The following is a 72,089-nucleotide window of genomic DNA, read 5'->3' on the forward strand; positions in this document are numbered from 1 at the left end:
GGTTCTATTTCATTCTTTTTATCTCCAAAATGCTTTGAGAGTGGTGGCATGCTTTATCATTAGCTTTTTTCAAGGTTGCTCTCATACATGGGATATGGAATACATGTTTTGATTAATTGTGACGTGCCTTGGCTTTCAATATAATGATTACTCTTGTACTGTTTATCAACTTTAGTGGAGATAGTATGGTACTTCTCACAGAGGTGATTATGAGGTTTAATGATTCCGTGGCTCTCCCAAGATGCATCTCTTACAATGATTTTTTGGAGACTTGTTTTTTCACATGAGCGGATCGTTCATTATTATGAAAGGTGGCTACATTATTATAGGCCTTTGTTTTTATTTGATCGATTGGAATGCATTTCTCGGCATGTTTTTTCTTGGCTTCTCACACGGATGACATTCATTACAGTGTATGGTGGCCAATTAATTTAGTTTTCTTTCGGCTATATATTAACTCTACTGCAGAATGTCTTTGGTTACCTGCATCGACGGTATCTTAAGGAATTCTTCTCTCCGAGGGAAAGGTAAATAATCCTCATGTCCTTTATTCTTCTGACTTATTGTGTTATAGTATCTACTCCTAAGGAAGACATTGTTGACAACTATGGTTATGTTTTTGAGAAGCTTGGGAGAGTTTTTGTTTTGCATAATCTGGAGTTGGAGTCTGAAAATCGCAGGGTGGTGGGTAATTGTTGGTTGCTCTCTCCTTCTTTTATCTCTTTTTCAGAAGTTTTGTCTCATTTTTTTACTATATGTTATCATCTTCTATGGGATAAGACTCTGGTCCAGCTTATTGCATCAAAATTTGTGGTACCTCCAATGCTTGATATGCATCATCTTGGGTTAGCTTTGGATAGTTATATTTTTGATATGGGTACTCTTCCTTATGGGGGCTTTCTTTCTGTTCAAAATCTTTTGGAAGATGGGAACTATGGGCATTTGCTCTTTGAAATTAGAATGGGCCTGATCTGTGAGACTATTGATGAAGCTCTAAAATCTGTGGAAAGTTTGTTTGGTTTTATATCTCCCCAAGTTTTGGTCAGAGCACGAGAAGTGTTAGTTGGTCTTCATGCTCTAATTAATTTCTGTTTGGCTTCATTTGCGACTCCTCTCCCTGCGATCCCTATACAGTCATTGGTTCCTCAGGATGCCCAACCTTCTCCTCCAAAGGAAAGCTCGAGTAATTGGTTTTTGGACTAACTGTTCCCACCTTTTGCAGATATCTCATAATTTTTGCAGGCTATTTATGAGATGGATTTTGGATAGTTCTCATTTTCTCAATTCTATGGAGTTGGAGATTTCCGGTCTATTCCAGTTTTGGTCCTCCTTGGTTTCACTTCTTGGTATCTCAGCATTCTCCTCTTCATTTTATATCTTGATGCTGTTATCAGTTGATTGGCTCCTAGTTCTTCTTGTTGTAAAATTTTTGGCAATTTAGCCCCGCTTTTTGTAACCAACTGAGTTTTTTTTTTTTTTTAAATCAGTTGAGATATATGCCCTATGGGGTCTATGTACATAGGGCATCTATATGGCTATGGGTGAGATTTCGGGTCATCAGGATTCTCCTATTTTGTAAGGGTAGTATAGTTTCTTTTCTAAAGGCGACAACCAGAGGTTTTCTTGCAGGTTCTTTCCTGTCGGTATGCCTTTTTTTGAACCCGTTGTATAATCATTTTAAAAATAATATAATAAAGTTTAGTGGCTATGCCACTTTTATTGAAAAAAAATAAAAAAATAAAGTAATTACATCGGGTTCAAAAAAAGGCATACTGGGAGGAAAGAACCCGCAAGAAAACCTCTGGTTGTAGCCTTCAAAATGATAAAATAGATACTACCCTTACAAACATAAGTTTTGTCCAATCAGACTGCCCAACCCCCTATCACTATAATTTTTACAAGTGTCTCATAAGACAATTCCAAATAAACCAGAGTACCATCAATTGAAGAGCAGAACAAAGAATGCCAAGAAGGACTGCTAGTAGGATAAGTGAGAGAAAAACCCTGCCAAAGTCGAGGATAAAACACAAAGCATAATAGGAGCTGTAGAGTCTTTAGGCCCACAACAAAAAACCATTCCACCAACTACAAAATAAAAATGTTAGCTATCCAAAAACCAGGAACTAGAGCTCTCCTTCAAGGGTTCATGAGGTAGAGGCAGAACAATCCTTATAGGAAAAGCCAAACAAGCAGGAGCAGAGCACAAAGAGCCCAGAGAGATTAACAAATGTAATGCCTGAAATACAACCCAAGCTCTATCTGCATAATGATCAGGAGCCAAATACAATAAAAAATCCATGGAGGCCTGAGTGTTTTCCATAGAATCACAAATAAAGCCCATATGAATTTCATGCAGTAATTGGCCAGACCAACCATTAGCCATAAGCTCGTGGCGAGGAAGAAAACCACCATAGTAAAAAGACCCCATATCAAAGCGATAACTGGCCAATGCAGGAGAAACTAGTGACCAATTGCATACTGATGGAAAAATAAATGTGGAAACCAAGAGGCATACGAAATCCACATCAAGTAAAATATCAAAGCAAATACTAACAAAGTGAGAGAGAAGCTCAGCATAAGAAACTTGAGGACAAACTTGCAACCACCGACATCCCAACAACCTACGGAATTCAAAATCCACCGTAGGAGTGAACAAGTTAAAAACCTTACCAAGCTTGACAAAATTATCCTCATTTTCTTCCCCCAGTATTCGGGCATCTAAAACCACTCTGTAAACACCAATGAGCAGAGAAGAAGACATTCGCAGGAGGAAGGGCTCCGAAAAGGCCACGAAGAGCATAATAGAAAAACTATTTTGGCAATAGCATAAGATAGTATAAATGAAAGAAAACTGCCCTTAAACTCATCATCATGATATTGCAAGCTATCCAATATGAGCTCATTTTGATTAGAACATTTCACATGAATTGACAACCCTTACACTAAAACCCATAAATGCATCTCGAGCAAGTGAGGGCGCCACCTTCAACAATAATTATCCCATAAGACAAATTTGTCAAGGTCGGAACACACACATGGCAGCCAGCGATATAGTACTTTGCACCAAGTAATTAATCCCCAGGAGCGTACCAAGTGTTTAGAATGCTACAAGCATGCAAAATCCTAAAGGAATGAAATAAAGACAGTACAAATCGCACATGCCACCACCCTAAACATGTCTTTATCAAAAATCAAATACTCAAAGAAAAAAATAGTATCAATATCCAATATCAGCCTATACAATGCATTGTACAAAACCTTGAGAAGGACCCTTAATAGAAATTCAACTTCAACTTAAGATTTCCAAGCACACCACAAAGAACTGCATATAACATGCTAAACATACTTGATGGGATATACACCCCATCTTCTACCCCAGAAAGAAAATTTTAAGAACACACCATATGTACCGAATAAATCTAGTCTACATATGTGGTGACAGATAAAATGAAGTGAAATGTCATACCCCATAGTTCGAACAAGAAGCATAAAAGCCAAAGCGGATTAAAATATTAGCCTGTAAGGGTGAGATGCCAACTGAAGTTTACCTGCCCACACCCCATAAGATACAAACAACAACCTCTAACCCCAATGCAAAATTTTAAGAATACACCATATGTGAATAGGAACATAAACTTCCTATCTACACATGTGGTACAAATACAAACTGATCAGAGGAGGATAATGTGCACACCTTAAGAGAGTGGAAAATAAACCGAGACAAATTACCTTAATTCTTGAAGTTAGATCAAATACCTAGGAAGAATGTGTTAAGGAATGTCACATACTTCCACAATCTTATGATGAGCCCCAGTGTCAATAGCCATATTAGCCAGAAAATCTGCCAGTTTATTCAATTCTCTAAAACAATGAGATAATGAGAAAGTATCAAAGAAGGACAATTTCTCCAAAATATGATCTATAATATATTTCAAGTGCCATCAGTTACTTTTACAACTCAAAAAACTTTGAATGATGACCATTGAATCCCCCTGGATCAAAATATTTTTAATCCCTAAAGAAATAGCCAAATCAATCTCGAGGGACAAAGCTTGACATTCAACAAAATTATTTGACTGAGAACCAAGGGCATGACATTGAGCAGCTATTAGGCCTGTAGTATGGTCAAAAATGGCCATACCGGCCCTAGCCAAACCTGGATTACCCCTAGAGGCCCCATCAAAATGAAGTTTAAAATGACCCAGGGGAGACTGATCCCATCTAGCAGCAAGTCTCTTATTACTACTAACCGGACTTCTTGTAACATACCCATGAGAAGGGATGGCAGAAAGAGAATTCCAAGTCCTTGTAATCCTACCATCCTAATGAGAGAAAGAGGTTAGATTTTCCAGATTCTTATGAATATATGATAAAGCCACCTTTGAGATAGAAGCCTCTATCTTGACTAAAATGTCAGAAACCGAGGTAGGTGATTTTCTAAAAATCCTATTGTTTCTTTCTAACCATATGTTCCAAATGATAATCGATGGAGAAATGAGATAGAGATAGGCATAAAAGGATGAGGAAAACAAGATAGACCAGGCTCTAAAGTGGGAAAGAAGGTCCTTGCCAATAACAAATGACAACCCTAGTTTCTCCAATAACCATTGCCAACATCCAAAGGCAAAATCACAATGAAGGAACAGGTGAGAGGACGATTCCAAATTCTTATTGCACAAAACACAAGGGAAAGCAATAGTCAAACCCATCCTATCCAGTCTCATCCCAGTAAGAACCCTGTCTTGAACAACAAGCCAAGCAAATGCTCCAGCCTTCGAGAGGAAAGTTGGATGCCAGAATAATTTATAGGGCCAATAGGAAAAATCCTTAGTCGGCATAAGAGAATTATACCCATCTTTCACTGAATACTTTCCAGAAGTGCTCTTAGTCCAGATAAGCTCATCTTCCCTCTTAGTCAAGATGATAGTTCTATCTTTGAGGATAGAAAAAAGATCTACTTTCAGGCTGGGAATAACATTTAGGTAATCAACTGATTTCCATTTAGCCATCTTCACTTGTCCAATATGTACAATTTCAAAATAGTCAAACAAGAAAACCCCCCAACTATCCATAAGGATTGATTTTAATGGGGACCAATCCCTAATGGAATCCAAAGCATAGTAGCCATTCCAAGCATCATCCCAAAATCTAAATGTACTCCTATTATGCACAACCCAAGACAAGTGTGGCAACAATACACTTCTACATTTCACCAAGAAATTCCAAATAGCCGACCCCAGAGGCAAATTTGAGGCACGAAAAATAGACTCTCTAGCTCCATTATGAAGATATTTAGCATACATGATCTTAGCCCAAAGGGAATGTGGATTATCATATAATTTCCACACTAGCTTAGCCCCTAGAGCTAGATTTTGATTCTCCAAACTTCAAATTCCAGACCCCCCAAGCTCTTTAGGAAGACAAACCTTGTCCCAGGCTAATAAGGGGATCCTAGATTTCCCATCCTTATTATTAATCCAAAGAAACGATCTTAGAATATCCTTTAAACTGACAAGGACAACCTTGGGAGCTATGAGAATTGACATTAAATAGATTGGCACCGCATTCAACATAGACTTAATCAAAACAATTTGCCCACCCATAGTGAGCCATTTATGATTCCATGACAAAATTTTCTTCAAAACCCCTGAAATTACCTTGTCCCAAAAACCCACCTTAACCTTTTTAATAAAAAAGGGGATCCCAAGGTAGCTACATGGGAGATCCCCAAGTTGGAAACCCCATAACTTCTGAAGCTTATCCTGAATCAAAGAGTGAGTATTTAGGAAGAATATCTTAGATTTGTCCATATTGACCTTTTGACCTGAGAATGAAGCATAATTTCTAACCTCTTGATCTATGACTCTAGCCTCCTTCAAAGTTGCATTACCAAACAAAAGGGCGTCATCGACAAAAAGGCAATGGGAGATCCTTTTATCAAAGTTTTGAATTTTTATACCCTTCCATAAACCATTCATATGAACTGACCTGATTGCCCAACTCAAAGCTCTAGCTAATAATATAAACAAGAAAGGGGACAACGGATCCCCTTGCCTTAGACCCCTAGAAGAGTGGAGGAACCCATAAGGAGACCCATTAACAAGGATCGAGAATCTAGCCGAGGAGATACAAGACATGGTCCATTTTATCCAAGCCATAGAAAATCCCAACCTTGACAAAACAACTTTTAATGCATTCCATTCGACCCTGTCATAAGCCTTCATCATATCTAGCTTTAGGATCATGGCAGGGTATTTCTGAACTGAAATCAAATGTAGCACCTCATGGGTAACTATAGCCCCCTCAAAAGTTTCCCTTTGTGGAACAAAACCTACTTGCTCAATGGAGATTAATTTTGGTAAAAGTTTGGCCAGTCTCATAGAAATCACTTTGGCAAAGATCTTGTAGAGGAGGTTGCATAAAGCTATAGGACGAAAATCTGCAAAAGTTTTAGGGTCCTCCTTCTTGGGTAAAATAGCTATCAAGGTAGTATTTAATTCTTTGAGGATTGACCTATTTTGCCTGGCTTCCTCTAGAGCCAAAAGAACATTCAGACCCACAAAATCCCAACATTTCTGGAAGAATAAAGGAGTGAAACCATTATGTCTGAGTGCCTTATCCGGATTCATAGCAAAAGTAGCCCCCTTAACCTCATCTAATGAAAAAGGAGACATTAACATTCTATTGTCACCAGGAGAAACTAGAGAGGGAATGTGAGAAGAAATATTGCTAGGGGCATCAATATTCTCAGATGAAAGAAGATTCTTGAAAAACTTTACCGCTTCCTTAGAGATGTCCTCTACCTCAGAGAGAATATTGCCATGACAATCCCGTATACAAGAAATCCTATTCCTGACCCTTTTCAATTTAGTGGTAGCATGAAATTTTTTTGTATTTTTATCCCCATTGGCTAGCCAGAGCTCTCGAGATTTTTGTCTCCAATAAACCTCCTCTCTTGCAAAAATTTCTTCTAACTCATTCCTAAGAGACTTAATTTCATGAAACACCCTAGACCCCATACCATGAAGCATCACATACCTATTCAAAACATCAATCATATCCAAGATCCTTTGCTTTTCTACAAAGATATTTTTGAAGTGCAGAACATTCCACTCCCTAATATTGTTTTTTAGAAAACTGATCTTCTTGACAATGTGATACATTTTAGATCCTCTAATAAAAGGAGCTTCTTCCCACCATTGTCGTAGGAGAGAAAGAAAAGAAGGATCCCTAAACCACATGGGTTCAAACTTAAAAGGCAATTTGTGAGAAGGTCTATCTCTTACAAAAGAAAGGGAAACTGGGAAATGATTAGACCCAGTCAGGGGAAAGATAGAAGAAAAAAACTCAATATTGGAATCAATCCAATTGGAGGAAAGTAAAAATCTATCCAATCTTTCTGCAATTTGAGAAAAATTCTTCCTCATGTTTGTCCATGTGAAAATACCATTATTTGGCTTACAATCAAAGAGAGACATATCAAAGGTGAAAGCATTAAGTCATCCATAGACTTCTTATTCAGGCAAATACCCCCTGATTTTTTGCCTAAATCTAGAATTGCATTAAAATCCCCCCCCAAAAATAATAAAAGAATGATTCCTAAGGGGGGATGAGACCCTAATGAGTTCTTGCCAAAGGTTGTATTTAGCCGAGACACTTGAGGGAGCATAAATATTAAATACCCATACTTTAAACCTAGAATCTTTGTGTGACACTAATGATAACATCCAATTAGGGGTAGAAGTGACCAATTTTACATCAACCATGAAATCATTCCATAACAGTGCCAAGCCAGTCGAAGCCCCAAAGGTCGGGCAACACGGAAACTTCCATCTCTTCCCAGAAGAAAATACAAACTCATAATTCTCCAAAGAAAGCTTAGTCTCTTGGAGCATGCCTATATCCCACTTAACCAAGTCTAATTGAGACTTGATCAAGTGTCTCTTGTTAGGGGCATTTAAGCCCCTAACATTCCAGGAGATGATCCTCATTTCCCTCGAGGGGAGATCGACACTCCCCTCTTTACATCCTTAGGGGAAGAGCTATCTTCCCCAAAACTTTTACTTATGCTCCTTTTGACCACCACAAATCTAGTGACCGAAGGACTAATTACACACTTGTTTTTCTTTTTGAAGGAGCTCAAACCCTGGACATTGTTTTTCTCTTTACCCAAAGACAAGGTTGAAGCCTTCTTGATCCCAGGGGAAGCAGACAAAACTTGTTGAATGCCTGCATCAATTTCCAATTTAATTTTTCTATTTTTAGGAGGTCTACCCCTACCCGGAGACACAACAGAAGTAGGAAATTTCAACTCAACTTGGGCAATAGGAGGACCACTGGGAATTTTAACTGAGGTCGACCGAGGAGAAGCCACCATTTCCGGGGGAACCACCCGATTTGATGCATCCTAAGTAACATTAGTAGGGACCTCAAAGGGATTAAAGGAAGGGGATAAAGGAAGACTCTTATGAATTAAATTCAGATCATTCTCAATAGAGCACATAATCTTATCCGAGACCTCCTCCTCTAAATGATCCTTATTTGATTTGAGAAAGTGCTCAACTTGCTAAACTGTGTGTTCATCTGGAGAAATATCTAGAGACTCCTGAGGCATGCCAAACTCCTTAATTGGCTCACTATATGCTGGCTCTTTAACCTTTTGAATTAGGGCAGCATCATCAAGGCTAAAAGGAATAGTCTAACCTGGGGCAATCTCGCCTGAACCTACAATATTATGAGGGATATCCATATGACCACCCAACCCTTCTAAAGAACAAACAACCTTATTACCTAAAATGCCATCTAGCTCCTCCTTCTGAGCCAAACAATGGTTAAGGCCTTGTCGGAGGGGAGGACAAGTCTGGCTGACTAGAATAGAATTGCCACCTTGAGCTTGACAGATAGATTTAGAATTAATAAACCCTTCCGAACCAACCTGATTTGAAGTGTTCACAACAATCTCCAATTTGTTAGTGGAGGCTTTATGGATAAATTGATCAGCATTATTGGGAACCTTCTTTGACTGATGATCAGGTTCAACCGAAACATAAGTAGGAGGGGCTTTCGTAGGAACAAGATTCAGAGGGACATCCAAGCCTCCCTTATTATTTGTAACAGGTTTGGAAATATAATGACGAAAATCCATGAGTAGGGGCGCATCCACAATAGTCAAATTTTGAATAAGATCATTATCCATCTTTACAACAGATTTTTTAAAAATACCCTCATTAGATTTAATATTGCATGAAATCGGGCATACAAAAGAAGGGGAAACCAACACACAGATTTTTACCAGAACCTTCCCTTCCTCAAAAATAGATTTAGATGTCAAAAACTTCCCAAAATTGTCTCCTATAGATTTCAGCACTTCTAGATCCATGAATTCAAAGGGAAGCTGAGGCAATCCAAACCAAACCGGGAGTGTTTTAGGCTTGACCCAATTTGGGACAAAAAAGGGTTTCCAAATAGAAACCCTAAAGAAAATATTACCAAACCAGTGAAAAGAATCTGCAAGAACCTCATCCCTAAAATGGGAGGATTCAAAAACAAAAATGCAGAAATTCGATGATAATAATTGAAAACAAATTAGTGCAGGCCAACGTTTTCTCAACTTAGAATGCAACTTAGACAAATTGGTTTGAGGACCCCAGAATTCCCCCAACAGAGAAACCGAGTATAACTTGGAGGTCCTTTCTGCCACAAAAGAACCTCTAAAATCAAAACATGGCCGTGGAAACCATACCTCTTTCACCGGGGTGACATCTGCCATGTTACCTTTTTCCAGCCCTGAAACAGAGAGGGCTTTATTGCTCGAAACTGTCGCATCCTTGCCAAAGATAGCAGAAGCATCTTTTTGTTTGACAGGCCCGGATGCCTTAGAAATATCCTTGACTCCCGTGGCCACTACTTCAGCAAAAGATCGGTTATCATGACTGGAGAGGCCCGTCTCCTTATGCTTCCTTCCATTTCCACTATGTCCTCACAGGTTAAAGCTCCCCATGCGACAATGTGAATTGTTCTTAAAAAAACTTTGAAAATATTTCGAAATCAAGTGAAGCCCCCTGAAATGCCTGCTTTACTGAGGAGCCCTGTCTTCCCATTGCCCTTTGATAAAAACCCATTGGGGCACATGTGGTGGATCCTCCCATGTAACATCTACCCAAGCACCTAGCTGCCTCCTGCCTCTTAATTGCAGAGACATTGCGAAGTTGTCTTACAATATATGTGCTCAATAATTTTTTATTTGTTAATATTGAGTTTATCTTTTGATTAATCCCTTTCATCTACTTATTAATAAATCTAAGGATTTATTTAATAGGTTCATCTCAATAGTTCCCTTTGATTAATTAATCCAAATTGATTAATCCCCCTTTGATTAATTAATTCTAAATTAATTGATTTCTCCCCATATAAATTAATTCTTCTAATACCTAATTAAAATTAACAAACTCAAGTTTGTTGAGATTAATTATCATTTTCCAATAGTTTTAATATCTAAATTCAAATGAGCACATGGCTCCTAACTTTCAACCACCTAGCCTAACCATCCCCTAACCTAGCCCTTTCCTCCTAATCCTGGGTCTAACTAACCCTATCCCATCTTGCACATTCTAACCTCCTATGGTGTGGATATTCTTCCCTTGAGACACATGGCACTTTTGCCACATGTCTTCTCCCTTGGACACTTGACCTCTCATGAGAAAGGACACTAGACACTTGTCACCACAGAGACGACAAGTGTCCCTTCCTCCAAACTCTTCTTCAACTTCCTCAATCTTGGCCCTTGATATCTTCAGATCAGATCTGGACTGTCGATTCCTTCCACCTTAGCTTTGGACTTGGAATTTCTATAAATATCCCCCATTTTGGAGCAATAAGGTTCCCATCTCATATCAATTTAGGCATTGTTACTATAGGCATATCCATCCCTTGCATTCCTAGCTTTACAATCATTACTGTAGGCAATTTTCATTTCAATTATCTAGCAATTAGCTTTTGGATTAATCATAGCATGTTAATCTAGTTTCTTAAATCATGCATTTCATATCATCTCCATAGTTAATCATCATCAAATAGCCACTCAACTCTTGAGTTGCCACTGTGGAGGTAATTTCTCTGCTGAGAGCCCATCAATCCAACACCTTCAAGCTCCTCAAGAATAGAAGAAAATGGGACATTTCAAGGAAGGCTTATGGTTTGCATTTCTAATCTAGTTTTTAATTAAGCTTTTCAATTACATTTTATTGTCTCATTATATGTGTATGCCTTTTATTTGCCACATTTTTAGCATCACATTAATTGACGCCCACCGTGGGGCCCGAGCCCCTTTGATCTTTAACAAGTTTTCTTGCAGGAAATTTAATTGACATGTTGATTAGCTCTTTCGGAGTGCAAATTAGCTCTCTTGGGCTCTCAAATCGCATTCTTGGCCTCTTTTGTAGCATTCTGACACCTCAAATGGCATTTTTGGGAGACATCTCAACTCTGTTGTCATACTTTTTTATACTTTAGTGCTTTCAGTCTATACTTTAGCATTTTTCGTATGTATTGTGGCATTTTTGGCACATTTGTCAGCATTTTTAGTCTATTTGATAGTGTTTCTGGTGTGCAGAGTATCGTTTCTGGTGTGCTAAGTCTACACATCATTATTTGAACTTTAGAGTCACTATAATGCAGAACAGAGTTCCTGGTCATTCTGCCAATGTTTTTGGTCTATCTCTCAGCATTTTTGGTTTGCCTCTCAGTGTTTCTGGTCTATTTCTCAATGTTTCTGTTGAGTTTAGCAGCATTTTTGGTACGTTTGTTAGTGTTTCTGGTCAGTATAGCAGCGTTTCTCGTAAGTTTGTCAGTGTTTCTGGTCAGTGAAACTACAACGCTTGATTAGAATTAACCTCGTTCTCTATCATAGGATATATCGTTCCTATTGAACTTGGTCATATCAAAAATCACAAAATTTGCACTCCAAAACTAAGATTGAAAAACTTGCAAACAAACAAATACTTGAAAAGATCATTTCCTCAACAATTGATCACTTATTGTGACACATTACACAATATTTAAACTTTGCAAAACATTCAGAACACATGTATGCCCATTTTAACTAGAATGCAGAGACATAAAATCATAGAGACAGAAATTGATACATTTGAAATAGCTGAAAAATCATATCAACATGACATACCAAAGCAAAATACAAGTAACAAACCAACATATCAAAGCAGTCAAACAAGTCCAAAATCAAAAGCCAACTATGTTAAAACCTCACAAGGATTTAAATACATCTGAAAATAAAGGTGGCTCTTTTATGAAACTATTAAAGATATCCCTAAAGGATTTGGCTGAGAAAGATCAAAATTGTGCACCTGTGTCTAGCAAAGGATCATCCCTCCATAAGCAAATTGACTCTCCAAAGGCATCTATTCCTACACCTCCTGAAAGCTTGCAAGAACCTTCCATAGCATCCTCATCAAACAATATACCCATCAAGCCTATTTCAGAGGATCCTATTCAAAGCTCATCTCCTTCATATCCAAGCATTAATTCATTATAAAATCCCCATAGAGCTTCCTTACAAATTGAAGCCCTCATTCATGGAACACTTGTAAAATGTGTCCTAATAGATGGAGGAGCTGGCTTGAACATTTTCTCTTTGAATCTTGTCAGTTGGGTTATTCAGAAGATACAGTTGATCCCCTGAGAAAGATCAAAATCATAGCATATGGTGAAGAAGAACATTACTCTAAAGGAATTGTGATATTACCCATCAGCGTGGGACCTTCGCAAAAAGACACAACATGCTAAGTTCTAGACTTGGACCTACCATACAACATAATCTTGGGAAGAACATGGATACATGACATACAAGCTGTTACATCAACATATCATCAGTGTCTAATGTTTCCCTATAATGGGCAGGAAATCACAATCTCAGCAGACTCAAATCCATTGTAGTGTTGTAGTAATCTGAAATCAGCTCAAGAGATCATAGTTTCACATAATAGAGAGGCAACATATTCAAGCACACAATCCAAAGAACAATCATTTACATCAATTCTATCAAGCATGGAAAAACAAATGCAACTAAGATATCGAGGGAATGAAGAATATTCATTATCATGGAACAACAAACAAGAGCAACTTGAAATTGAAAGGGAAGAAGTAGATGTAGGTGTTGATGTAGTTCACATGTATGCAGGACACATGTTAGGAACTAGCCTACTTGAATTAGAATCACATTTAGTTGACATGGACTTAACCGAGGATGATCAGGAGCTTCTTGCGCGAGTTCATTCTGATGAGAGTACCGTTCTAGACATGGAAATACATACTGAAAGCCTTGATATCTCTATCATGACCTCTAATATCTTTGACATAATCCAACATGAGGATCCTTTATCCTTAATTCATCCTAAAGCTATGGATTGGGAAAATGAAGGACATACCACCATTGATACCTTTCCTAATGACCAGGCCATATCTTTATATCTTAATGAAATCGAACCCACATCAACTTTCACCAAGGATTCCGCTAACGTATATTCAAGTCAAATGGGTGCCGAATCTCCTAGTCACAAAAATGAAAATAAAGAAAACAATATCAAGTCTAATGCTGAAAACCATTTATTGGCAACATTAGACCGGGAAAAAATAAAAATAAAGGACACATCTAATGGTGAAAACCTCCTCGAGGCACCAGAAGATGGGATATTTGACACCTTACCTAAATTTTATCAAGAAAGGTCATCTATCCTAATGGAACTAGTAGAGGCAGTTATCATTGGCACAACTGATCTATATCCAACAACTTCTCTATCAAAACATGAAGTACAAAAATATTTGGAATCCTTCAAAGGATGGAAAATCAATTTTACTTGGTCATATACAGACATTCCAGGGTTTGATCCAGATCTTATAATACATCACCCAAATATCAGTCCAGGAGTAGACATCAATAATGGAACACAACATGGATCAGGAGTAGGTATTCTATTCATCACAGCACAAGGTCATACAATTTATAAAGCATACAAATTTAGCTTCCCATGCACCAACAACACAATAGAATATGAAAGACATTAGAGATTCTTTTAACCCCAGGTTTGAGAAGATTGTGAAGGATTTGCTAGAAAGGAAGAGCCTTGCTGACACTAGCGATAAAACCCTCTCGGACACCGTTATCAAAATTGGTAAAATTGACGAGTGTCTAAAGAACACTACTGAAAAGAGCCTAAGTATCCTGAATATCTCAGCTAACAACACCCACACCCTCATTAGCAAACTAGATGAAGAAAAGGAAATCCAAGACATAGACCTAGAAGCTGAAGGAACAAGGGAAGCTCAAGGTCCCAGAACACGCACTAGAGGCAAGAGGAAGGAAAAGAAATTGAACAAGGATCTAGAAGACCTGAAAGTTGTCGGGGCCACCTATGATGAGCTGGTGATTAAGGCGGAGGATTTGTTGAAGAAAATTATAGTGTAGTGCCTTATCTATTTCTTTGCTGTTTTTTGTTGTTAAGTTGTTCTTTCTATCTACTGGTCTTTTGGCCAGTCTTTTTGTATGCAAACTTTAAAGCATTGTTCTTCTTAGTGCTTTTTCTCTATCTATGTTCTAAAGGTTTCGGGTCCTGAAAACCTATTTTTTAATTAATCAGAACACAACAGAATATGAAGCTTTGGTTATAGGTATCAAAATGGTTGTAGAATAGAACATTACACAACTTCAAGTCTTTTGAGACTCTCAACTCGTCCTCAATCAAATTAATGACGATTACCAAACAAAGGATGACAAATTAATGCCTTACAAAAAGATGGTAGATGATTTCAAGAAGTATTTTGTAGAAATAAATTTTTAGCAAATTCTAAGGAATGACAACAAAGCAGCAAATGCCATGGCAACACTTCCTTCTTTACATCAGAAATAGGAAAATCAAGAGCGTTATGAATTCCAGGTGGAAGAGTTGTTTTACCCCACTCATAATTGTCCTGATTCCCAAACTATTTGTCATCTTGTTGGGCATGATTCCTCCTGCTATGGCCAAACTTACACATACCTGAAAGATAACACCCCACCTCCCGATTTATCAAAGAACCAAAAGAGGAACTTTATTCGCTAATCCTCCCATTTTATTCTTGTCGCGGATACCCTATTTAAATGAGGTCTAAATGGTACTCTTTTAAGATGTCTCGAACAAGAAGAATCTAAGAAGACCTTAAATGAAATCCATAACAACATTTGTGGCACTCATTCAAGTGGTCTTACCCTTTCAAAAAAACTCATATGCTTGGGCTATTATTGGCCAGCTATGGAATGAGATTCTTTTCAGATAGCTAGAACATGCAATTAATGTCAGATCCATGGGAATTTGATTCATGCACCAGCACAAGAACTTCATTCTTCAGCAACATCTTGGCCTTTCTACCAATGGGGTCTTGATCTAGTAGGAAAAATAAATCCTTCTTCATCTAATGGTCACAAATTCATCCTTGCAGCTACAAAATATTTCACAAAATGGATTGAAGTAGTACCTCTCACAAATATCACAGGGAAACAAATTTTTGCATTTATGTTGAACTACATCATCTGTCGCTATGGAATATCCATGACCATTATCACTGATAATGGGCGACCATTCAAGAATCAGGATGTACAAGAACTATGTGAGAAATTCAAGATCCAACACAAATTTTCCACACCCTACTATCCACAAGGGAATGGGAAAGCAGAAGCATCAAATAAAACTATTCTGAAAATCCTCACAAAGATAGTGAATGATGCTAGAAGAGATTGGCATATTCAATTAAACCCTTCTCTATGGGCCTACCACACTAGTATTCACATGCCAATAGGTTCCACACCTTTCTCTCTGGTTTATGGATTAGAAGCAACACTGCCAATAGAAGTAGAGATACCTTCTCTATGAGTATCATTAAAAGGTCTTATTCTAGATGAAGGACAATGAGTTTCTAGACTGCAGGAGTTAGAATTGATCCATGAATGAAGACAAAATGCCTTTGATCATTTAAAGGTATATCAGCAAAGAATGTGCCGAAGTTATAATCACAAGTTCAAACCATGAATCTTTAAAGTTGGGGAACTAGTACTAAAAGAAAATCCACGAAACCAGTCAGATCGAGAAAAGAAAGGAAAATTTGAAACAAACTGGTTAGGTCCGTTTGTGGTCACAATAGTATTTGGGTCAGGAGCATATCAACTATCAGCATAAGATGGGGATCAGCTTGTTGAACCCATCAATAGCATGCATCTGAAGAATTTTTATGTCTGAAAAAGCAGAAAATCAAAAAATAGTGAAAAAGCAGAAAATCCAAAAACATTGAAAAAGCAGAAAAAATCAAAAATGTTGAAAAAGCAGAAATCCCAAAAAATCAAATATGAGAAAAAGTGCAATAAAAACAGATGGTGAAAACCTAGAAAACAGGCGCTATCTTTTAGCTAGCTCTTCCATCTATTGGTTCATGCACTCTTCGGCTTGCATTCTTTTCCTTCAGCATTGTTCATATCCATCTTAAAGCTTTGGTACATATGCAAGCATCACAGGTGATTTCTTGCCATGGTTTGGATCATTGAGTATATCATAATAAAGTTTGTTTCTGGACTGGGGGCAAAATCTTGAAACTAGCTGGGGGCAAAAATTTTCATCATTTTGAGCTTAATCAACTAGGTAGAACAATCATTAGGCAACACTTGTCAAGTAGAAAGCTGAGACACATCGAACGTTGAACATATGATCACATTGTCAACCATCAACTATCACATATCAGTCTAAACATGACAAATACATATCAATGGATGATATATCTTGACTCATGATTTTAACACTTTAACAATAATGGTTCAACTATTTTATCTTGATTTTTTGCTATCATGATTTCTGAGTGACTTCAAGATGTCTTTGACTAAAGGAACAAGGAAGGAACATGATATTTTTCTTGTCTGTTGTCTGTAAATTAATCGTTAATATGTCCAAAGTTGTCTCGAGACATGATCATCGGAGTATCATAGAAGACATTTCAGACTTGCATATAGAAATGATTAATAGTGCCTGTTTTGCATAAGCAACACTCAGGTCATCTTGGTTCAATGATACCTCGATGCTTGTGCTAACTTGCAATATTAAAACCCAAGAAAGTAGTGCTCAGGTCATCATGGTTCAATTATACCATTGATGTTTGCATTCGCTTCCCACATTTTAAAGGCTCAATGATGAAACAAATCAATTACCACATGACCGGTCCGATCACCGCATTGCATTTCATTCGCATTTGTATTTTCATTTTAGCTTGCATTTCATTCTTGCATGGGATCACACAAGCTCATCTTATCCAAGGCCAAATCTATCGCAAGAATCATAAATATATCATCATAGGTGTATACACAATCAGAATGATGGCTGGAAGCCCCTTTCTATAGATATTGTCAAACCAAAGAGAGTCTTATGCTATTCCCTCAAATATGCCAACATTAGCTTATCTGAATCTTCCTTTAACATGATATCACCAAATAGTCTATTCTTTATCCAATCAATCTTATCAATTCTATCAATCGATCTCATTTGATCCATTCTATCATGTCTTATACAGGATGAATCTTTCTTGGAACCAGACATTTTGATCAAGTCTTATACAGGATATATCGTTCCTGAAACCATACGCTTTGATCATCTTTTTCTTATACAGGAGGTGCCATTCCTAAAACTAGTCTTGATCTCAATCTCATTAATCTAATCAATCTTATCAATTCAATCAAACTCTATCAATAATCACATCAAGAACCACATCAAAGTGATCAAATAAGTCATACTTTCATCAACCACAGTTGAAGGAATCATCCAATAATCTATCGAGAAATCAATTTCGCAAAGATCCAAAAACTCTAAAGGTCAATTATCATCAGGCCATTTTTAGGTGTATACATTTTGCCCCTCTTTGAAGCAAGGTGTCAGAATCGACGGTCCAGATCTGATCTGAAGATATCAAGGGCCAAGATTGAGGAAGTTGGAGAAGAGGTTGGAAGAAGGGACACTTGTCATCTCTATGGTGACAAGTGTCTAGGAGCCTTTCTCATGAGAGGGATAGTTTTCAAGGGAGAAGACATGTGGCAAAAGTGCCATGTGTCTCAAGGGAAGAATATCCACACCATAGGAGGTTAGGATAAGGAGGTTAGAATTTTGATTAAATCCCTTTCATCTACTTATTAATAAATCTAAGGATTTATTTAATAGGTTCATCTCAATAGTTGCCTTTGATTAATTAATCCAAATTGATTAATCCCCCTTTTATTAATTAATTCTAAATTAATTAATTTCCCCCCATATAAATTAGTTCTTCTAATCCCTAATTAAAATTAACAAACTCAAGTTTGTTGAGATTAATTATCATTTTCCAATAATTTGAATATCTAAATTCAAATGAGCACATGGCTCCTAACTTTTAACCACCTAACCTAACCATCCCCTAACCTAGCCCTTTCCACCTAATCCTAGGTCTAACTAACCCTATCCTATCTTGCACATTCTAACCTCCTTATCCTAACCTCCTATGGTGTGGATATTCTTCCCTTGAGACACATGGCACTTTTGCCACATGTCTTCTCCCTTGGACACTTGCCCTATCATGAGAAAGGCTCCTAGACACTTGTCAGCATAGAGATGACAAGTGTCCCTTCTTCCAACCTCTTCTCCAACTTCCTCAATCTTGGCCCTTGATATCTTAAGATCAGATCTGGACCATCGATTCTGCCACCTCAGCTTTGGCCTTGGAATTCCTATAAATATCCCCCATTTTGGAGCAATAATGATCCCATCTCATATTAATTTAGGCATTGTTACTATAGGCATATCCATCCCTTGCATTCATAGATTTAGCATCATTACTATAGGCAATTTTCATTTCAATTATCTAGCAATTAGCTTTTAGATTAATCATAGCATGTTAAGCTAGTTTCTTAAATCATGCATTTCACATCATCTCCATAGTCAATCATTATCAAATAGCTACTCAAATCTTGAGTTTTCACTTTGGAGGTCATTTCTCCACTGAGAGCTCATCAATCCAACACCTTCAAGGTCCTCAAGAATAGAGGAAAATGGGACATTTCAAGGAAGGCTTATGGTTTGCATTTCTAATCTAGTTTTTTATTAAGCTTTTCAATTACATTTTATGGTCTCATTATATGTGTATGCCTTCTATTTACCACATTTTCAGCATCACAGTGAGCACTACAGTCTATACTATGAACCAGGTACTCATCAAGAAAGGTAGAATTAAAACCCCTTATGAGTATTGGACCGGAAAAACTCCCACTGTGAGTTATTTTAAAATGTTTGGTAGTAAGTGTTATATCAAGAGAGGTGAGCATCTGAGCAATTTTGATGCTAAAAGTGATGAAGGAATATTTCTAGGATATTCCACTAGGAGCAAAGCTCTCAAGTGCTACAACAATAGAACACAGAAAATTGTTGAGAGTATCAATGTCACAGTTGATGAATCCCCTGAGGAACCTGAGGAAACCTGCAACGAAGAAGTGGAAGATGGACTGGGTATAGCCTTATGGGAACGGTTTAAGAAAGAAACAAGTAAAGATCTCAGTGTTCCTGTACTGGTAGAAGCTGCAGTAGGAGAAGAAGAAGAGGTAAGTGAAGAAGAAGAGGAAAAACTAGTAGAACAAGCTAGAGTCATTCCTAGGTATGTGAAACTACATCATGATCCAAAGAAAATCATAGGAGATAAAGATGCAGGGATACTCACAAGAAGAAAGGTGAAAGAAAACTCTTGCATGATTTTTGAATTAGAGCCCAAGACTTCCAGAGAAGCACTTACAGATGAAGACTAGATTAAAGCAATGGAAGAGGAGCTAGACCAGATAGAAAAGAATGCAACATGGTCTCTGGTACCCAAACCAAAACAAAAGAATGTCATAGGTACCAAATTGGTCTTTAGGAATAAGCTAAATGAAGAAGGCACAATTGTAAGGAACAAGGCAAGACTTGTATGCAAAGGATATGCTCATGAAGAGGGAGAAGACTATGGAGAAACCTTTTCTCCTGTGGCTAGACTGGAAGGTGTCCGAATGCTACTTGCATTTGCAGCATTTAAGGAATATAAGGTTTATCAGATGGATGTGAAGTTTGCATTTTTGAATGGAATCCTAGAAGAGGAAGTGTATATTGAGCAACCAGAAGGGTTTGCCTTATCAGAAGATAGTAACATGGTGTGTAGACTACACAAAGCCCTGTATGGATTAAAACAAGCACCTAGGGCATGGTATGAACGGTTACACTCTCATCTTGTGAAGATTGGATTTTAGAGAATAAGTGAGGATAGCAACATCTATCTAAAATCTGAAGGTGATCAGATTTTGATTTGTGAAGTATTTGTAGATGACATAATCTTTGGAGGAGATGATAAAATGAGTCAAGCTTTTGCGAATGAAATGAAGAAAGAGTTTGAGATGTCTTTGATTGGAGAGATAAAGTTCTTCATTGGTTTACAAAAATTCAACAAATGAAAGAGGGTATCTTTATTACCCAGTGAAAGTATGTCAAAGAGGTATTGAAGACCTTTGGCATGGAGGAGAGCAAACCGGTTAGTACATCGATGGTGACCGGCTGTAAATTGACTAAGGAAGATGATTCAGCGTTGGTGAATGAAAAGGAGTATCGATCAATGATTGGTAAGCTATACTAGGTGGTGCACAACAGACCAAATATTGCTCATGCAGTGGGCATAGTAGCTTGTTTTCAGAAAAGTTCAAGAGAATCCCATTTGGTAGCTATCAAGTAGATTCTTAGATATCTGAAAGGAATAATTGACTATGGATTGCGGTATCCATATAATGGTGAGTTTAACCTCAAAGTATATACCAATGCTGATTGGGAAGGTAATGTGGATGACTGAAAGAGCACAACCAGTGGAGCGTTCTTTATTGGTGGAAGACTAGTCTCGTGGACGAGTAAGAAGCAGAATTGTATTTCTCAGTCTACAGCTGAAGCAGAATATGTGGCTGCATTTATCAACTGCACTCAAGAAATTTGGATGAAACATGTATTGGAAGGTTTCAAAGTACCTATATCTGAACCGGTGAATATGTTTTATGACAAAACAAGTGCAATAAATATTTCCAAGAATCCAGCATTGCATGCTAGAACTAAGCACATTGAGCTTAAGTATCACTTCTTAAGAGAAAAGGTTCAAAATAAAGAGGTTGTACTAAAACATATTTCCAGTTAGGACAATCTAGTAGATATATTCACTACACCCTTACCGAAGACTACATTTACCTATTTGAGAGGTGAATTAGGGATTCTGCCCCTTCATGAAGTCAACTAAAGTTGTGTGCTCCACATCAGTCAGGTACTACAATGTCAAATCTTTCAGTATTAATGTGTTTAAGGATGCTATGTTGGCATTTTTGATGTTTATGTTGTGATTGTCATTGATGGACACACACTTGCATTGAGATCTCCTTTATATGTATGAGTTTGAGCACAACCAGTATTTATTCCAACCAATATGTTGTATTATAGTCTTTAGACTATTGGTGTTTTGCAGAATGTGTTTCCTAGTCTGAAGTGGCATGTTGACCCCAAGCGGTTCGTAGATACCAAGTGGTACGAGGGACTAAAGTGGCATAACACATTTTTACCAGTCTTCATTTTTGTCAAACCAGCAACCGACATTTTGTATGAACTGGTAATACTTTGTGATGAGTTACCATCCATCGATTGTTTGACGGTGCGGACACTTTAATAGTGCTTTTTGTGTCATGGTACCAAGTATGTCTAGGTTCATTGAACCTAGGAAATTGTTATGTAATCCTATTGGACCGACATGAAATCAGATTCCTTTATAAGGACATCATGTCTAGGGTTTTAGGTTGTTGATGTGGAAATAGCGAAAGTTTATGTTGTTGCTAGGGTTTAAGGTGATTGAGGAGTTGGAGAGAATATGAATGTGTAGAAGACTGAAGTAATGCTAGAGTGCATTAGGAATGAGCTACCAAGGATCTAACCAAGCAGTCTGTGCTACTAGCTAGATCAAACACTTGTTGATTACTCACATCTTTGACAAGTCTGTAGCCCTTAACCGGGTAGGCCCAAAAGCCTTTTGTAAATCCTCTAACAAGGTGGTTCACATTTGTGGATCTAAAATCCTCTAGCAAGGTAGTCTTTAATCGGACTTATCTCCTAGCAGAGATTGAGATTCCTAACAGGATCTGTTCTGGTAAAGAAAATTGTAAGACCTTAACCGATCTGGTTCCTATTATGCAGATAGTTATTTGTGAGTTCCATCTCACTGTGGTTTTTCCCATTTGGGTTTCCATGTCAAAATCTCATGTGTTATGGTGTTTGTGCTTCTATGGGTGAATGCATTATTTGCTATTTAGTTTGCATGTGTGCTAACCAGTTTGTCTGCTAAACTGTTTTACCGGTTTACTATCAGTCTTGTAAAGTGTTTAAGTGCAAAGATTTTTGGCATACTAATTCACCCCCCATCTTAGTATTCATCAATTGGTATCAGAGCCTACCTTTCTATAAGTTTAACCACTTGGAAAGAGATATGGGGGAATACTCTATAAGGAAACTTACTCATCAGCTCACTCAGTCTGAGCAAGCCTATGATGATCTTATGGTCAAATACAAGGCATCTCAAGAAAAAAGGAGAGAACATGCAGAAAAGTTGATGGAGCTATCTGAAAATAGTTCTTCAGATGAAGCAGATATGGAAGCCCTAATTGCAGAAGTAAATAAGTTGAATGAATCAAACTCTAACCTAAGAAAGGAATTGGAAGGACTGACTATCTGGATGTGTCAAGAGCTTGAGAACTTGAGAAAGCTGAAGATCTGGTGAGAGAAAGAGATCATGAGATCTCCAAGCTGAAACAAGAGATCAGTGCCCTAACTGCTCAACTCCATGCAAGCAAAGTGGAAAAGGAAGACATGCAAGGAGAACAAAACATTGCCATCTCTAAGAATGAAAACCAGTTGGAAACAAATGCTGCTATTTCCAAAGAACTCTCTGAGTCAAAGGAAATACTTGCTAATTTCAACAAGAGCACTGTCAAGCTAGAGCAAAAGCTTGAATCTGCCAAACCGGTCAAGAATACCAATGGACTTGGTTATTCCAGTCATGAGGAAGGTGAGACCTCTGGTACAAATGCTGGAACATCAAAGAAACAACCGACATGAAAGGATAAAGGTAAAAAAAAGTTTAAACCTGTTTGCTTTAACTATCTTAAAGAAGGACATACTACAAATGTGTGTAGGAGTAAGGCTTACAACAATTTTCCTTATTTCCTAAATGATAAGCCTAGATCCTATAGATTCGATGGTAACTGTTATGCATGCAACAAGTATGGGCATAGAGCATCTGAATGTAGGTTTGCTATAAATAACACTGGAAGATATCCTCAGAGGACCCAAGGAGTTGGTCCTGAACCTTTTGTGAACCAGAATCACAACGGTTTAATGCCTTCAATCATTAGCGAAGAAGCGGTGGCTATCAAGCGGCAACCAGATGGAGAGCAAACTGTATGGTATGTCATGGTCATGGTCACACTACTGCAACATCCAGAAGGAAGAATGGAAACATGAACAATGGACCTTGGAGAGCACCTGGATTGGTCTGCTATCATTGCAACAAACCGGGTCACATTGCCAGATTCTGTAGATCAAGAAAGGACATATCTAATGATATACCAGTCACTCTGGAAGGAAACATTGATGTTGACATTGTTCAAGCGGACATGAACAAAACCTGGAAGAAGAAACTAGTGGTGCTACAAGAGGAACCGGTTTCTGCACCTAGTGTGGAAATCATGGAACTGACAAACTAAGCTTCAGAAAAGCTTAGGGGGAGCAAACGGCGAAATGTTTTGAACCCCCAGTTTACACCGGTAAAAGACCTTAACCGGTATGTGATACCTGTCATCTGGAAGAAGACCAAAAATGGTAAAAAGGCAAATTAGGGTTTACACCCTAATTGAGGAGCATTAATTGCAGTAGGTGAGAAATATGTTTAAAAGGATTTTTCAAATCATTTCTCACTGTTAGTTTTCGAGCAAAGAAAAGTTTTTCAAAGAGCAGAGCATGAAAAGGCGATTTGAGTGGAGATTTTGAGAAATTCAGAAACCCCGAAGGAGATTCAAATTCAAACTGCAAATGGTGAAGTGGAGAACACAAAGCAGTGATTCAGCAACCAACAGAGTGTGAAGTGAAGGAGTTTCTACAAGCCCTAAATCCGCGTGTTTCAAAAGGTATTTCTCGAGTTCTTAAAATTTCTATCATGGCTTCCGTATCCCATACCAGTTCTAGTGCATCTGTCGAGTCTACAAGTTTTATTCAATGAAAGTCTAAGTATAATGCCCTATCACAAGTCCTGGCTGGTGTGATAGTAGAAGAGGGAATTTCTGACTACATAGATTGCAAGATTGAAGACCTAGGGTCTCTAGCCATCCACTCCCAGTTAGGTTTATTTTGTGGAAAGGATAAGAAGATCAAACTGGAGTATAATATTTTGGAGAAGAAGAAGCTCCACAATGTTGTTTACTTCCTGGAGGATTTCATAGAGGATCATATAAGGATCATTCTGAGCAGAGTCCATGGTGATAAGATGTACCTAGAGAGAACACATGACATCACGCCATAGGAAATTCATGCAGTCAGCGGATTCTACAACATAGGGGAAGTGCCAGCCCTAAGGATGGTAAGCAAAACTGAAATGTCCAAGCTCACTGGTTTAGTGAGCGACTCACAAGGCATGATAGTCAATTCTATCAAGGATGATCTGGTGAAGTATGAATGTATGGTGATTGGATACCGGACATTCTCAGCCAGCAGAATTAACTCTGTATCTACTGCAGCGGTAAATGTCGCTTACCGGATGATAAAGGAGGATGCATCATTTGATCTGTGCACCGGTATGCAGAGACAATTCCTGTTGAATCTGAAGTCGATCAAATAGGATAATGCACTAAAGTTCAAGTTTGGGCAACTACTGGTTGGGTTGTTCTTCTATTTCCAAGGCTACTTTCCAGGAGTAGGAGATGTCCAATGGTTTGCTGACCAATCGGTGACCAAGCAAATCAAGCAAAGCATTGTAGCAATTGGAACCGGTTACTATGATGTTCTGAACAAGTATTTTGATGAGTTCAAACAGAAAATGAGCCAAAGAATGAGAATATATGGTGACATCGTCAAGAAATATGAGGATGATATCTGTTTCACCATCAAGGTGGATCAATGCATAATGGAGGCTGTTGAGCCTAGATAGGAATAAGTGGAGCCAATGGGCTATGAGGTGATGTATGATATGCTGGAAGGGTATGCCTCTACCCTTATTGCCTCACCTCTTGATCCTAAGGAAAAGAGGATCGGAACCTATCTGGAAAGGGTTACACCGGTCGAGGAACCCTCTGCAAAGAAAGGAAAAGAACCTGTAGTGAAGAAGGCAAAGGCAGTGCCTGCAACATTAGCACCAGTTACTACTGCAACTCCAAAAGTGACCAAGTGGTCACCAACCAAGAAGAAACCGGAAGCGACACTGGCTAAAGTGTTTGAGAGAAAGAGGAAAACAAGGAATACCTCTCCAGACTCAGAAGAAACTGTGTCTGAGGAAAAGCCAAAGAAAACACATCAAGCAAAGAGAAAGACAAAGAATGAACCGACATCATCTACACCGGTAAATATAGATATCTCTTCCTATAAACCTTTGACACATTGTCAAAGAACAAAAAAATAATATTAGGAGAAAAGTGCTACATGACTTAATTGAGTGTTTTGATGACTTTAATGATGATGAAAAGGAAGTGGTTGAAAAGGAAATAATTCAGTATTTATGTGTTAATGACCAGTCGCCCTCAGAGATTAAATCTCAGACACCGGATTCTTTATATATGTCATTAGATAATAGATGGCGCATTGCCATAGAAAAGGAATAGGAAATTAGGGAGAAATTTTTTGCACAATACTTTCCCGACCTGTCAAATTCTGAATTATTTGATGTTATTGACCAAAATAAAAGACTCTTCTTCACTAGAAGAAGAAGACTCTGGCTATTAGAAGGTAGAGTTGATGATGTCGAAAAAGACACTCATCACTATATGAAAACTGCTGTCCAGTCTCACAAAGCGCGTCTAGCCAACCGGCAAGCTGAAAAAGAACCGGTTATATCCAAATTGGATGAAGTATTTGATGATGAAGGAAATCCAGTTGTTGAACCAATCGACACCATTGATGTCGATGCTCTGGACGTAGAGGATGTTACTCAGGAAACACCATCTAAGGCAACAGGACAGGAGCAATAGGCTAAATAGGTTGATAAGCAAGCCGAGGACAGACAGGAAGCGACAAAGGAAGAGGTCGAGCAGAGGAAAAAGGATGAAGAAGAGAAGCGGAAAAAGGAGGAAGAAGAGAAGAAGAAAAAGGATGAAGAGGAGAAGAAGAAGAAAAATGAAGAGGAGAAGAAGAAGAAAGATGAAGAGGAGAAGAAGAAGAAGGATGAAGAAGAGAAAAAGAAGCAAGAAGATGAAAAGAAGAAGAAGGAAGAGGAAGATAAGGAACAGGAGAAGAAGAAGGAAGAAGAGAGGAAGAATAAGGAAGAGGAAGATAAGGAATAGGAGAAAAAGAAGGAAGCAGAAAAGAAAAAGGCTGAGGAGGACAAGGAAGCAGAGAAGAGGAGAGAAGCGGAGAAGAAGAAAGTAGAAGAGGACAAGGCAGGAGAAGTGGAGAAGAGCACCCGTATGGAAACTCCAAAGGCAACCGAGAGTCAAGCCAAATCAGCTGATCTCACCAGTCCTATCGATCTCTAGTCTGCAAGTGAAACGGAGCTAATGTTGAGCATCAAGGTTGCTCAAGAGTGCCTTGAAATTATTCGAAGGAAGAAGGAGCAGGATGTAATTGAAGCAGCTGTGGACACTCTTACCAGTTTGATACCTGGTACAAATCTTCCCAACACTGATTCATCACTAGCTAAACTTAAGCTCCTATGCACAATAGTGGATGATCAGGTGTAGATCCTAGAAGAGGTAGCAAAGGCAAATGCCAAAAAGGAGCATCAAAATGATCTTAATATAGCTCTGGTGAAGAAGTTGAAGGAGCTCTGATCTGAACTGAAGAAAGAACAAAAGGATATAAGGGACGCTTTGGATGAGGGGAATCTACTACTTAGCAAGATCTGCCAACCCCATCTATTCTATGATGACGTGCTAGCTCAAAAGCAAAAGATTCAAATGGACTTGCAGTCCTACATGAGCACATTCAAGCCACCTTATGACTCCTTTACAACTTATGGGAAAACCATTCACCGGTTTCACATCCAGTCAGCAAAAATGGAGCATGAGATCAGCACCCGGTCTGGAGATTTGCAGGAGCTACAACTGGTTCTACTCCCACAATTGCAAATTCTTCAAAAGTGCTATCTGAACCTGGATGCCTTAATAGTTGCACAAGAGATGAGCACAATTGATGCCATGGAAGAACAGGTCTCCCAGATGTAGATAGAAAAGGAAGTTGCCACCTCCCTACTTGAGTCCTAGTCATTATCAATGAAACAATTCTTGCAGGATTTTAAATCTATTTTTGACAAGTATTATTCCTTATTGTCATAAACTTTTATTATTTTGAAAACATGATTGTTTAGCTGTACTTTGTCATTGTTGGCAAAGGGGGAGAAGAATTCTATTTGAGAAAAGTATTTGGTTAAAATTTTGATATATGCTTTGAATATCTCAATGTTTATGCTCTTTATGCAAAATTGTTATACATTGTATTACCAAAGAGATAGTGTATATGCTTAGGGGGAGCAATTTTGCTAATGGCATGATTTTGTTGTAAAACACTTAGATGTCAAAATTTTATTTTCCTAAGTGTTGCCATCAATGCCAAAGGGGGAGATTGTTGGTGTTTTTGATGTTTATGTTGTGATTATCATTGATGGACACACACTTGCATTGAGATCTCCTTTATATGTATGAGTTTGAGCACAACCAGTATTTGTTCCAACTGGTATGTTGTATTATAGTCTTTAGACTATTGGTGTTTTGTAGAATGTGTTTCCTGGTCTGAAGCGAAATGTTGACCCCAAGTGGTTCATGGATACCAAGCGGTACGAGGGACTAAAGTGGCATAACACATTTTTACTAGTCTTCATTTTTGTCAAACCGACAACCAACATTTTGTATGAACCAGTAATACTTTGTGATGAGTTACCATCCACTGATTGTTTGACAGTGCCAACACTTTAATAGTACTTTTTGTGTCATGGTAACAAGTATGTCCAGGTTCATTGAACCTAGGAAATTGTTATGTAATACTATTGGACCGACATGAAATCAGATTCCTTTATAAGGACATCATGTCTAAGGTTTTAGGTTGTTGATGTGGAAATAGCGAAAGTTTATGTTGTTGCTAGGGTTTAAGGTGATTGAGGAGTTGGAGAGAATATGAATGTGTAGAAGACTGAAGTAATGGTGGAGTGCATTAGGAATGAGCTACCAAGAATCTAACCAAGCAGTCTGTGCTACTAGCTAGATCAAACACTTGTTGATTACTCACATCTTTGACAAGTCTATAACCCTTAACCGGGTAGGCCCAAAAGCCTTTTGTAAATCCTCTAACAAAGTGGTTCACATTTGTGGATCTAAAATCCTCTAGCAAGGTAGTCTTTAATCAGACTTATCTCCTAACAGAGATTGAGATTCCTAACAGGATCTGTTCTGGTAAAGAACATTGTAAGACCTTAACCGATCTAGTTTCTATTCTGCAGATAGTTACTTGTGAGTTCCATCTCACCGTGGTTTTTCCCATTTGGGTTTCCACGTCAAAATCTCGTGTGTTATGGTGTTTGTGCTTTTGTGGGTGAATTTATTATTTGCTATTTGGTTTGCATGTGTGCTAACCGGTTTGTCTGCTAAACTGTTTTACCGGTTTACTGTCAGTCTTGTAAAGTGTTTAAGTGCAAAGATTTTTGGCATACTAATTCACCCCCCCCTCTTAGTATTCATCATGGTAATCCATAGGGGGAGAAACATAGTGGAGCATGGAAGCTTGTGCCTCCACTTTGGCATTGTTGTCAAAGGGGGAGAAGATATCTAATGTATAGGGGAGAAGATATTTGATGATGTAGAATACACTAGTCTATGATGTCTACAATTTCAATGCTACACTAAGTATTGCCATCAATGCTAAAGGGGGAGATTGTTGGCATATGATGAACCAACATATTGATATGATGATAATGTATGTTGTCATTGATGTCAATAAGTGTAAGTCAACCGGTATGCAGATTGGAAGAAGTTGGTAAACCGGTATGAAGAAATGCAGTGAACCAATGTCGGGGTTTCATTGAGTGTGACTACCGGTTGGTAGTCTCAGCTCTAGGGTTTTTGGTTTGGCAATTTTGCTTATGCGATGCAACTAATGACATTTTGTGAAAATTTAGCTAAGAGATGAAGATGATATCATGATGCCATGTCAGATTTGTGCATGTGAAGGATTTCCTTGAGGATCTTGCATGAGAAGACTAACTACATTAAATGTTTACCTTGGGAATGAACATTCTTCTTAGTGGTATGAGAAGAAAGCATGATGAGTTATTGATTTCTATGTGTAGTGAAGAATGGATGATGCAGATTGTCTTGTGATCTATTTGAAATTGTATTGCTCTATGCAAAGTGTTTGGATGGTTAGGATTGGACCACTTGTATTATAAACCTAAAATGCTTAGGGTTTAGGGTTTATGCTACCGACTTGATTGTTGTCTATAAGGTCAATGATGTTTGTTATTGTATGTTGTTGGCAAATGTTGTGTGTGTATCCGAGTGATGAGATACTTGCCAGAATAGTAAGAGAAAACTACAGAGTGTGATTGTAGAAGTAGAGGAATTGAAAAGGATCTACCTTAGCATATAGTATTGTTATTAGATCAAAGCGTTACCTATTTTCTTCTAGCCATTTCAAAAAAAGGAAAATCCCTTTGCCGGGTAGCTTTAACAGGCTTACAGTAAATCCTCTAACCAGGTGACTCAAGTTCATTAAGTTCTTTAAATCCTCTAGCAAGGTAACCTTTAATAGGGTTTCAACCTTTAATAGGGCATATAGCCATCCCTTAATCGGGTGATCTTTAATAGGATTGGTTCCTAGATGAACCTTATTGTAAAGTCTTTAACTAGACTAGGCTCCTAATAGAGCAAGCTTCAAAAGAGTTCAATAAAAAGCTTGTGGGTATTCATCACCACCGTGGTTTTTCCCATTTGGGTTTCCACGTGAAAAAAATCTATGTGTCATGTGTTGTACATTTTTCATCTGATGATTAAGTGTTCTTTGTTTAAGTGATTATGCATGCAGAGCTAATGGTTATGGTATTGGTGACACACCACATGCATATGTTTATGGGTAAAGTAGCTATCAAGTATTGAATGTATTTGAAGTGTTTAGACTTACCCGTCTATGTTGTCTGAAGTCAAACTGTGTTTAACCGGTATTGCCATGGTTAAGTTCAGTGATGAAGACAACCGGTTATTATTGTTTTAGCTTGATAAGATTGTTGGAAAGTTTTTGTATGTACTCATTCACCCCCCTCTCAGTACCAGTTAGGCTATCTATTGTTCATCATTATTCATGAGTCATATGGTGTTGCCACATATGTGTGGCTCAATTAGGGCCCCACGTGACCCCTAACAACATCATGTGACCCCTTATCACACCACATGACACTTTAGGAGCATATGATGTCCTAAGGGGTTATATGGTGTCCTAATTTGTCATATGGTTTTGTAATACATGTGAGGCACCACTAGGATCCGACATGACCCCTAACAACACCATAAGACCCCTTAGCACACTGCATGACCCCTTAGGACCATACGATGTCCTAAGGCATCATATGGTGTCTTAAGGAGTCATATGGTCCCCTAAGAAGTCATATGGTGTCCTAAGGGGGCAATGTGAACCATTATTACAATATAAAAAGTAGTTCTAGTACTACTTACAAAAATAAGTTCAAATCACTTGAGCCCTTAGCACACCATAGGACCCCAAGTAGGACCATATGATATTCTAAGGGGTCGTAAGGGGGCATATGGTGTCCTAAGGTGGAAAGATGAACCAATATTACAATAAAAAAGCAGTGCCAATACTGCTTACAAAAATAAGTTCATATCATCCCAGCGAGCATGAGGTTCAAGGATGAAAATAATAAAACAGTATGCTCCTCCTCTCTCCCTTCCTCCATACCCCATCTCTCTCTCTCTCTCTCTCTCTCTCTCTCTCTCTCTCTCTCCCTCTTCCTCTCTCTCCCTCTCACTATCTTTCTCCCTCCCTCCCTTCCCATTCTTTCTCTTTCCATCCCCCTCTATCTCCCTTCCTTTCCCATCCTCTCTCTCTTCCTCTCCCCCCTCTCTCTCTAATTCCCTTCCTCCTCCCACTCTTTCTCTCTCTCCCCACCATATCCCTCCCTCCCTCTCCCTCTTCCTCTCTCTCCGTCTCACTATCTCTCTCCCTCTCACTATCTCTCTCCCCATTCTTTCTCTTTCCATCCCTCCTTTATCTCCTTTCCTTTCCCATTCTCTCTCTATTCCTATAGCTCCTCTCTCTCTCTCTCTCTCCCCCCACATAACACCTAACAACACCATAAGACCCCTTAGTACACCACATGACCCCTTAGGACCATACGATGTCCTAAGGCATCATATGGTGTCCTAAGGAGTCATTATGTGTGTGAAAAAGTGGAATAACTTTGTAAGTTGCAAGACACAACACTTCAATTAAGTCATTACATGTATGGTTAGACAGATATAAGCATGAATATGAAAACCATAACAAATCGATCAATTACCTTCTAAAAGATGCAAGTATAAAATTGCTCTCCAATTTGTATAAGCAATACCAGTGACTAGACTACACCAAGATGAAGGATTTAATCTATATGAGTATGAGGTTAAGCTAAATGGATGCAATATTATGCTAGATGGATGAATAGTAAGCTATATGAATTCAAGCAATCATAAAATATGCAAAAAGAAATTAAACTAAGATGCAATAATCTCAAAAAGAAAACATAATATCTTCAATGACTCTAGAGCAAAAACTATATAATAACAATAAATCTCCAGGATGTTTTGAATGAGAGATGAAGGTTGAATTTATAGAGAATCACAAGAGAGATCAAGAAAAAGCACAATTTAGGATAATTGAAATAATTGTGAAATCAGATTTAGTTAACCTTGAGATAGATTCCAATTATAGTTTAATTGAAATGCATTCAGATTATAATTTTGAGTTTGCATTGGAGATATAATTCAATTAATTCCACGCACTTGAGATAAAAATAGGTAATTCTATGCAATTATTTGATTTATTCAAGAAAGAGTCTTTTCAATGCAATTAAACTTCTTTTCCCAAAAGCTTTGAGTTCCAATTTTAGAGAATGATTTCAAGTTCTCAATTTAGAAGAAGAAATAATATCTCAAGTTTGATTTCTCTCTCAATTCAATTCTTTTATTTTATTTTCAATTTAACTCTTGCTTTGTGATTAATTCCTCTTTTGTGATAAATTTATTCCTTTTTTATGATTAAATGGCAAATTTGTTAATTAATTAAATATGCTAGGATATTTAATAAATTAAATAGGATAATAGATCAAAATGATTTACTTGGAATGATTTAATTAATTAAATAAATATTTAATTAATATAGAATAATTCACTTGCCATGTAATATTTGATGATTGAAGAATTAATTAATTGTGTGCTCAAAGTTGATTTAATTGCCTTTGGTTAGGACCTTGGTGATGTTGTCGAAATTAGGGGCCCATGGTTTAGGTGACCAATTTTAGGGTATTACATTTGCCCCGCTTTGAAATAATGTGCGAGCAGCGTGTTGGGTCAAAGAATAGTTGATGTCTTTAGGAGATACTAGTTCTGAACTTGACTGATCACGAACCAGATGAATATAGAGGTGTTTAGCTTGATTTGAAGTGATAAAGCTGAAAAGAGTTGATTAAAATGAAAGCGATCCCGAACTTGATTGAACTAGGACCAATAGAGAGCAAAGATACCAAACTTGAACTTGATTGATCAAGAAGCGGATCTTACTGATCTAGAACTTGATTGAACTAGACGCTGTGAACAAAGATAAAATCGATCTTGAACTTGATGGATCAAGACACAATGAGCGAAGATAAAATTGATCTTGAACTTGATGGATTAAGAAATGATGAGTGAAGATAAACTGTCCATATTGATTTGATGCGATGAAACTGAACACCTGCTTAGATTGAGAGTGAGATCAAAGATACTCTTTAAAATTTTGATTGAGTTTAAATGAATAATCAGCTTGATGAAAAGCGATGAAACTGATTAACGTTAAGGGATTGATTCAGATGAAGACAAATATCATCTTGTTTTGAAATGATGAAACTGATATGCCCCTAGCGATTGATTTCACTCAGATGAACAAGAAACCTCAACTTGATATGAAGTGATGAAGCTGAGATGCCCCTTAGCGATAATAATTTGTTTGATTTTGTTTAGTTGAAAAGATTTTTTTGCTCGACTTTTGGTGAAGGTTTGAAAAATTTCTCGACATTGAAGATGTGAGATCATGAGGTCATGAGTATGCCCCCTCGAGAGAGAAATGCAAAGATAGCGAGGGCACATGATTTTAGGCAATTGTTGGCAATGATAATTATTTGAGCATTAAGGTTGAGTCAGAGGAACATGCAAAGATTTAGCGATGATTGATGAAAAATTGAGCATAAATTGAAGAAAAGAATCAAAATTTGAGGAAAGTGCTAAGTGGTCTAGGTTGTGCAAAATTTACTAGAAGAATGATCTTGAATATCGATTTCAATCCCAAAAATGGAATCAGGATGGGCAAATTAGCTAAGGGTACAATTTTCATGTCCATCGGAGCAAGTTGAAAAATTAGGTTTTGGGCTATATAAGGGGTCAAAGTGTCATTTTTATTTTCATTTTAACCTCTCCAAGTTTTAAATTTGAAAAGCCTTCTGTGAATAAAAACGGTCATTCCAGCACTGATTTGAGCACCAAAGACATCATAAATGATGATAGAATTACGAGCCAATGGTGACTGACTAATCTTATGCCTTTTTATGTCATCAATTTTGAATTTTTTGTTGAATTTTATGCTTTTTGTGTCTTTTAAAATTTGATCCGTATCGTTTTGTCATGCAAGATGACAATGTGTCTCGTACGACAAACTATCCTTTAGTGTTTTATCATTTCAGGCCATTAATTTTATCATGCTAGACATCCCTGTGTATCGTATGAAAGTTTGCTTAGAAGACCATTTTATCGTGTGTGTATATGTCTTTCATTGTATCAGAGTCTTTTGTCATGCTATAGCTATTCCTGACTCGTATGAGTTTCTGCCTGCACTGTGAAATGTCGTATGAAAAACAATGAGCTTTTTTAAGGGTGCAAACATGAAAATTTGATTTGTCAATTGTTGTTTTTGGATTTGTGTGATGTTTAAGTTGTCTTATAGCGAATTTGAATGACTTTCTGATGCTCTATTGTTTGATTCTTGCAGGTGCAATTTCCACATGTTCTTTTCTGATGCATCTATCATCCTATGAGGCTAGTTTGTGAGTTATCCGATATAGACAGAGCACATATTGACTTGTGCAAGTTTACCCACCTTCTACAGATGCCAGATATCCATGTGAATCATAGGATGCTCACTACACTTATTGAGAGATTCCATTCCGAGCATAACACATTCCATTTACTAGTTGGGGAGATGACCATCACTCCAAAGGATGTTTACAGGATTCTCAGGATTCCATTTGCTGGACGTAAGGTTGATTATGTTTTGACTTAGCATTTTGGTATATTAGCCTTGAGACACATATTTCATGATGAGGAAATCCATTCGTGAGCTATCAATTGGGATGATATGATGGCCAGGTACAATGAGGAGTTTCCCTTGGCATGTGTCTTGGTAGGATTCATTGGTTGTTGCATTATGTCAGACAGGGGACAATAGGGTTTCTTATGCGGCTGGGCCAGGATGTTGGAGAGACCGGTGGATCATCCTGAGAGATTAGGATGGGGATTTTGTCTATTAGCCCGCATGTATCGGGAGATGCATGAGATTGTGTATAGGGAGGGGAAGAGCATGGCAATAGGTGTTCTGGTTTTACAGATATGGGCCTGGGAGCATCTTCCAATTTGCAGACCTATTGTGGATGATGCCAGAGATCCACAATAGCCGATAGTTTATAGATATTCTAGATATATTACTCAGCCCCATCTGGGCAAGACAAAGTACTGGAGATGATAGCTAGATGACCTGATAGTTGTTGTATAGAGACCATACAGGGGCCTTGAGCTTTGGGATGACTAGAGAGCTATGCGGAGAGACATGTTCATGACTCATCCTCTTATCAACAGATATGTGATGGTGATTGAGCGATTCATTGTATCTCAGGTCATGAGGCAGTATGGTAGGCCTCAAGGGATTTCACAGGAGTTTATTGCCTACGCTTGTTATGCAGATGAGGAGAGACGAGGATGGGTCCCTAGGTTGTCCCATGCATTGAGCATGTAGGCACTGACAAGGTTACAATGACTTCGGTGGGATTATTTGGATGACATTGCAGATGCGGGGGTATTGCTCCAGTACATGAATTGGTTCCAGCAGCATTCATTCCCTAGGTTTACAGATCCAGCCGAGCAGGTGCCTCTCATAGAGGAGATTGATGATGATGCCCTTGCATAGGCATAGGGACAGGCACAAGGAGAGAGACAAGGATAGGGACAGAGAGAAGAGGCTCCCAGGTGGGCAGGTGGTGATCCTAGTGTGAGCAACAGTAGGGTACCAGCTGGAGGGAGACAACAAGAGAGAGGAAAGGGCAGATATATAGGAGTTGTTGGTGTTAGGACAACAGAGGGTGGAGGAGAGGAGGAGCGAGTAGCTCCTAGATATGTACGACAGAGGAGGGATGAGTAGGGTGGAGATGGAGGTGGAGATGGAGGTAGAGAGCCTGTGAGGGATTAGGGGGCAGCTAATGTAGCATGGTTGATGAGAGCGAGATTAGTAGGTCTGCAGTCACAGTTGACAGTGGCTCAAACATAGCTTATAGAGAAAGACTGACAGCTAGTGAAGCTCAGAGTAGAGAAAGACCGACAGTTGGTGGAGCTTAGAGTAGAGAAAGACTGACAGTTGGCTGAGGTCAGGGTAGAGCAAGACTGATAGCTAGCTAAGGTCAGGGCAGAGCAAGACGCTCTTCAGCAGGAGGTTTTGCACTAGACTAGTTGGGCATCATATTATGTTGTGGCATATAGCGTAGCACTTCCTGTAGCACAGTAGGTTGTCCCCTACTCTTAGTACATGGTGTGATTTGAGGGAGCTTGGGTACCAAGGCAGGATGTTGGTCAGTAGGCTCCACCTCCTCCACCACCTGGCGATGAGGGAGAGGCAAAGAGCTAGATTTTTTTATAGCTCTTAGATTTTGTTATATACCCTATTTTTTTTAGCCCATATGATTCTTGCTCCGATGGGAGATTGTATTTGATAGTTATATCACTTGTACTCTAAGGTATTGATGATTATATATATGAGATCTTGATTTCATTTCACTGTACTTGTATTGATTAATTTATGAGATGTTTCTTCTATATGCTTTATTCTATATGTATGCATATCTGTTCAGTATGGATGTATGTAATGCAAATGAATATGGATGTTTGGTTTTGTTTCTTTTCATATACAAATAAATGATGAAAATGAGTAACTAGTAATGCAAATTGCTTATTTTTTTATGCAATAATGTGAATGCGAATGAATGTATATAATAAAATGTATGGATCTATATAAGATGCTTATGTATGCAACTAACATCTCAATACACAAGTACTCGATTGGAGAAATGATGAAACAGAGACCACTTAGCATAGAAATGATGATACTTCAAACTCTCATTCAGAAGATAAAGAGATCATTGTTATCATACAAAAATCACTCAGAATGAAGAAAATGCAGAATGAATGCAACTTAAACTAGTCATTGGATTTGGAATGCTTAATTTTCATCACCGAGTGTTTACAAATATAGCAAGCAGAATAGAGTTCCTTCCTTTTCATGTGCAATATTAATTATCTTGTCCGCAATGACCCCTTTTTTCGTTCATATCCTTGGACAAATTACGCATGCATCTGGATTGCACATTTAAAGAAATTCCCTCAAAACAGACAAAGAAATGATGCCAACCTCCCTGTAGCATACAAATAAGCGGAGTTGAGGTTTGTGTGGTGATTTCACCTTGATGTGAAGGCTCTTATCATAGACACCCAACTGATTAGATGTTTCCGGATCATCGAAATCATTCCTACAAGTAGAAAAAAAAGAAAATATTATGCCCCCAATCCTTGCTCCTCTTAGTCAAGATAGACTTCCTTGAGTTACTCAAAGAGAATAATAATCGAAAACCAATATAAAAGACAACACACAAAGAAAATTTCATGCATATCTCAAACTGTTTAGTGATTGTTTTCAGTAATGTTGTTTTACTTGTATACTCAGTGATAAAACTCTTCAATAGTTAGGAGACAGATGACTGACTCAGATTGGACGACCGGGTATCACTGACAGAATGATGGCTTGGTTGATACTGCTTAGGACACGTAAAATGCTCAATCGATTACCCTAAGACTAGGACATTGATGTTTCAAGCCATGAGGGTTCTAAAAGAACTAGAATATCACAAAAGTGACTAAAAGATATGTACAAGCAAAATCAAAGATGCATCACTTCAGTACAGGAGATAAGACTAACCTGGACAAAATCTAGCAGCCATACTGATCTATGTTATTGTTTTGATTTGATGATCATTGATAGGAATGTCTGGTTTCAAAGAGTAAGTACCCCATATAATACCGATCTGTTTGGTTTTGAGTGTACCCTTCCCTGTATAAGACATGTTGATGTTTGATAGAGTTTAGTAGATTGATTAACAAGACATGTGATAAGTTTGATTGCAGACTTTGAGAGTTTGTTTGTGGTTGATTTGGTTTGAAGGATAGTCTATGCTTTCTTGCTTTGGATTTTCAGTTTTTTTGATTTCGTGAGTTTTTGATTTTTAGGATTTTGTCCAAGACATTTTATGATTTTTAGGAGTTTGTTCAGGACATTTTATGATTTTTAGGATTTGATTCAGGACCTTTTATGATTTTTTTTTTTAGAATTTTCTCAGCTATGCCCCCCAGTATGCAGACCTATATTACATGATTATCTACAGAATGCATGTAGAGACAATGCTTTTTCGATATCTATGTTAATGAAATATGCATGATGAAGATGCATTTCCTATTTGAACAACGATTACCATGTTTGTTTATCACTTTGTAATACACCAATTGAATTGGAAGTACAAAACATTTCATAGATAAGCAGTCAATCAATCCTTAAAGTCCCTTGGAACATCCAAATTAACACACTTAGTGACTAGGATTTACAAATGGAGATGCAAAAAAATTCCCCATTGATTCTTGAAAATTTGATCTCCTTTTGCCAATGTGAGTGCAAATGAGTTAATTCCCACTCTTGTGTTCACTAAAGATCCTTAGCATCCTATATGACTAGCTACATGGATTATTCTAACTTCAAAAGCATCCCGAATAGACCCTCGCTGCCAACAAGCTTTTAGAGCTCCAATGAGGTTATAGACTGCAATTTCTTGAATATTGCTCCATTGCCAGTAGGTGTTAATAGCCCTGATGGAGTTACTTGCATGGTCCCATAGTCAAGATTTTTGTCACACTTGTATGCATGATATTTCAGTTATATATCATTTCTTTTTTGCCTTGAGATGAATATTTGGCATAGAAATTTTCTCTTTTTTTTTTCTTTTCTTACCTTGACTTGTGAGTAATGAAACCTACTTGGGTGTGACAATTACAATGGTGCTGAAATAGAATTTCAGATTTTTCACTAGTCATATGATCAACTAGGTGTCTAGAATGAATTAGAGATTTTTAATGTGTTTGAGATATAGAAATTGATAGATTTTGGGTTAACAAGTCTCAAATAGTGAAATCACTACCCAACCATAAGTAAAGCATTGTCACAGGGTAATGTTAAAAATGAATGACCTTATGACCTCAAGGACTTCATGTTTGAATATCTAATAAAAGAGATGACCCTTGTTTGTCTTGAATGCAAACAAATGATAAACTTGGACAGTTGCCTTGTTTTATTAATGCTGCTATATGCAAATGCAGAAATTGTATGAATGAGATGCATTTGAAAAAGAAACTATATGTGATGCAATGCTTTTAAGAAAATGATAAGCAATGCAGAAAGCAAATGATAAACTAAACCAACAATATCGCTGAAGGTGAATGTTGTTCATAGAGTCAGGGAGTTTTGTGTAGGTAGTTCATTGGTCCAGCATAAAGATGTCCTTCCAAGAAGGGCTCAGCTAAGTGTACATGTCTAGTGTGAGGCCCTACCTCGACTCATCCTGGCATTTCTGTTATTTTCATGATGAGACTATTATGGATGCTTTATTTTTATGCATTATGGATTTAGAACTTATATGATTCCCTGATTTCGATAACATTGACGTATATTCATGCTTCATTTTTATGCAATTATGGATATGAAACTTTATATGATGCTAGCATAGAATTACTTTGAGATGATGTATGCCATTATTGGATTTGTAGGACTTCATTATGATGATAGAAATAGGATGCTTATAATATGAATGGATCAATTTCGAGGATTATGATAATTGCTTATGTGGATCAATTGGGATATATGAGATATTGATTTATTACTGTCAATTGTATAAGTGTTTGATGTGTATTCGAATTCATGTGCTTAATAATATATTTAAGGTTATTTGGAATTACTAATGTGTTAATTGAGATGCACAGAAAAATTATCCATGTGACCATGCAAATAATATGGAGAACCAAACCTAGACCTATGTACGTTTGTAATGCTAGGGGTTGTCTATTTGGAGAGACAACACCCCGTTTGTATCGTATTTTATTTGTGAAAGTAAATGATGCATGTGTGTTAAATTGATTTTATTAATTTGTGTAATCCAACAAGAGACAAATTCCATGTGTGATTTTTATAATGTATTTTATCGTGTCACTTGACACATGTGCTGATTAGTGTCATTGATTTTGACTTGCCTCTTGGAGGGAGTTTGTTTCTACCAAAGCCATTTCAAACATTTGAGTGTGGTCCCAAATTTGCCTTGGGTAGGGAGTCTTGGGAGTGGTCAGGTTTGACCCGTGGGTTAACTTCAGTTGGGTTTCTAAGGGGTCAAATGGACTCCTAGGGTTAGTTTTAGGGCTTTTCCAAAGGTCCAAAAGGTATACCTATGGGTTAGGGGTATTTTTAAACATATGACTACTCCCATGTGATTGTTTAGTCACCTCAAAAAGTGGTTTTTCCAATGTGAGCGAAAATTCAACTTAGAAGGTTCCTCCTAGGATAGACAACCTTCCCTTTTGGTGTCAGACTCTCTTCCCCATCCTCTCTTACCTTTTCTCTTTCCAATTTTAGCAACATGTAAGAGGTTGGAAAGACCAACCAATGGGAACTCTCACTCTATCCAAGGGGTTGGGAAGAGTGAGAGAGGCCTTCTTAGGGAAGGATTAGGGACTTAGTGAGTTAATCACCCACTCTCCGTTGTTGGAGATCATGCAAATTTTGAAGAATAGTTGTAGGATAGGATTTTTGGCCAAGTGTTGGTGAAGAGATTGTGTGGATTTGGGCTGCTCATCCCCAACTAAATCTATCAAAACCTTTGGGCAGATTAAGGTTGGTTCTTACTCTCCTTTTGTTTATGTTGTGTATGTATGTTTGAAGAAATGCTTGTATGGAAAAAGTTGTTTATATGTATTTTTCTTTGTGGAAGAAAATGTAATTTTTCCCTTTGTTTCTTTTTATGCTTTTCTTGTATTGGGAGTGTCCAAGGCCCTCTACTCTTGGGAGAGTAGGATGGTCTTGGAGTGGAAGAAGTATGACAGCCTTGGGTGAGAGGCTCTCCTTTATGGAGAGTGATCTCAAGGGTGTTCTTCATGACCCTTGCTGCATAGCCTTGTGTATGCATTTGGGGGTCATAAGGAAAGAAGATATGGCTTATATGCCTTTGGGGGGGCATAAGGATGTGGGGATGTATTTTGTTGTATTTGGTTGCCATGAGGTGGCTTGAGATGTTCCATGCTTGCAGTCTCCCCAATGGTACTTGGTCCACTTCCACCCGTGGAATATCATCACAAGATGTGGTGAAGTGTAGCTTTGGTTGGGAAAATTGTTTGTTGAGTGTTTACCCCTTTTCTTGTTGTGGTTGTTTGTGTGTAACCCATCTAGTGCTTGGTTCTCCAAGCTCGGGGGTGGATTCTAGTAAGCCTAGGTTGGGAGATGAGCACTCCATGGTCAAGCCTTTTGTTCTATTTGCAAGTTGCTTGGGATGGGAAGGAAAAAGAAAGAAATTAGTTGCTAGTTTTTACTTGAGTTGTAGAAAAGATTAGAAAAAAAAGAAGATGTATTTATGTTGTAGCTTTGTAAAGAAAAGCCAAATGTTGTATTTATTTTCCAAAAGCAAAGAAATGTATGTATTTTATTTTAAGTTCTTATTCAATGGAAAGGAGAGACTAGTAGGGTTTCAAACCCATTTGTAATGTTATCTACATTGTATTCTAAAAATGCCTAAAGGAATGCATGATTCTACTTAGTTATTTTTTTAAAAATGAAATGCATAAGTTTTATTAAGTCATATGGTTACCAAAAATAAAGTTGTTGCATTCATGTTATTTTTGAAATTTAAAGTTCTTTTATTTCCTCATGCAAATAAAATTATGGAAATGGGAATAGCATGCATATAGGCCTCTTGAGCTAAATACAAATATAGATTGTGTTAAATAGGTTTAATCTACCTATCTTTAAGTTGATTTTACATGTTTTCTAGGCTAATGTAGTTGCTGTTATAAATTACTACTTTCTATCATTTTATTAACTGGAGAAAAATGAATCTAATTAGTGAACCATTTCTAAAGTTAGAATCTAAGACTTAAAAAGGGGAAATATATAGATTAGAACTTGCTGTTAATATTTTTTTTAAATAAGAACGAAATAAACAGAATGCTTAAATCAATAAAAAAGAATGACATTTTCCATTGAAGTGTGCTAGGGAAATTATTAGATTTGATTTACAAAAAAAAAAAAATAGCAGAATTTAAAGCATACATATTGACTTATTAAAATAAATAAAATCTCATCTATTTCCTGCTGTCAATGTTTTATCAGTTGCTGCATGAGTTAAAAAGATAAAAGAATTTACAACAAGCTTAAGTGTGTTTATATTTACCACTATATATATATATATATATAATCTATGAGAATACTAATCTTTAAAAAAAAATAATAATAATGTCATTGTTAGGTAAGCTTATTTTTTCTCCTACCTTTATAATCCCCAAGAAAGAAAAAAGGGATATATATATATATATATATGCATTGTTTTTTTGTTTCTTTTTTTTTAAAAACAAATTTATAAAAAAAAATTGGGCTTGAACTCTCCTCGGGCGGGAGGCCTGGGAGACCCGGGGCCCCTGTGGCCGCGACCCACAGAGGCGCCGAGGCACCACTGTGGGCTGAGGCACAAAGAGGTGCCCGCGGCGCCGCTGCGGGCCGTAGACTGCAGGGGCGGCCTTGGCCGCCATTGCGGGCTGCGTCTCGTCGAGACGCCGCTACGTGGCGCGCCCTGCAGTGGTGCCAAGGCGGTGGTCCTGCGGTGCCCTGCGCAGTCCACCGCCCCCCACCCCCCATGTCATGGTAAACTCCACCTCCACTGCAAAAACCGCAGTCCATGTGTCCTTCCATGGCCGCCGACCCTCTTGCCCCTGCAAAAAACACACAGAGACATACATGCCCTAACCCAAATTTTTGGTTAGGGCAAAACACAATATAGTGTGTTATAAAAAAAATATATGTGGGTAGTTACCAAAAAGAAACTTAGGGTTAACTTGAATATAAAAAGAATTAAGATAAATAAAAAGAAAAGGGGGGAAAAACCCTATTCAAATTTGAATAGGGTATCCCATGTATTGTTTTTAGAACATTAATAGGTTACAATTAAATCCTTTAAAGTTAATAAATTTTATATGGGCACTAATAGATGAATACTTTAATTATATTTATAAAATAGTGAACTTAGTTAAGGCATTCTCTTAATTAGGAATATAGTTTTATATTGCATAGATGCTATGTAAAAGCTTATAAGAATGTAAGAGAAAAAAAAAAAAATATAAATATATATATTTATTTTAATGGGTTTAAATTGTAAACTAAAGTGGTCATAATTTATTATCTGTATTAATGAGTGCCTTGCTAATATTTTGGCCTTAGAGGTTTATTGATTTGGTCAACATTAAGAGTTTAGAAAGCTAAAACTTTTGAGGTCATTTTACCCCTAGACAAATTTCAAATGCATTAAATTTATCGCTTATTTAATGCTAGGTTGTAATAGTCTAAATACAAGTTTTAATATAATTGACGCTTTGAGTAATTAAAAAGTTATTTGAGATTAGAATATCTCTTGCCAATTTAATTGGGAGCTTTTGTGTAATTGAGTCTATATATTAATTAATTGAAGAGATAAAATAATAACTCTTTTGGAGAATTAATACTCCTTTTGAATTCTAGAATATTTTCTCCTAACTGATTTAATTGTTAGATTAATTCAACAACATAGTTAAGACTAAACTTATTAGTTCGGATCTTTTAGCAAATTTAGTTTTGTGTTAATGCATTACTTAATAAATTTAGTGTTATTAGATTAAGTTTTTAAAATTTTTTTTTACCCCGTTTGTGCCCAAAAGTTTGGGCATGACATTTTGGTGTCAAAGCAAGGTTTCCAACACTAGGAACCTTTCTCCATTACGTTTTGCTTTAATTATTTAATTAACTAAATTATATTTTTTTTAATTTTTTTTTTATTATAGTTAATTTGTAATAAATTAAATCTTTCTCCGAAAAATTGTTTGTTTATTTCATTTTATTTTATTTTCTTATAAGGATGCCTCCAACTATGCGACAAGCTCGCAAACGTGGTAGAGGCCTTAGGTGTGAATGCATGGCATGCGAAGAGGTCGATAGGGAGGAATCGGTCCCGGAAGGGATCCCAGAGGCTCCTCCCAAACGGCCAGTTGACCCGAATCGAGACATCTTATTAGCTCTACAGAACCTGATTGGCATAGTCCAGGATAGGCTTCCGACAGTGGATCATCATGTTGAAAACCAGAACTCAGGGAGCGATAGAACAGTAGAATGGGAACGGAGTAGGAGTCCACCTCCTAATCCCATAGAGAGTCAGGCAGGGCATGAGCCCGAGTCCATTCACCTACCAGCACCACCTCCAGTAGTAGCACCAGTGTATTATGAGAGGGCACGTCAGGATCCAGGGGATCTAATCAGAGAGGTTATGCGCCTATAGCCACCATCTTTTGGGGGATCTACCGATGGGGTAGAAGTAGAGGCATGGCTTTTGAGCTTGGATAGGTGCTTTGCATTGCGCTCCTATGAGAGCAATCTAAAGGCACATGTAGCAGTCCACCTATTGAGAGGAATGGCCTCCACATGGTGGAGATAGGAGGAATATAAGTGTGGCTTAGTGGCAAATACTCTCACATGGGAGATTTTCACAGAGAGATTTAGGGAGAGGTACTTATCAGAGCACTACAAACAGCGTAGGGTGGATGAGTTCCATGACCTCTAGCAGAAGGGTCTTTTAGTGACCCAGTATGAGAGCAAGTTTTTCAAGCTCTTACCGTATGTGGACTACCTGAAAGACGAGAAGCTTCTCGTCAATTGATTTATCAGAGGGCTGAATGCCGACATAGCAAGACCGGTGAGGTTGGCCACTCTAGGGAGCCTTCGGGTTGCTGTGGAGAAGGCTTTGATAGTAGAGGAGATTTAGGTCAGACCTCAGGACTCAAGGGATCGGTCCCAGAACCGTAACCCTACACCCCAGACTTATGGGTTTCAGAAACCCCATTGGAAGGGTAACAACAGACACACATCGGGGTTCTCCAAACCCCCTCCTCCACAATAGTCACAATAGAACCATAGGCAGAGGCTTCCGCAGAGTCAGCAGGGTGTAAAGCCCAAGCAGTGGCAATCACAAGGTCAGAGGCGAGATCAACGATCTCAGGCTCCATACACACCTTCGATGAGGACTCAGTAGTCCTCTAAGGGTGGGTACAGTGGTTCTAGCAAGACAGGGGGACAGTCTTTCTCCAGACCATAGGGCGTGCAGTTTCAGGCACGTGGTGCTTGCTTCACATGTGGAGCCATGGGACACATGGAGAGAGAGTGTCCTCAGGGTCAAATGGCACACAGTTAGAGGATGGCAGCATCAGAGTCGACAGTTGGGGATATGGGCAAGTCCCATAGGGTCTTCGCAGCGGTTGACAACCGCCAGGCAGAGCATCAGGCCATATTTATCGAGGTTGTAGGTATGATCAGAGGTAGTAGTGTATCTATATTATTTGATTCAGGAGCTATTAACTCTTTTATATCTCCATTTGTTGTGGAGCATTGTGAGCTAGTGGCAATTAGACAAGAGGTCAGTTGGGAAGTGGAGTTAGCTTTAGGGGATAGAGTGTTAGTGGAATTAGAGGTTAGGGGATGTCAGCTTCAGATTGGTAATATCACCACTTTAGTAGACCTTAGAGTTACGCCACTTGGATCATATGGCATTGTACTTGGCATGGATTGGCTTTATGCCCACAGAGCCAAGATGGATTGTCACTTGAAAAAGATCGAGTGTGAGGATGATCATGGTTCTTCCATAGTAATCAGTGGAATTCAGAGACCCGTGTCTCTTCGTATGATTTCCGCAATGTAGCTTAAGCGGAGCATGCGAAAGGGATGCCAGTTATTTTCCATCACCATTAGTGATAGAGGAGGAGAAGAAGAAAAGGAACCATCTATTGATGACCATCCTATCCTTAAGAGATTTTCAGATGTATTTCCTTCACAGTTACCCGGTATGTCACCCCGTAGAGAGATTGATTTTCATATAGACCTTGTGCTAGGAGCTGAGCCAGTTTCAAGAGCACCATATAGGATGACCACAAATGAGCTTAAGATGCAGCTTGAGGAACTCCTAGAGAAGGGCCACATTCATCCTAGTGTATCCCCTTGGCGTGCACTAGTCATCTTCGTGAAGAAGAAGGATGAATCTCTCCGTTTATGCATGGATTACTGTCAGTTGAACAAAGTAACCATCAAGAACCGATATCCTTTGCTCAGGATCGATGATTTATTCGACCAACTTTAGGGTGCCAAAGTATTTTCCAAAATTGATTTGAAGTGAGGGTACCATCAATTGAGGATAGTGGATAGCGACATCCACAAGACTGCATTTCGCACTAGATATGACCACTATGAGTTCACCGTGGTTCCATTCGGTCTTACGAATGCCCTAGCTATTTTCATGAGTCTCATGAATGGATTATTCTACACATTCCTTGACCGTTTTGTGATTGTGTTTCTCGATGACATATTGGTATATTCATGGGATGAGAAGGAGCATGAGGAGCACCTGGGACAGGTTTTGCAATGTTTGAGGGATAATCAGTTGTATGGCAGTTTGTCGAAGTGTGCTTTCTTTAGAACAGAGGTCAAGTACCTTGGTCATGTTATATCTGGTGATGGGATCTCAGTTGACCCATCAAAGATCAGAGCCATTATGGATTGGCCAGTGCCAACTAGTGTGACAGAGGTCAGGAGCTTCATGGGCTTAGTAGGTTATTATCAACGTTTTGTTGAGGGATTCTCTAGAGTCGCACATCCTATTACTTCTCTTTAGTGTAAAGGGAAGAAATTTGGGTGGACAGAGAAGTGTGAGAAGGCCTTTCAGGAACTTAAGAAGGCACTTACTAGAGCACCTATCCTTATAGTGCTAGATCCCTCAGCTAACTTCATGGTTTGCACAGATGCTTCCCTAGAGGGTTTAGGAGCAGTCCTTATGCAGGATGGAAAAGCTATAGCTTTTGAGTCTAGGAAACTTAAGACTCACAAGCTTAATTACCCTACTCATGACCTTGAGCTTGCAGCAGTAGTGCATGCACTTGTGAGGTGGAGACACTTCCTATTGGGTCATCATTTTGAGCTACATTCAGACCATCAGAGCCTTCAGTACATATTCACTCAGCCGAATCTTAATGCATGTCAGAGTAGATGGATGGAATTCTTGTGCGAGTATGATTTTGACATTCACTACATCAAAGGGAAAGAAAACGTAGTCATAGATGCTTTGAGTAGGAGAAGTCACGAGGTATACACCATATCTATGGGCATGGATTTGAGAGATCAGATAATGCAGCGGTTGCCAGAGGATGGATGGTATTTAGAGGTTTGCCAGGCTATACGATCTCAGGAAACTTTAGAAGGGAAATATGTGGATTATTCCTTAGAGACCGATGGATTATTATGCCATAGAGGGTGCATCTATGTACCTTCTTTCGGGGGATTGTGAGAGTTCATTATCACAAAGGCTCATAGAGCTCCTTATGCAGCACATCCTGGAGTTAAGAAGATGCATGCAGACTTGAGGTAGTTATATCATTGGCCAGGAATGTGGTAGCTTATTGCTGAGTTGGTAGCCCGATGCCTCCAGTGTCAGAGAGTCAAGGCAGAGCACCGCCATCCAGGTGGGTTGCTCAAATCTCATGCTATACTAGAGTGGAAGTGGGATACTATATCCATGGATTTCATCATTGGTCTCCCTATGTCATCGCGTCGCCATGATACCATCTTGGTAACGGTTGACAAGCTGACCAAAGTGACCCACTTTTCACCAGTTCGTACTACCTTCACAACACTAGTAGTAGCACAGGTGTTCTTGCGAGACATTATCAAACTTCATGGCATTCCATGCAAGATCATTTCTGATAGGGATTCCCTCTTCACTTCTTCCTTTTGGAAGGCATTACAGGTAGCTATGGGTACCAAGCTCAATTTTAGTACAGCCTATCATCCGGAAATGGATGGTCAGATAGAGAGGGTTAATCAAGTGTTAGAGGATATGATTTGCATGTACGTCATGGATCACCAGACAAGATGGGAAGAGTACCTTCCCTTAGTGGAGTTTGCCTATAACAATGGGCATCACACTTCTTTGGGGATGCCACCCTATTAGGCATTATACGGCAGGCCTTGTAGGACACCGTTGAGTTGGGACCGCATAGAGGACAAAGTTTCTATTGGTCTTGAGATAGTTTGGGATATGGAGCAGTAGGTGGATTTGATTAGGCAGCGTCTTAGAGAGGCACATGATAGACAAAAGAAGTATGCAGATGTGAAGAGGATAGATCGTAGCTACTTGGTTGGAGACAGAGTCTTCTTGAGAGTGCGACTGCCTAAGAGTCCAATCAGTTATGGAAAGGGTTCTAAGCTCGCACCTCACTTTGTAGGACCATTTGAGATCCTTGAGAGGATAGGACTAGTTGCCTACCATTTAGCATTGCCACCTATCCTATCACGCATCCACAATGTGTTTCATGTATTAGTTTTGAGGAAGTATATCTATGATGAGTCTCATATTTTAGATTGGGATGCCTTGCAGGTGGAGTCGGATGGACAGCTAGCTTTGGAGCCCATTTGCATTTTGGCTCACCGGACGTTGGCCCTTCGAGGTCAAGAGCTAGAGGAGGTTAGGGTCCAGTGGGATTGCTATGATGAGGTTACAGCTTCATGGGAGGATGCAACACGTATGAGATCACAGTACCCCCACCTTTTTGATGAACTCTAGGAGGAAATTCATGCCTAGAGGGGGAGGGTGTGAGGCCCTACCTCAACTCATCCTGGCATTTCTGTTATTTTCATGATGAGACTATCATGGATGCTTTATTTTTACGCATTATGGATTTAGAACTTATATGATTCCCTGATTTGGATAACATTGACGTATATTGATGCTTCATTTTTATGCAATTATGGATATGAAACTTTATATGATGCTAGCATAGAATTACTTTGAGATGATGTATGCCATTATTGGATTTGCAGGACTTCATTATGATGATAGAAATAAGATGCTTATAATATGAATGGATCAATTTCGAGTATTATGATAATTGCTTATGTGTATCAACTGGGATATATGAGATATTGATTTATTACTGTCAATTGTATGAGTGTTTGATGTGTATTCGAACTCATGTGTTTAATAATATATTTGTGGTTATTTGGAATTACTAATGTATTAATTGAGATGTGCAGGAAAATTATTCATGTGACCATGGAAATAATATGGAGAACCAAACCTAGACCTATGTACGTTTGTAATGCTAGGGATTGTCTATTTGGAGAGACAACACCCCGTTTGTATCATATTTTATTTGTGAAAGTAAATGATGCATGTGTGTTAAATTGATTTTATTAATTTTTGTAATCCAACAAGAGACAAATTCCATGTGCAATTTTTATAATGTATTTTATTGTGTCACTTGACACATGTGTTGATTAGTGTCATTGATTTTGACTTGTCTCTTGGAGGGAGTTTGTTTCTACCATAGCCATTTCAAACATTTGAGTGTGGTCCCAAATTTGCCTTTGGTAGGGAGTCTTGGGAGTGGTCAACTCAGGTTTGACCCGTGGGTTAACTTCAGTTGGGTTTCTAAGGGGTCAAATGGACTCCTAGGGCTAGTTTTAGGGCTTTTCCAAAGGTCCAAAGGGTATACCTATGGGTTAGGGGTATTTTTAAACATGTGACTACTCCCATGTGACTGTTTAATCACCTCAAAAAGTGGTTTTTCCAAGGTGAGCGAAAATTCAACTTAGAAGGTTCCTCCTAGGATAGACAACCTTCCCTTTTGGTGTCAGACTCTCTTCCCCATCCTCTCTTACCTTTTCTCTTTCCAGTTTTAGCAACATGTAAGAGGTTGGGAAGACCAACCAATGGGAACTTTCACTCTATCCAAGGGGTTGGGAAGAGTGAGAGAGGCCTTCTTAGGGAAGGATTAGGGACTTAGTGAGTTAATCACCCACTCTCCATTGTTGGAGATCATGCAAATTTTGAAGAATAGTTGTAGGATAGGATTTTTGGCCAAGTGTTGGTGAAGAGATTGTGTGGATTTGGGCTGCTCATCCCCAACTAAATCTATCAAAACCTTTGGGCAGATTAAGGTTGGTTCTTACTCTCCTTTTGTTTATGTTGTGTATGTATGTTTGAAGAAATGCTTGCATGGAAAAAGTTGTTTATATGTATTTTGCTTTTTGGAAGAAAATGTAATTTTTCCCTTTGTTTATTTTTATGCTTTTCTTGTATTGGGAGTGTCCAAGGCCCTCTACTCTTGGGAGAGTAGGATGGTCTTGGGGTGGAAGAAGTATGACAGCCTTGGGTGAGAGGCTCTCCTTTATGGAGAGTGATCTCAAGGGTGTTCTTTGTGACCCATGCTGCATAGCCTTGTGTATGCATTTGGGGGTCATAAGGAGAGAAGATATGGCTTATATGCCTTTGGGGGGGCATAAGGATGTGGGGATGTATTTTGTTGTATTTGGTTGCCATGAGGTGGCTTGAGATGTTCCATGCTTGCAGTCTCCCCAATGGTACTTGGTTCACTTCCACCCGTGGAATATCATCACAAGATGTGGTGAAGTGTAGCTTTGGTTGGGAAAATTGTTTGTTGAGTGTTTACCCCTTTTCTTGTTGTGGTTGCTTGTGTGTAACCCATCTAGTGCTTCGTTCTCCAAGCTCGGGGGTGACTTCTAGTAAGCCTAGGCTGGGAGGTGAGCACTCCATGGTCAAGCCTTTTTTTCTATTTGCAGGTTGCTTGGGATGGGAAGGAAAAATAAAGAAATTAGTTGCTGGTTTTTACTTGAGTTGCAGAAAAGATTTGAAAAAAAAAGAAGATGTATTTATGTTGTAGCTTTGTAAAGAAAAGCCAAATGTTGTATTTATTTTCCAAAAGCAAAGAAATGTATGTATTTTATTTTAAGTTCTTATTCAATGGAAAGGAGAGACTAGTAGGGTTTCAAACCCATTTGTAATGTCATCTACATTGTATTCTAAAAATGCTTAAAGGAATGCATGATTCTACTTAGTTATTTTTGCAAAAATGAAATGCATAAGTTTTATTAAGTTCTATGGTTACCAAAAATAAAGTTGTTGCATTCATGTTATTTTTGAAATTTAAAGTTCTTTTATTTCCTCATGCAAATAAAATTATGGAAATGGGAATAGCATGCATATAGTTCTCTTGAGCTAAATACAAGTACAAATTGTGTTAAATAGGTTTAAGCTACCTATCTTTAAGTTGATTTTACATGTTTTCTAGGCTAATGTAGTTGTTGTTATAAATTACTAATTTCTGTCATTTTATTAACTCGAGAAAAATGAATCTAATTAGTGAACCATTTCTAAAGTTAGAATCTAAGACTTAAAAAGGGGAAATATATAGATTAGAGCTTGCTGTTAATGTTTTTTTTAAATAAGAAAGAAATAAACAGAATGCTTAAATAAAAAAGAATGGCATTTTCCATTGAAGTGTGCTAGAGAAATTATTAGATTTGATTTACAAAAAAAAAATAACAGAAGAATTTAAAGCATACATATTGACTTATTAAAAGAAATAAAATCTCATCTATTTCCTGCTGTCAATGTTTTATCAGTTGCTGCATGAGTTAAAAAGATAAAAGAATTTACAACAAGTTAAAGTGTGTTTATATTTACCACTATATATATATATATATATATATGAGAATACTAATCTTTTAAAAAATAATAATAATAATAATGTCACTATTAGGTAAGCTTATTTTTCCTCCTACAATTATAATCCCCAAGAAAGCAAAAAGGGATATATATATATATATATATATTTTATAAAAAAAATTGGGCTTGAACTCTCCCCGGGCGGGAGACCTGGGTGGCGTGGGTCCCCTGTGGCCACAACCCACTGAGGCACTGAGGTGCCATTGTGGGCCGAGGCACATAGAGGCACCTGCGGCACCACGACCCGCAGTGGTGCCAAGGCGCGGCTGCGGTGGTCCGCAAGGCCCATGGTGCCCTGCGCAGTCCACCACCACCTGTGTCGTGGTAAACTCCGCCTCCACTGTGAAAATCGCAGTCCCTGTGTCCTTCCATGGTTGCCGACCCTCTTGCCCCTACATAAAACACACAGAGACATACATGCCCTAACCCAAATTTTGGGTTAGGGCAAAACACAATATAGTGTGTTATAAAAAAAATATGTGTGGGTAGTTACCAAAAAGAAACTTAGGGTTCACTTGAATATAAAAAGAATTAAGATAAATAAAAAGAAAAGGGGGGAAAAACCCTATTCAAATTTAAATAGGGTATCCCATGTATTGTTTTTAGAACATCAATAGGTTACAATTAAATCCTTTAAAGTTAATAAATTTTATATGGGCACTAATAGATGAATAATTTAATTATATTTACAAAATAGTGAACTTAGTTAAGGCATTCTCTTAATTAGGAATATAGTTTTATATTGCATAGATGCTATGTAAAAGCTTATAAGAATGTAAGAGAAAAAAAAAATATAAATATAAATATAAATATATATATTTATTTTAATGGGTTTAAATTGTAAACTAAAGGGGTCATAATTTATTATCTGTATTAATGAGTGCCTTGCTATTATTTTGGCCTTAGGGGTTTATTGATTTGGTCAACATTAGAGTTTAGAAAGCTAAAACTTTTGAGGTCATTTTACCCCTAGACGAATTTCAAATGCATTATATTTATCGCTTATTTAATGCTAGGTTGTAATAGTCTAAATACAAGTTTTAATATAATTGACGCTTTGAGTAATTAAAAAGTTATTTGAGATTAGAATATCTCTTGCCAATTTAATTGGGAGCTTTTGTGTAATTGAGTCTATATATTAATTAATTGAAGAGATAAAATAATAACTCTTTTGGAGAATTAATACTCCTTTTGAATTCTAGAATATTTTCTCCTAACTGATTTAATTGTTAGATTAATTCAACAACATAGTTAAGACTAAACTTATTAGTTTGGATCTTTTAGCAAATTTAGTGTTGTGTTAATGCGTTATTTAATAAATTTAGTGTTATTAGATTAAGTTTAAAATTTTTTTTTTTACCCCGTTTGTGCCCAAAAGTTTGGGCATGACATCTAGCATCTCTAATGTTGATTTCCTTAGTTTTAGGACTTTGTGATGAAACTAGGGTAAAGTCTTATGCAAATGATTGGATAAGGGGAATGGAAGGATGAAAAAGAGATGTTGGATAATGGATCAAACATTGAAAGTTTGGTGCATGAGAAAATGGAAACATTTGCGGTATCAACATTGACACATCTTGAGGGATAGTGGATTGATGGAGGAAAAGTGGATCTTAGATTTTGAGATTTGGATGGAGGAACAATCGGGGATTTTGGGATATAAGGATCCAAAATGGATGAAAGCGGTGATGGAGAAATGGATTTGGAAGCTTTGGATGGAGGAACAACAATCTTGGCTGTTGATTTGGATTTTTCTTTAGACAGTTGTGCTTCAAGGAGACACTTAGGGATCGACATGGTTTTTGATTTTTCATGCTTTTGCAGTTTCTTGGAACGCATTGCTTCTACAAGTGCTTTAGGAACCGATATAGCTTTTGATTTTTCTTTCTTTTTCTCAGTGGGCCTTTGTGTCCTTCTAGATGGATGGAAGATACATGAATATATATGCCTTTGTTGATCTTGCACAAGGGATGGAGGAATATAGGGTCCTAAAATGGATGGAAGAGATGAAGGGGAAAGTGTGTACCTGGATTTTGGTTTAGTAGGGATACCACTATCTTGAGGAATGTCCCTGAGGCCATGACCCTTAATATTTTCTTTAACATGGAGGGATTCTTGCTTGTGAAGGTCTACCCCTTTGCCTTTATAAATATTTTGACTTGTAGAATCATGAGAGGGCTTTGTAGGCATGACGGATCCTTCAGGTGAACATGGAGGATTATGAAAAGGAGATGAAGGTATACTTTGATCTTGACATGGAAGAGGACCATTAGATAGTGTATTTGAATCTTCATTTTGAATAGGATCATTTGAAAAGGTATAAGAGGTATCTTTATCTTTCTTAGGAAGTATGCTTTGTTCTTGAGATGGAAGGGGATCATCTTGGAAGAAATGGAAATGTATAATGAGATCCTCTTGAGATTCTAGGGAGGTAAGATCTTTTTCAACCATTGGATAGGATGGCCCTTGAGATAGCCCTTGAGGGTCAACGTGAAAAGTTTCATCATTAGGTTCATTATTTGAGGGATATGATATGGATTGTTGTTGAGAAGCCTTAGAAGATAGCAGCATCATGGAAGAGATGTAGGCTACGTGTGGGCCATTTCTAGACACAGGTTCATCATTTTGATCATGCTTGGTAATAGTTCCTTCTTTTTCTTTAGCTGAGTCATTAGGATCTTCAATTTCAATGGCATCGTTATCAATACGATCTTGAATCTTATGTTTTAATTCTAGGCACATTGAAGTCTTATGTTTGTTATGTCTATAATATGCACAATAATTACTTAAAACTTCACATCCCCACATGGTCTTTTTAAGTAATATGATAAGATTGTTCTTAAGAAGCTCTTCCAAAGCTGACTCAATAAATTGTCCCAAAGGTGTAAACTGTCTATCTAGGGGATATATGTCTTTTTGTCTTGGTGAAGATGTCTTATGATCTTGTATGAGATTTGGATTTTGATTTTCAATTACTTTTTGTTCCATCTTATGTAACTGTTTTAGCATTTCTTGAAGTCTAGTGTTCTTAATATCACAAATTTTTATCTCAAGAGGAGTCATTGAATCTTTTTGTTGGGCTTGAATGTCATATATTTCTTTCTTGAAATCTTGAATTTGCTAGGCCAAGGTAGCCATGGGATTCTTACTTTTATCAGAATTTCTAGAAGAGCTTCTGGTTTGAATAGGCATTTGTATTGACTGATGTGACCTAAAGCTATTTGTGATGCAGAAGTCAAGATCAAATTTGGAGCTAGTTGTTCGTTTAACATATCGATTGAGAGAAGCAACTAAGATTTAGTCTTTTTTTAGGAAAGATCTATCATGTGTAAGACATTTATTTAAGTTACCTAGTTTGATTTAAGAGAAGTGACTAAGACTCAATCTAGTTTCAGGAATGATCTATCCTGTGTAAGACGTTACTTAAGTGAATTAAATTTGATAAATGGTTGACTGAACTAGCAGAAAGATGATTGACAAAATCGTGCAACACTACGACATAAGTGCACTGTTTAGATTTGTTTATGCTCAGAATGATAATAACTACTTTATGCTTGCTGTAGACTATTTTAGGCAAGTTTGACTATTCTGGAATGACAAAAATAGAAATTCGTAGGATAGGTTTTACAGGACCAGATGACAGTTTAATAGCTTCAGGACGATAGAAACAAAGTTTCGTATGAGTTGCTGCCTATGTTCACACAACAAATGGGTATACCTCAGATGACAAACTGATGAATGCAATGGTGTTTCGTATGACACATAATCAGAGACCAGACGATAATTCCCTAAGTAGGATGATAGTTTATCAGATTTTGTACGACACAGAATAAGGATTGAGACGAAAAACTGTTAGACCTAATTAAATTTCGTATGACAATAGTTATATAGCAGGATGATAAATCAGAAGACTCGTACGATAGTTTACTAGACAGAGTAAAAATTTCTGACAAACAGTATTTAATGAATGACGACGACCAGTTTTGAGATGGACTGAGTTTTTGGACAACTGAGATAGACTAGTTTGCAACACGGGCAGAGTTTCGACTAAGATAGACTAGTTTTTGACACGGACATAGTTTTGACTAGGATAGACTAGTTTTTGACACGGACAAAGTTTTGACTACTGAGTTGTTTATTGTTTTCTCCAATTTTGGTATTTCAGTTTCAGTTTCAGGGACGAAAATATAGTAAACATGCAATATGTATAATGACTCCAATCACAACACGCTAAGGCTATGGAAATTAGTGAGAGAAGAAAACCTTTGCTTGCAGACTTAGGTACACACCCAATAGCTAATTAGAATACGATCACTGAGTCTCACACAATGGATTCTCAATGATGTATTAGCTAACTCCAAATGATAATGGGGGCATGAAATGACAAGTATCTTGAGAGAGTTACTATCTCTCTTGCACAAATATTATCCCCCCTTTCGGAGGTGAACCGAGTAGCTTCTAATCTTAATTGGAACTAGTAAGGGATCCGTTCGGCACGTCGGGGTATAAACTCAATTAAGAGGTCTCCCAGCCTCGAAAACCAAGGTTTAATATACCTAAAGGTATAGAGGAAAGCTATTCTTGAGCACTGCCGTTGACTTGATTTTCATCAAATCACATTTATTTTATAGTGGGTTAGAGTACTTGCCATTTAGCCGTTCCCACTTAGGTCGTTCCCCTCTCACAGACCCTAAAGTTATACAAATCTCAAACCTAGGAAAAATCCTCAAGGGTCTAGATTTCTGATTGTTTGAGCAAACAAGGGCATACTCTCCTACCTCTTAGAATTTTCTTAAAACACGAAAGACATATTTTTTCATTAACCAGATAGCAAGTTTGGGGCCTAAAAAAAATGAATTTAATGAATACACAATGTTTGCTCGAATATCCTCAGGCAACCTACAAAGACAATGAATCAATAGTCATATTGTCTTTGTTTGACAAGCATATTCTTTGAGAAGCATTTTGCAAAAACTGATTAGGCTGTGAAAATTTATTAGACAGACGAACAACAAGCCAGGGTCAACATTAGTATGATAAAAGTTGAATGAGAAAACCTGAAGAAAGAAATTTTCTTTTAACCAAGAAACACAGAATACCGTACGACGATTCTCACCAAGTCGTACAATAATTCATATGAGATCGTACGATATTTTCCCTTTGTCGTTCGGTAGAATGGGAAAACTCGTACGATAATTCACAACAACTGTACGGACAAAAATCCAAAAAAAAAAAATCTGAGAAAAAGAAAAAGTTAGTCTCTGAGGCCAAAAGATGTAGTCTTCTGCCCCACGATGGGTGCCAAAAATATGTGTGTGAAAAAGTGGAATAAGTTTGTAAGCTACAAGACACAACACTTCAATTAAGTAATTACATGTATGGTAAGACAGATATAAGCATGAATATGAAAACCATAACAAATTGACCCATTGCCTTCTAAAAGATGTGAATAAAATTGCTCTCAGATTTGTATAAGCAATACCAATGACTAGACTACACCAAGACAAAGGATTTAATCTATATGAGCATGATATTAAGCTAAATGGATGCAAGATTATGCTAGACAGATGAATAGTAAGCTATATAAATTGAAGCAATCATAAAATATGCAAAAAAAATAAAACTAAGATGCAATAATCTCAAAAAGAAAACACAATATTTTCAATGACTCCAGAGAAAAAAATGTATAATAACAATAAATCTCCAGGGTGTTTTGAATGAGAGATGAAGGTTGAATTTATAGAGAATCACAAGAGAGATCAAGAAAAAGCACAATTTAGGATAATTGAAATAATTGAGAAATCAGATTTAGTTAACCTTGAGATAGATTCCAATTATAGTTTAATTGAAATGCATTTAGATTATAAGTTTGAGTTTGCATTGGAGATATAATTCAATTAATTCCATGCACTTGAGATAAAAATAGGTAATTCTATGCAATTCTTTGATTTATTCAAGAAAAGAGTCTTTTCAATGCAACTGAACTTCTTTTCCCAAAAACGTTGAGTTCCAATTTTAGAGAATGATTAATAATTCAATTAATTGCTTTTCTAATTTCAAGATCTTAATGTAGAAGAAGAAATAATATCTCAAGTTTGATTTCGCTCTCAATTCAATTCTTTTATTTTATTTTCAATTTAACTCTTGCTTTGCATATTAATTCCTCTTTTGTGATAAATTAATTCCTTTTTTTATGATTAAATGGCAAATTTATTAATTAATTAAATATGCTAGGATATTTAATAAATTAAACAGGATAAATGATCAAAATGATTTTCTTGGAATTATTTAATTAATTAAATAAATATTTAATTAATATAGAATAATTCACTTGCCATGTAATATTTAATGATTGAAGGATTAATTAATTGTGTGCTCAAAGTTGATTTAATTTCCTTTGGTTAGGACCTTGGTGATGTTGTCGAAATTAGGGGCCAATGATTTAGGTGACCAATTTTAGGGTATTACATTTGCCCCTCTTTGATAGCTTTGCGTTCCACATATTCAATATTAAACTCTGTAAAAACCATGACCCATTTAGCCAATATTCTTGTAAGTGTTGCTTTGTTGAGAAGTCTTAGCTATTAGCTTGATTGAATGTGCTAACATGTGCTAGGAACTGGAATCAGTTGTGTATTAATTTCAACCCAATTATAACTTACTTCAACTTAATACTTAATACTGGTAATACAAACTTAATGCCAGTTAACAGATTAACAATTAATATCAATACCTATGAAACTTAATGCATGAAACAGAATGAGAAACAACATCCACAAACACATAACACAGAGATTTTGACGTGGAAACCCTATAAGGGGAAAATCTACAGTGGGAAACCTTACCCACAATCAGATGATACTATTAGAGATAGTATGTGTATGCAAATGAGGTCTGCACATGCAGAAAGGCCAACCGCCTAGAGCACACTGCTCAAATGGGAGTCACAATGACTACAGTAGGATGGTTAAATCCTAGAATAATGTACTACTCAAAATAGAATCTCCAATGCTAAATTCAGTACCAGTTAAGCTCTGATAAACACCTTTAAACCTTCCTTGAACCTTCTATTATGGTCTTCTCATATGATCTTCAATATTCACACATACCATGTTACATTACCATACCATAACCTTACATACCATATATGTCCTATCTTATCTCAAATGAGATCTTACATATATACAAAACCTAAGACCAAATGTGTAGGTCGGATTTCTAAGAATATTACAATTAGATCAATTACAAACAAGTCTAGATGCGATGCATCATGTCGGCTCAATACATTTACAACAATATCCAATCAATAAATCATCTCCATAACATGCCATGTTGATGTAGAATAGATAACATATACTGGTCCATAACCTTGACCAATTTGCCAGTAACAACAAATATGTCAACCCGATTAGACCATTAACAAAAATGCCAAAACCAAGTATCCAAACCATGTCTTTGACATAATCAAGTGATCTCCAGATGATAACAACTCATCCTCAGTGTCGATGAACAATATAACCTATCGGTGGACAATATACCAGTGACTGTGCATAAGTCACTGACCTTGCCGGTGAACACAATGTGTCGGTTCAACATAACCAAAGATCTCCAGAAGGATAAGTGTTGACATCAATGACAAAACTAAGCAACACATCCATAATACCAACAATCTCCCCCTTTGGCATTGATGGCAACACTATATGGAAAAACATCTAAGTGCCAAAAATAGAATGCCAAAAACCAAAAACCAACAATCTCCAAAATAGATCAATACCAGAAATAAAAAACCAAAATGCCGAGAGTATATATCTCTCCCCCAATGAATAATGTCTCCAAAAGAATAATCTCTCCCCTAGGATAATGTTTTTCCATAGACATCTCTCCCCCTTTGTCATGAAATGCCAAAGAAAATAAATACCAGAACATATAACCAACTAATATGACCAATTAATATAACCAACTACTCCCCCTGTGAAGTAGCTCTCCTCCATCAAAGCTGAAAAAAGGTTTCTCTATTAGTTTTTGCCGGTTTGATGCCAATATTCAATTGTCTAAGTCTCCACCGGTGAGGGTATTACCCCAAGATACTCTCTGAGATATTCAAAAGTTTCCTTAGGGAAAGGCTTCATAAAGATATTTGCAATCTGCTCTTTAGTATTCACATAAACCAATCTCACTTCTTTTGCTTCAACATTTTCTTTCAAAAAATTATATTTGATAGAAACATGTTTAGTCTTAGAATGAAATACCAGATTCTTTGATATATCAATTGTTGTTGAATTATCACAATAAATGATTATAGGTTCTTTGCATTTCACCTTTATGTCCTTCAACATTTGTTTAACCCATAATACCTGAGTATAATTAGTCGCTGCAGCAACATATTCTGATTCTGTTGTTGATAATGATGTACAACTCTGCTTCTTGCTTAACCATGAAATTAATCTGCTACCAAGAAAGAATGCTCTACCAGTGGTGCTCTTTTTGTCATCTACATATCCTTCCTAGTTTTCATCGATGTATGCACATAAATCAAAATTTTTATCTTTAGGGTACCATAAACCAATATTTGTTGTGCCTTGTAGATATCGAAAAATCCTTTTAACTGCTGATTCATGATTTTCTTTAGGATTACTCTAAAATATTGAAACAATACATACTGCATTCATTAAATCAGGTCTTACTTGTGTCAAATACAGTAAACCTCCAATCATAGATTTGTATCTTGTCGGATTAACAAGAGCTGAATCATCCTTCAATGCCAATTTATCAGTTATAGTCATAGGAGTACTTACCGGTTTAGAGTTTTCCATACCAAATTTCTTCAATAGTTCCTTCAAGTATTTTGTTTAGCATATGAATATACCTCTACCAGTCTGTGAAATCTGCAATCCTAAAAATAATTTTATCTCCCCAATCATAGACATTTCAAATTCTTCTTGCATCTTGTTAGCAAAGTCTTTACACAATCCATCTTCTCCTCCAAAAATGATATCATCAACAAAAACTTCAATAACCAAGATGTCATAATTAGTCACTTTGAAATATAAGTTGTTGTTAGCATTACCTTTAGTGTAACCAAGCTTCAAAAGATATTTGTCCAATCTAGCATACCAAGCTCTAGGAGCTTGCTTCAATCCATACAAAGCTTTCCTTAATCTACAAACCATATCTTTATCATTTGTCAATGAAAATCCATTAGGCTGTTTAATTTAAACTTCCTCTTCAAGATCACCATTCAGAAATGCACATTTTACATCCATATGATATACTTTATAGTTCTTGTGAGCTACAAATGCAAGAAATAATCTGACTGCCTCAATTCTAGCTACCAGTGCAAAGGTTTCATTATAATCAATTCCCTTTTTTTGTGAATAACATTTATAAACTAATCTTTCTTTGTTCCTGATTACCTCAGCATCTTCATTAAGTTTATTCCTATATACCCATTTAGTTCCAATTACATTTTTGTCTTTAGGCCAGGGAACTAGTGTCCATGTATTGTTCTTTTCAATTTGTTTTAATTCATCTTCCATTTCTTTTATCCAATGTTCATCTTGACATTCTTCAATAACAGATGCTGGTTCAATTTGATAAATTAAGTACACCTCTTCATTTGCCAGTCTTCCTCTTGTCATAACACCTTCATACTTATTCCCAATTATCTGATTTTCTGAGTGATTCAGTCTTGCATACCTGGGTTTATTCACATGTTGTTCTTCAGTCACTGTGGAATTCTTTGATGATATTGGTGTGACTGGATCCACATTCTGTACTGGTGCACTTGGTATTGGTTCATTTATGATCATCTCAATCACCGGTTCAAAATCTATAGACCTTGAATTTCCTCTAAAGTGTTCATCTATCTTCACATTAGCACTTTCAATGATCTTCTGTAATCTTTTGTTAAAAAATCTATATGCCTTGCTCTTAGATGAATAACCAAGAAATATTTCTTCATCACTTCTAGGATCAAATTTACCAACATACTCATCTATCCTAATATAACATTTACTTCCAAATATTTTGAAGTACTTAAGAGTAGGAGTATTACCAAACCATAGTTCATAAGGGGTCTTACTAGTTCCGCCTTTGATCTAAACTCTGTTGAAAGTGTAAACTGCCATATTCACTGCTTCTCTCCAATACACATGAGGTAGATTTTCTTCCACTATCATGCTTCTAGCTGCTTCCAGAATAGTTTTGCTCTTCCTTTCCACAATTTCATTCTGCTGAGGTGTCTAAGGTTCTAATAGTTTTCTTTTGATTCCATTCACTTCACAGAATGTATTAAATTCCTTTGATGTAAATTCTCCTCCTTGATCTGATCTCAAACATTTGATTGTCTTACCGGTTTCATTTTCTACCATTGTCTTGAATAATTTAAATTTTCCGAAAGATTCTGATTTCTCCTTGAGAAAAGTAACCCAACACATTCTAGAATAATCATCAATAATTAGCATAAAATATCTATCTTCCTGTAGACTTCTTGTTCTTGCCGAACCACACAAGTCAGTATTAATTAAATCAAGAACATTATTGGATTTATCATAAATACTCTTAAACGTTGTTATAACTTGCTTTCCCATTTGACATTCCTTACATATTGGATTATGAGGTTTCACAATCTTAGGTAAATCGCTTACTGCCTTAGTTGAACTGATCTTTACAATGCAATCAAAATTCACATGACAAAGTCTCTTATGCCATATCCAACTTTCAGCAATATGTGCAATCAAGCATGTCCTATCATTGTTGTTCAAATGAAAGATATTACCTTTAGTCTGATTACCGATTGCAATCTCCAATCCAGTTCTATTTTTGATTTTGCATTTACCATTCTTGAATTGTAACTGAAATCCCTTTTCAACTAATTGACCAATACTCAAAATATTATTCTTCAAACCTTCAACATAATAAATATTGTCAATATTGTGCTTACCATCCAAGGATATAGTTCTGTTTCCTTTGATTAAACAAGCTTTATCATCGCCAAAACTTACTAGACCTCCATTGAATTCTTGAAAAGACAAAAAATTACTCTTATCACCAGTCATATGATGTGAACATCCAGAATCTATGATCCATTCATCCTTTTCTTCAATTTTAGCTGCCAGGGCCTACTCTACCAATGGAACAGTATGTGCTAGTTGATCTTCCTTTATTGCAACAAAATCCCATCCATTGTCTGCCAGTTCTTCATCAGAATCATTAGTGACTCCTTCATCAACATAGTAACAAGATTTGTCTCTATTCTTCTTAAATCTATATCTCTGATATGCAGGGTTAGGCTTGTATGTTCTTTTAGCTTCCTCTTTCAATATTGCATGTCTATTAGGACATCTAGATGCCATATGACCAACTTTATTGCAATTAAAACATTTAAACGGTGCTTTACCTTCATACTTACTTCCAACTGGACCTTTAGGCATTTTTCTTGCAAATAGTGCTTCAAGTTCTTCATTTTCCCTTCTGATATCTTCAAGTTCTTTTGCATAAAGTGCTTTCCAATCAGATTTGTCAGATGATGATGATGATGTTGTAGATGATGATTCTCTGAATGCTAAATCTGTCTTAATAGTAGAAATAGGACCAAATTCCTCAAGCTCAAATGCTGAAAGTTTTCCAACCAAGGTATCTCTAGATACTGATGTATTAGGCATTGTTCTCAAATCATTAATAGCAGTTACTTTCATTTTGTATTCTAGTGGAAAAGATCTTAAAACTTTAGAAATAATTTCATCTTCACTTAAGGATCCTCCCTAACATTGCATTCCTAAAAAATTTTCATTAACTCTTTCCATAAAAGAAGAAATTATTTCATTTGCTTCCATTTTCAAATTTTCATACCTGACCCGGAAATATTCCAGTTTAGCAATTTTGATAGTGGTATCTCCTTCATTCAATGTCTCTAATTTATCCCAAGTATCTTTAGCAGTAGATCGATATGATAACCCCATGATTTGCTGATATGATAATATGCTCAAAAGTGCTTCTCTTGCTTTGCAATCATTCTCCCGATCCTTGCCCAATGTCAGTTGATTAGGTTGATTCTCAGTAGGACCAACATAGCCATTCTTTGTAACTTCCCATATGTCTCTTCCAATGCAATTTAGATGTGTCTCCATTTTGGTTTTCCATATACCATAGTTAGTTCCATCAAGTTTTAGATTGTCCTTCCTAAAAATGTTAGTTGCCATAAGATCTCCTCAAGCTATTAGTCTTCTGCAAAAAGAGGACTTGGCTCTGATACCAATAGTTAGGAACCGAAAGGCAACTGAGAGGGCGGGGGGGCGAATCAGTTGTCTATTAATTTCAACCCAATTATAACTTACTTCAACTTAATACTTAATACCGGTAAACCAAACTTAATGCCAGTTAACAGATTAACAGTTAATATCAATACCGGTAAAACTTAATGCATGAAACAAAAAGAGAAACAACATCCATAACACATAACACAAAGATTTTGACGTGGAAACCTTGTAAGGGGAAAAAACATGGTGGGAAACCTTACCCACAATTAGATGATACTACTGTAGATAGTATGTGTATGCAAATGGGGTCTACAAATGCATAAAGGTCAACGGCCTAGAGCACATTTCTCAAATAGGAGACACAATGACTACAATAGGATGGCTAAATCCTAGAAAAATGTACTGCTCAAAATAGCATCTCCAATGCTAGATTCAGTACCGGTTAAGCTCTGATAAACACCTTCAAACCTTCTTTGAACCTTCTATTATGGTCTGCTCATATGATCTTCAATAGTCGCACATACCATGTTACATTACCATACCATAACCTTACATACCATATATGTCCTATCTTATCTCAAATGAGATCTTATATATATACAAAACCTAAGACCAAATGTGTAGGTTGACTTACTAACAATTGTAGCGTCGTAAATTGTACGCACTTGCTAAATTGGTACAATTTCACACCTAGTTTAGCACCCGCCTTGGCGCATTTTGCATTTTGCATTGCATTTCCCCTTTAGCACTTAATTAATTAAATTAATTAGGTCTAAGGTTCTATTTTATCATCTCCCATATCATAAAGTTGGGCCCTTTTCATTAAAGTGTGCCCCTTTCATTTTATTCCTCCAATACATCATTTAATCAAAAACCCTAATTAGGTCCTATTTTGAACTTGGGGGCTTGATTCAGGGGTCAAAACATCTTGAAATCAGCTGTAACTTCGGGATTCTCTCTAAAATCATTATATCCGACGGCCCTAGAAATTTGGTGAAAAGTTGTCGGGACCATGGCGCCCAGCGTGCACATGGTCCCGGACATTTTTCCCAAAATTTTAGGAGCGCGATCCAATCATAAAATAAATCTTAACCCCAAGAAATTGGCGGGAGATTCAATCTTTAGGTCGGCCAAAAGTTGAAATTAAGACCTAGGGTTTCATATATAAGAGCTCTCTTTCTTCATTTGAAGGGATCGAGATTTTTGGTTTCAAAGGGCCTTCTATGCAGTGAAAGAGCAGATCTTTGAAGACTTCAACAACATTCAACATCCATCCATCAAGCATCCATCAATTTCATTTATCCATTTAGGGCTTTGAAAACATTGAAGAGCAATAGGGGATCACCGACTGAAGATTGGCTTGTACCCCTCCCTTGGGGTTGGGTATGATTTCATGTTGTTTTCATGTCTTTGCATAAGCCTCATTATATCACTTGTATTCATGCTTTAGATCTCTTTACATCTTGGTTTGGAGCATTTACATTATCATTTGCAAGCAATTAGGGTTTACTTTCTAGGTTGCTCTAGTTTGCTTACTTGCATTTTAGGATCTTGCACACACACAAGGTCTGCACACACTACTTTTACAATACAACTTGGCTATTCGTGGAGGTGGAAATCACCAAAGTGGGGGTTTGACTAAGGAAAAACCCTATATAGCCGCCCACCACACCTTTTCAGATATAAGTGCAGGTTTCAGAATTCAGATGACGCCGCAAGTTACAGATCTTGAAGAAGCAGACGGAGACCGAACTTCACACCAAATTCTGACCCAAAAAGCTAGGAAAGGGGCATGGGGCGCCCTGGTCCTGCCAGGACAGGGGCGCTGGGCACCCTGGTCCCTGGGACAGGGGCGCTGGGTGCCCTGGTCCTCCTGACAGACAACAGTTTTCAGCATTTTTGACAACTTTCCAGGTTGCAAAACAGCAGTTTCCGGAGCAGTTTCAGGGGTAGAATCAGGACAGTGGCGCCCACGCCCCCATCCCAAACATTTTCACTTAGATTTTGACTCCGGGTACGCATTTTCATTCTTGTCTTATTCTTGTGTTTACAACTTTCCATTGTTTAAGTTCAATTGTGCAATCTTGTTATTAGTTCATACTTGCACTTTGGGGTTTGGAATTGAACTTGCATCATTTCATCTTTCTATTACAACAAAGGAATAGAAATCCTAATAGGTAGCCCGTGGCTCTCTCTTCCACAAAAAGAAGTAGCCAATTGTGTGATACCTCTAGGCTCTTTCGTATTCCACAAGTGTGTGATTGAAAGTGAGATTAGGGCATGTTTGCTTAGTGTCACTTTTTCCCCCACACATTTTGGTGAACCCGATGTGAACTCCAATCTTCTCTAATTCTGATTTATGTTTTCAAATTTGAGTGTTTATGCTATTTCAAATTCACATTTGTATTTACAAGTTTTAATTTCTTGCAAGATTCAAAAATCTAGAGGAATTTTTTGCTAAAACCCTAATTTTTCAATTCAAAGTTGAACTTGTGGATAGCTTAATTGGGATCAATAATTTCAAATCTGATTTAGGAACTCATTTGAATCATAAATTTCATTTTCTAAATCTACATTCTAAGTGCTTGCATTGGTTAAAATTAAACATTTCCTTCTATTGTGCATGTGTTATCATTTGAAAGAGGAAAATTGATGTCATGATGCATTCATTTCATAAATGTGATAATGGGTTAGCTTCCCTTGTTTCAATTTTTCCTTCTCCTAAAGAACCTCCCCCCATCTATAACAACATTTTAGTGCCTAAAAGAGTTGCTACCAATCCCTTTGAGACTCTCCCATGCTCTAAGCATGAAGATTTTAAGAGTGATCTTGACAATTCTCCTAAAATGTGCCATTCCTATTTAGCTATCCTAGAGGAAGAGAATGATATCATAAACACCTTTCTTAATGTTACTTCACCTTCCCTACATGATGCCTCTCTAAGTGAAAATGTATTGATGGACATTGACTTATTTTCTCCTAAAGTTGGTCCTTCCAATGGGGGCATGTTAGTGCAACAAGAGGTTATGAACACTTCTTTCAAAGATCTCCTTCCTAAGCATGAATCTTTGGAGAAATATGTTCATGTTCCTCCTAAAAAACACTCCCTTCATGAGGATCACTTTGTGCAAGAAGATGACATGATCCCTACATTTCCTAGTGATGGCATTTCCTTTTCCAAAAAAATTCCCACTAGAGATGATGAATTAATGATAAATGCTTACCCTTCTCCTAAAGTTTGTCTTACCCATAAGCATCCCTTAGAGAAAGAAGATGAAATAATAAGCAATTTCCTTAATTCTCTCTCCCCTAAAGATCATATTGAACATATTTTGAGGAAAGAGGATGAGTTTAACACATTTATTGATGCTCTCCCTCCTAAGGATGAGGAATTAATAGACAATGTTATCTCCTCTCCCGAAATTAACAATACTTCAAACATTCCTTTTAACCACTTCACTATTTGGGATGAACCATTAGAAGAAGGTGTAGATTATTCTCTACCCCATGAGAGAACCCTAGCCAAAGGGGATGAAATAAAGATTGAAAACTCCCTTGATAGTTTCTCACCTTCCTTGAATCTTAATTATTCTCCCTCTAAAAATAAAGCATCTGCCTCTCCTCAACTTGGTTCTGTAAGGAAGTTAAGTAGCGGAAACAACTTCCTACACTAACCTTGAGAGGAGGGTAATGCAAAACTTTTTCAGATTGTTACAACAGTTACAGAAAATAGAAATAGATATAATAGCATTCATACCACAACACAGTGATTTACGTGGGGAAAACCCTTTCGGGAGAAAAACCCCACCCTCCAAAAGTAGCACAATATTTTATTCAGCAATCAAAAACAGATTACAACATACTTGCAGAGCAAGCTCTTCGCAGGAGTACCACTAATCAGAGATTCAGAGGAAACTCAATAGCCATAAGACTCTTACACACAACCTCTATCTCACACACCTCATAAATAGGAGATACAATACAAGAAACCGTCAAACGGTATTACAAAACCATGGGCTAAAACCACCCAATAAGGTGTAGCTGACCTTATCTCCCTTTTAGATGCCCTATGACATGTTAAAGCACACATCAACATGTTTTGCTCCCTTTTACAGCTCATTTATGTATCCGACACAAATTATTTTTCCTATTTCAGGAGTACAAACTTTCAGAGGCCATAACTTGAGAACCGGGTGTCCGATTGACGAACCGTTTGAAGCACCGGAAAGCTCGCGAAGTTCTCTATCACCTCGTAACCCGCTGCACTGGTTATGGCAACTTTTCAGGGCATTTTGGAGCCCCTAAATCCCCCAAAATTAAGTTTAAACATTTTATCGCACACCTCCAAGATGAAAACTTTAATATCTTCAAAACTAGCTGTGACCTTGCGACGCAACTTTACCGAAATGCTTATCTAGCCAACCAGAAGCTTCAAGGAGAGTTTTGCACCATTTTGTGCTCAAATGAAAACTTACTATAAATAGTAACCTCGCATAAATGCAAGGTTGAGACACCATTTTTCCCAACAAATCTCCCACTTGTCGAACACCTTGCAGGAGCGGAAGGGAATGTCAACACAATGAATCAATTGCTAGGGGCCATAAGGCCCATAGACTCTGAACACCATCTGAACTTCTCTGTGCTCACAGCCTTAGTTAAAGCATCTGCAACATTCATCAAAGTTTCCACCTTAACTAGCTTCACCCTACCATCTTCGACCATATCTCTAACAAAATGATACTGAACATCAATATGTTTGGTCCGGGCATGAAATGTCGGGTTCTTAGCTAGGCTAATTGCACTCTAACTATCACAGTAAACTGTCACTGTACCTTGTTTTATTGCAATATTTGAACACAGTTTCTTAAGCCAAATGGCCTCTTTACAAGCATGAGTAGCTGCCATATACTCTGCTTCAGTAGTGGATAAAGCAACCACAGCCTGTCGCTTACTCATCCAACTAATTGCACCACCAAACAAAGTAAACACATAAGCACTAGTGGATCTTCTGCTATCAATATCACCTGCCCAATCTGAATCCACATAACCATGGATATCAAGGGAAGTCATGTCTCCAACTGAATTACCATGATAACACAAAGAATACTCTGAAGTTCCCTTCAAATATCTGAAGACTCTTTTGACTGCATCCCAATGAACTCTACCAGGATTAGACATATATCTAGAAAGTACTCCCACTGCTTGGGCAATGTCTGGTCTAGTACAGACCATAGAATACATCAAGCTTCCAACCGCACTCTGGTAAGGCACTCTGCTCATGTCTTCTATCTCCAATGGGGATGTAGGACAATCTGAAATAGATAGTTTCATTCCAACTGTAAAAGGAACACTCAATGGTCTACAATTCTGCATGTTGAACCTCTGTAACACTAAATTCACATACTTACTCTGGCCTAGCCATAGCTTTCTGTTCACCCTATCTCTTCTAATTTCCATCCCAAGAATGTGCTTTGCTGCACCAAGATCTTTCATTTCAAATTTAGCAGCGAGCTGAGACTTCAGTTCTGAAATCATACCTTTCCCTTTACCAATGAATAACATATCATCAACATACAATGCAATGAATAAGAAATGATCACCATCAGATTTATAATAAACACAGTGATCTGATTTAGAATGTTCAAATCCCAAACTCAACACATATGTATCAAATTTCTGGTACCACATCCTAGGACTTTGTTTGAGGCCATACAAAGATTTCTTCAATTTACAGACCAAATTACTTTTGCCTTTCACCACATAGTGCTCCGGCTGTGTCATATAAATATCTTCTTCCAAATCACCATGAAGGAAAGCAGTTTTCACATCCATTTGCTCAACCTCTAAATCATAAGCAGTAGCAATAGAAAGCAAAAATCTAATGGACGTCATTTTTGCAACAGGAGAAAATATCTCACCGTAATCAACACCCTCAACCTAAGAGTAGCCTTTTGCAACCAACCTTGCTTTATACTTCTCAATGCTTCCATCTGAACCAATCTTTTTCTTGAACACCCATTTACAACCAATAGGTTTTCGTCCTTCAGGCAATGGTACAAGATCCCATGTATCATTCTTTTTCAAAGCTGCCATTTCTTCCTCCATAGCAATCTTCCAGGATTCTGCATCATTCATACCTAATGCCTCTTCTACAGATTTCGGTTCATCCACACTAGTATTCAGAGCAAAAATACATCTTCAATCATCAGGTGAATACCTTTCAGGTGGTTGTCTATGTCTTGTAGACCTTCGAACAAGCTGAGTTGGAGGTTCTTCCTCCTCTTCTGAAGATTCAGAGCTAGACGAGCTCTCCTCAAATTCTTGCCTATCTAGGGGTCTCGATTCAACTCTTTCAGGTGTAGAAGGAAGTTGAATCACATCTTCTTTTTTAGTCTATTCTGGCTGCAATGTAATAGAAGGAGACTTAATTTCTCTAAAAATAACACTTCTACTGTGAATTACCTTTTGTGCAACAGGGTCCCAAAGCTTGTATCCTTTCACACCATAACTATACCCGATGAAGATACATTTCACAGCCTTGTTCTCCAACTTTGTTCGCTTCTCCTTTGGCACATGTGCATATGCCTCGCAACCAGAAACTCTAAGATGTCTCAATGAAGGCTTGTGACCTGACCATGCTTCCATAGGCGTTTTATCAACAAGAGCTGATGTAGGAGACCTGTTAATCAGGTAGCAAGCAGTGGCAACAACTTCAGCCCAAAAATTTTGTTCGAGACTAGCACCACTCAACATACTCCTAGCCTTCTCCATCAGTGTCCTGTTCATTCTTTCTGCAACTCCATTCTGCTGTGGAGAATACGGAGTTGTCTTCTGCCTGTTAATTCCACAGTCTTTACAGAATCTATCAAAATCATTAGAGCAAAACTCACCGCCATTATCAGTTCTCAAACATTTTATTTTCTTTCCAGTTTGCAACTCAACCATTGCTTTAAATTCTTTAAAACGACTAAAAACTTCAGATTTACTCTTTAGAAAATAAACCCATGTCCTTCTACTAAAATCATCAATAAATGAAACATAATATGTGGATTTTCCAATCGAAGAGACATCTACTGGACCAAACACATTAGAATGGATAAGATCCAAAACACCACAAGTTTTATGAGAACTCGAGTAAAACTGAACGCGGTTTTGTTTTCCATAAATGCAATGCTCACAGAAATCAAAGTCAAGGTTACAGTCATTCAAACCTTCAACAAGGTTTTTATTTTTCAAGGTCCTTAGACCCTTTTCTCCAATGTGGCCAAGTCTCTGGTGCCATAACATAGTCTTCTCTGTAGGTAACTTTGCTTCAGACGAAAGAGCACCCTTAGGTACCCAAAAACCATTTCCATCTACTGAAGGTGAAACCTTCAAATCTTCCAGTGAAGTATCCGCAGGTTTACTTTTTACAGAAGTGCTATTACACTCAACAGTGTATGCTTCAAGCTTATACAAAGTGCCAAACCTGACACCTCTAGCAACTACCATAGCACCCTTAATCATCTTACATCCTGCTTTAGAAAAGACTACCTGCACACCCGCATCTATCAGTTTGCTCACAGATAACAGGTTTCGTTTTAATCCAAGGATATGCAGCACACCATTAATCCTTTTTATTCTACCATCAGAAAACCTGATTCTAACTTTACCTCGACCAACAATGTCTAGATGTGAATCATCACCCAAGTACACCTTACCTCCATTAAATCCTTCATATTCAGAAAACCAATCTCTATTGGAAGTCATATGAAAAGATGCACCTGAGTCAATTAGCCAGGCATCATTACTTGCATGAGTCGCCAAAGCCGCAATAAAGGCATCGCCATCTTCCTTGTCGGACTCAGAATCAGAATCGAACTTTTTCTTTTTCTTCTTTGCAGTCCTTACGAATGTGACCCGGTTTACCGCAGTTCCAGCAAATGACTTTGGACTTTCCAGGAGATTTCGATCTCCCTTTGGATTTGGACTTGTCACGCTTCTCATTCTTCTTGCCTTTCTCCTTAGGTCTTCCACGAATGGTTAGGGCTTCCTTTGAACTGATGGATACCT

Source organism: Cryptomeria japonica, chromosome 5, assembly GCF_030272615.1.
Source record: "Cryptomeria japonica chromosome 5, Sugi_1.0, whole genome shotgun sequence".
NCBI classification, from domain to species: Eukaryota; Viridiplantae; Streptophyta; class Pinopsida; order Cupressales; family Cupressaceae; genus Cryptomeria; species Cryptomeria japonica.